This window comes from Pantherophis guttatus, chromosome 1 (assembly GCF_059756535.1).
Source record: "Pantherophis guttatus breed Tessera chromosome 1, ASM5975653v1, whole genome shotgun sequence".
NCBI lineage: Eukaryota > Metazoa > Chordata > Lepidosauria > Squamata > Colubridae > Pantherophis > Pantherophis guttatus.
The window spans coordinates 116,829,385-116,901,473 of record NC_142063.1 but is presented as its reverse complement, the minus strand read 5'-3'; the positions used below and the strand labels follow the sequence as shown (position 1 = coordinate 116,901,473).

Genomic DNA, 72,089 nt, shown 5'->3' with positions numbered 1-72,089 from the left:
GATGTCCCATTCTGCCTTCTCTCTCTCTTTCTTTCCCTCCCTCCATCCTCCATCTCAATATAGACACTGCCCAACTCACAACTCACAATGTAATAGCTTCTGGTGAGTGATTCAGGGTACTGGTCATCAGCTAGCATTCTGGCAACTAGTTCAGTTCATGGAGCAGAGGCATCACATAGGCCAGGGGTCGGCAACCTTAAACACTCAAAGAGCCACAAAGGTCGTAACCGGAAGTCGCCCATTCAATTCTGGAGCCGACCGGAAGTCCAGTTCCCCCACCATAGAGTCTCCTCCTAGCACGGCGTCCTTTTTCCTATGCTGACCAGAGGTCTGGTTCCCCACCACCACCATAGAGTCTCCTCCTAGTGCAGCGTCCTTTTTCCTCTACCTGTTCTAACCGAAAGCCCTATCAATTGTGGAGCCGACCGGGACCAAGGAGCCGCAGCAGGGGGATGAAAGAGCCACATGTGGCTCCAGAGCCGCGGGTTGCTGACCCCTGACGTAGGCATATCAAGATGTGCCCATCGTGAGTCTTCTAGTCCAACACCTTGCTGAAGGCAGAAAACCTTATACCAGAAAAATGCTTGATCAATCTTTTCTCCAAGGACGGAGCACCCACAACTCTTGGGGCAAGCTATTCCATTGATTAATTGTTTGCTCTATAGGGAAATGTCTTCTTATTTCCAGGTTGGATCTTTCTTTCATCAGCTTCCTATCAGGTGCAAAAGACCAGGATCACACGTGAAGTTCCAATTAAAATGATTTATTACTACTCATGCCTATGCACAGGAATCTACTCAACTAACTGTTAGTACTATTCTAGATACTAGATAAGGATCAATGGAATTTAAAGTGGGTTGGAGTTAATCCCTTTGTAGCTACATAAAGATTCTAGGCTGATTCCTGTTTTGACTCTACTCCCATGTTCTGCTACCCCTTCTCCTACACTTCCAACTACTGCTTTTGGTTCTATCTTCAGGGGACAAATTTATTTTCTTTGAAGAATAAATCGACCCTGTCTTCTTTGTGACAGCCCCTCAAGTACCACAAGATAGTTATCATGTCACCCCCCCCAAACCTTCTTTTCATTAGGCTAGACGTTATCTAATTCCCTTAACCATTCATTGTATGATTTAGCCTCCAGACCCCTTATCCCCTTTGTTGTTCTTCTCTGCGATCTTTCTAGAATGTCAGTATATTTTTTATATCGCAATGACCAGAACTGGATGCAGTATTCCAAGTGTGATCTCACCACTACTATCATTTCTCACAAACTGGTGGCTCAGTATTAGACTGCGGCAGAGACTGAGACGGGGTGAAATGTAAAATTTGTTACTACCGGTTCTGTGGGCATGACTTGGTGGGGGTGGTGGGGGGTTTAATGTGACTGGGTGGATGTGGCCAACTTTTTTTTTTTTTAACTTTTCGAAGCATTTTTTCTAATGCTTTGAAAAGCCTCTGCCGATCAGGCAACTCAGCTGAGATCATCAGAGAGGCTTTTAAAAAATACCTCTCTGCCGATCAGGCAACTCAGCTGGGATCGTCAGAGACTTTTCAAAGCATTTTTTTTACCACCTCTTCGGCCAAGAGGTTGCAGAAAAAAATGCTTTGAAAAGCCTCTGATGATCCCAGCTGAACTGCGTGATCATCAGAGGCTTTTTTTTTTACTTTTAAAAGCATTTTTTCGTCAGAAAAGGTTGTAGAAAAAATGCTTTTAAAAGTAAAAAAAAGAGAAGCCTCTGATGATCGTGCAGCTCAGCTGGGCATGGTGGGGGTGGGGCGCAAGGATTTTTGCTACTGGTTCTCCGAACCACCCGCCCCCATCGCTACTGGATCGGGTGATCCGGTCCAAACCGGGAGCATTTCACCCCTGGACTGTGTGTGTGTGTGTGTGTGTGTGTGTGCATACATACACACACACACACACACACACACCATTTTATTATTATTTTTATAAATAGAATGGAGAATATATTTAATACCCCTTCTATTTTCCTGACAATAACAACCCTGAGAAGAGGGTTTGGCTGAGAGACAATGACTGACCCAAGGTCACCCAGTCAGCTTTCATACCTAAGGCAAGACTAGAACTCACCATCTCCTGGTTTCTAGCCTCGTGCCTTAACCACTAGACCAAACTGGCTCATAAACTGCATTAAGCTAAAACGTGGATACATGGATGGATGTGGGTATTTTTTTTATGCATTTGATCATTCATTACCTGATCATTTATGACACTCTAATCAGAACACGTTTGAGTAACTTATAGGTCCCGCAGAACAGTGAGTGTGTTATATAAACAAGACAAGTATAAGCTGAAAAACTAAACCATGTCTCTTGGCATGACACACTACCTCAGGGAAGCATTTCACCAACTTTTTCAGTCCTAAAGACTCCCTGGAAGAGGCAGGTCTTATGGTTTGTGGGAGTGGGGCCAGCATTATTTCAAGTTGTACACTCATTGCTATTAAGTAGTCATTTATAGTTGCAGGGAGAGGCATGATTATGGGCTTTGGAGTATTCATTTTATAAATGTTCTAACATAAAAGGGAGTCTTGGAAAATTTGCCTATTAAAGTCTGCCATGCTGGGTAGACCCCCATTTATCAGGAGGTTGAATTCCTCACCACTGATGGTCTCTAATTTCCCACTTGGGACCCACAAGCTATTTGTGCCTATACAGATGATGCAAGAGTTCAGCTTTGCAACTTTCTTTAGCTTGTTCCTTTGTTAAAAATCTCGTGGAACAGGTAATCTGGTAAGTATCAAAAAGATCAAAAAGATCCCTAAGATCACTCAGAGTAACCAAGACATGTTATGGTAATTTGTTTTAACAAAATTCAAACTTCCAGTCTCTACCAGCTACAGGAATTGAATAAACAAATAGATAAACAAATAAATAGCAGTTATTTATTTATGTCTATCTCACTTTGTTATTTTTAATAAATAATTCAAGGCAGTGAACATACCTAATACTCCTTCTTCCTCCTACTTTTTCTCCTAAGGTGGGATTAGGAGTCATAGTCTCCCAGTTTCTAGCCTGGTATCTTAACTATTAGACCAAACTGGTTCTCTGGTTTAAATAAAACAGGACTTGATATGGTGTATGAACCGAGGATTCGGGCATAGAAAATACAGGGGGACATCCAGATGCTGTGTTCTAAGCTGAAGCAATTCTCCTCCTTGTTGAGCTATCTGTGCTGTTTTGGCCAAATGCCTCCTTTCCTAAAGTGAAGTAAAACATTGTTATACTGATTGATATATCTATCAGTTACCCCATTTTTGCTCCCAGGTAGATAGTAACAATGTATTACAGTTTTTAATGTCCACAGGAAGATTGTTTAGGTAAATTCCATTTTGTTCTCTTTTCCCATCACCTGACTTCTCACTTGCATGCTTGACAATAGCCAAAGCGACAATACTTTCTACACTGCATTCCACTATATAAAGTGCATTCCAGTAGGGTAAGATATGTGTACAATATATAATACACATGACAAATTAGATTGATTATATCTTTGCCAAGTTATAAATGGCAGCAATAACCATCAATTATTTCCATGATGATATGGAAATCTTCTGATACAATCATAGAAATGATTGCTAAAAGATCATCCCCATCCCATCTACATTAGTGATGACTGTGCTTAATGTGCCCTTTAACCCTTCCCACCTGACTTAATAAAATATTTTAGGTAGTTCTAATTTTAAAAGGCAATGGTAAAGCAAAGAGATAGCCTTCAACATGGTCAACTGTCCAGAATCACTTTGGATAGTGAGTTGGGCAGCATATAAAAAACATAGTTTTAGCTTCAGAAATCCTTTTGACTACAGTAGTAAAAGAAATTAAGTATATGAGACTGCAGAAAAGAAAATTTAGCTAAAGGTTTTACACCACACGCGCTTATTAAAGCAGAGGTAGACTTTGATTTACACCCATTTGTTTCAATGACAGTTCAAAGTTACAGCAGCCTTGGAAAAAGGCACTTGCAACCTGTATTCACACTTATGACCCAATATTGCATCACCCCTGTAGTCACATGATCACAGTTTGGGTGCTTGACAACTGGCCTGCATTTACCACTTGATGCAGCATCCTGCAGGGACATGATTCCGATTTGAAACCTTTGTTTATCAATTTCTAGTAAAACACACTCATTAAACAACCTGGGTTCAGTTAATGATACTGTGATTTACTTACTGACATGGCAATTTGCTTCACAACATCCATAAAAATTGTCATAAAATTGAGTCTAAGTTAACTTATGACTGCAATGACTTACAATGGAAATTCCAATTCCAGTTGTGGTTGTAAATCAAGGAGTACCCATTCCCGCTGCATTCAACTTAAGTTTTTCTTAACTCGTCCAACTCTCACTTCCGTATAACAAAGAAGATATTGGTATCAGTGGTGGATTCCTCCCGGTTTGGCCCGTTTCTGCCGAGCCAGTAGTGGTGACGATATGATGTCACTGAACCGGTTCTGCCCCCCGCTCCTCCCGTGTTATTCTTACCTTTTATTTGGCCCCACCCCCAATCTGTTGCTGCCTCCTGAGTCCCAGCTGGTCGGCTAGAAGGAAAAAAACTGTTTAAACTCTTGCCGCAGGGCTTCAAAGGGCCGCCCTACAGCTGATCAGTGTTAAAAGGCGGTGTGCTGGTAGACCGGTGCTTCCAGAAACAAATGAGTAGACCAGTGCCTTCAAAAACAAATGAGTAGACCGGTATAGCTCTGCAAGCAGTTAAAAGTCTGGTAGACCAGTACCTCTGCTAAATCCTAAAGAATTGTCACATGACCATTAAGCCATGCCCACAAAATAAGCCATGCCCACAGAACCGGTAGTAAAAAAATTTAGAACCCACCCGTGATCGGTATATATTATTTTATATACAGCCATATTGCTTCATTCAATCAACATTAATTCTTAGAAGTGAGCTACATGCTACCCATTGCCTTTCTTACTTTCTTACTTATTCCTTTTAGTCTCATGCACACTTTACTTCCATCAGATACTGTTGTTATTACATTCAGTAATTAAACTTCATATTCATGCAAAACGATTCATAATTCAAGCTTGATTGTATTTTTCTCTAAATATATAAACGTGATTATGTTTTCTTTCTCAAATTGAACATTTCTCAGGGACTGGCTGAAGAAAAATCTGATCTGCACATCCCCTTCAGAGCACAAGGTAATACTATTTATTTCAAGTGTTGTACGTTGTCAACTGTTGTACACTCTGCATTTTCACTGGCTTTTTAAAATCTTATCCATATTTTGGCTTTCTTTGACTAATTCTTTGCAATTATTTTTTCCTCTGTATGCACATCATAGAATAGCTCTCTCTCATCCTCATTTTGACAGTAATTATTTTTACATGAGTTTTTTTACCTATAGCCATGCTTTCACTTCAATTCACTAAGCATCCTTTCCTACTTCCCATTAGCATAGTTACACAAATTTCTGCAACATAATTATGCCCAGTCTTTTCCAAGAAGCTTCCATATCCTCTTTCCTCATGGCCATTTTCTAGTCATTCTGCTGGGAAATTAATCTGTTTTCTATTGCTTCCCCACCCCCACCCCCACTTGCTCTGTCTGTAATGCTCTATTTTTGCTCTATTTTCCTTCATTTCTTCCCTCTTCTTCCTTGTCCACTTTTTCCCAAATTTGCTTTTGATACTATCAACTATTTTTAAAAAATATTTAGAACCTCTCTTCACTCTTATATCCTTCACAAATTTGCTCATTTTGTGAAGGATATAAGAGTGCTTAGTCATGCTTTCAAATTTGGATTCCTTCCTTTTCCTTTTTATACCAAACAGGCTCATACTTAAACCCCATGTTTGAAACAAACATCTTTCTAATCAGATATTCACCAAAGAATTCCCATTCTCACACTTATATTCATTCTGAAGGGTTAATTACTTTTTTGTATTTTCTCATCTCATTGTACATATCTGTTCATGTCAGTAGCAGAATAACTTCCCACAGAATGTTTACACAAAATGTTGCACCATTTTCCCCAATTATTTTTCTCAGTTCTTCCATCAACATTATCTACTGAAGTGTAACATGTAGCTGTCACCAACTATGAATTCACATGCATCCAAATAATCTAAATGATATCCACATGTCATAATTTATGACATATTTTAGCCTTTTCATGAGTCAGCTTCCACCTGTATTCCCCCAGAAAATCAGACTACCATTCAGATTTGTTACATCTTCCCTCTCTCTTGGATTCATAGATCAGCAACTTCCTTCCTTCCTTCCTTCCTTCCTTCCTTCCTTCCTTCCTTCCTTCCTTCTTTCCTTCCTTTCCACTCCACTCCACTCCACTCCACTCTGTTCCGTTCCATTCCATTCCATTCCATTCCATTCCAAAATTGGATCATGCTTTAAAAAATATGAACGAAATAAAAATGCTACTCCCAGGGAGCAATTGGAATAGTTTCTTCTTGATGAATTTGAAAAAGAGGCTTGTTAAAGTTTTGAAGAAATTTAAGGTAAGGATCAATAATCATCTGAATGAATTATAAACCAAGATTTTTTTAAGCAAATAGAACTCTAAATTGCCTATGGAGATTCTCAGTCATCCAGATCATGGTTGTCCCAAAGGTGCTTTTTTCACCCTTGAAAAAATACATTTGTGAGCATATCCATTCTGGACCTGAAGAAGGACTCAAAGAATTTGGACCCTGGACAAAAGAAATTGATGGGAAGCTAGAAATGAAGAGAGACTGAAGCATCTGGGTATGCTTTGGTCTTGAGAAAAGATTATGATCCAAGGCAGAGATGCCTAACTTTGGCTGTGAAAGCTTTGGCTAAGTCCCTCAGAGAAACCCAGAATTCTTTTCAAATTGTAATGTTTCATATAACAGAAGCAGAAAGTGATTAAATACTTGATGAAAGATAATCATATTAACTGTTTAATGTTAATTAAATATTTAATGTGATTGGTTTAATTAAATAGAATCTAAATTAAATTAAACAAAATTTAACTTATGTCCTGGTGTCATCTGCCAAACTTTCAAAATCTCCTCACAGAAGGTCCCAGGGCTGTGAGATGTGTGCGTGTTTGTTCACACACGTTAAGGCCGAGAAGGAGGAGAAGACTTGGCTGAACTTTTCTGCCTCTCTCTCTTCTGACACTGGCCAGGAAGAGGCTCGCCTGCCTGGCCGGGAAACTGCATAGCCACATTCCCCATTCTCCCAGCCAGTGTAGCCATACAGCTTCCCAGCCAGGCGGGTGAGCAATCCTCAGCTGGCATTCAGAGGCAAGCAGAAAGCTCCGGGAAATGCGAGAAGTGGTGCTGGAGGACAGGGATGAGAGGGGAAGCTAGCTAGCTAGGCTGTGAGTGCCATGTACGATGGAGCCACGGTGCTGCTGGTGAAGCTAGCTAGGCAAGCTGGGGGATGGTGGTGGGGCAGCTAGCTAGGCCGCCGCCAGTGCCGCCACCATCAGAGCCACGCTGGCGGCTTACCCAGCCAGGCAAACCCAAGGACAGTGGGGGGGACAGCTAGCTAGGCCGCAGCCAGCACCACCGGCTGGGATGGAGCCGCACTGGTGGCAAAGCCAGCTAGGCGAGCTCCAGGGATGGGGGGGTGGGCGCGGCAAGCTCTGAGGATGATGGGGGGCTAGCATGACTCACAGGCTTACCTGTAGGCAGGAGGAGGCAGATCAGGGCCACTCAGTTGGGGCACAGCAGGCACACACCGCGTCAGAAGGCAGGTTAGGCAAGCAACTTAGAGCAGAGACTGTGCACATGCGCAAGCAAGGACCACACACAGTGAGGAGTGATTGGGCGGGTGGGGCGGGGCCAGGGCCAACTAGAGATATTTGCCAGTTTGGCGAACCTGTCCAAATTTCCGCTACCGGTTCACCTGAACCTGTCCAAACCGGATGAATGCCACCTCTGGCCTATGGTCCAGAAAAAGTTGTGTGCCCCTGATTTAACTGGAAGAATTGCCTATTCTGCTATACTTGCTTCTGTAATGGTTTTGCTTCCTTAGTTAGCCCTTTGAGGTAGACAAGAAGCAGAATCAGGAGTATCAATCTTATCTTTACTATAAGGTTACATTAAATAGAATCTTGCAAGACTGTATTTTCCCCTTCCTTTCTCTTTAGTGTCTGAAAAACTAGGAAGAGCCTCTTCTAAAACATTTCCTGTGCTTCTCCCCCAGTTGAGGACTGAGTTCCCTCTTATCAGACCGTTTAGTCAGTTGCAGATTCTCCTCCTATCTCCCAAGTTGCTGGAAGTTGGGTAGCATATAAATGATAGTTATTGTTATCCTATCAACTCATACTTCATCCTTGAAGTATGGTTCTTTGCATAGGGAGTACAATAATGTCCTTGTTATGCGGAGGAAAGAGATAAGAGTTGGAAAACACTTGGGTCAATTAAGGATTTTGAAAATGCTTGATCATTTTAATTACAAGGAAGCAGCTGGGTTTCCTAGCTTCCAGACTGAATCATACTCAACAATTGCTAAAATTTCCTTCTTACCTGAGTCATGTTTCAGAGTCAGTATTTTGGAATGTCCTTGTGACATTGGTCTTTCTAGTCTGTTTGCCCATTTTGTTTAGTCCTACCTATGGAAAGAAATTACGTTTCCTTTCCAGACGAACTCAAAAATTTTCATGACAGATGATGATTGGGTTTCAGAACTCATGTTCTCACCGAGATGTCAACCTAAGTTGTCACTGAGCATCTGAAGAAAAGAGGTTTACTGTATTTGGAACAATAATAGCTTAGTTTATTGTATTTGGAACAAAGTAGCCTAATTTAACAGAATCAGAGAATGTAAGAGATTTTGGAGAACATCATTCTAAATCAATTTCCTGTCCCCTAGCAGAATCCATTGCTGCAGCATCCCTGACATATGGCTACCCAGCTTCTGCATAAACATTTCCAGTAAAAGTGAGTCTCTTCCTAAGGCAGTGTGCTTCATTATAGAACAGCTCTTGCTTCCTAATTTAGGGCATTTCTCCTGATGTCCTAACAAAATCTACTTTTTTTGTAATGTAGGTATTGTGTAGTGGGCTTCAGTAGGCAAGCAGCAGACCAGCATAGCTACAACAACATTTGACTCAAAACTGGAACTAAGGAAACCAGGCAAATGCCTGTAATTTATACTCTAGGCCCACAGAGTCTTAACCAATCATAGTACTTGAAAAAGCCCGCCCAAATATGAATGTTCTAAGTTTTCCTACAAAACAGTTGGAGTTAACAGTTAGGGTCATCTAAAGGTTAGTTTCACTTTAGCAGGGCTTAACAACAGGGGTGAAATGCTCCCGGTTTGGACCGGATCGCCTGATCCGGTAGCGATGGCTGTGGGCAGTTTGGAGAACCGCTAGCAAAAATCCCTGCCCTCTCCCCATGCCCTGGTGAGCTGCGCAATCATCAGAGGCTTTTTCTTTTAATTTTTAAAAGCATTTTTTCTACAAACTCTTCGGTCGAAAAAATGCTTTTAAAAGTAAAAAAAAAAGCCTCTGATGATCGTGCGGTTTAGCTGGGATCGTCAGAGGCTTTTAAGCATTTTTTTCTACAACCTCTTCGGCCAAAGAGGTTGTAGAAAAAAATGGTTTTAAAAGAAAAAAAAAAAGTTGGCCACGCCCACTCAGTCACATTACCCCCCCAAGCCACACCCACAGAACCGGTAGTAACAAATTTTACATTTCACCACTGCTTAACACAAGTATATTTATTCAATACATAACAGTAGGGTCATTGTATTGTGACCAGTCTTCTTTTATTTGGTAGACCTCTGAATAATTCAACCCAATATTCTACAGGAATATATCCTTTATCCTTTAGATACTGGAAGAGAGCTTCCAGGTAGCCCTGCAGTTTTCTCTTCTTCAGATGAAAAATATCCAATACCTGCATGCATTCTGCCAGAGTAACAATCTGCCTTTTTATCATGTGCCACCTCTTCCAACTTAATATCCTTACAATGAATACATATGGTAATTTCTTTTCTAGATTTCTTTCTTGATAAGCAGCAATATTATTTTCCCTGAGATTAATAATCTTTTCCTTTTGTAGCTGCTTTCTTCCCCCATTCTCTTCCTTAGCTTCTTCCATTCTGTGCAAACTCATTTCTCCTCAGGGCTGTCTCACTACTACTGTTGCCAGATTTGTTTATTTATTTATATATTCAGTTTTGATGCCACCCACTCCAGCCTCTAATTGAGCAACTCACAACGATACAAGTAACATACAAATGACAAAATACAAAAATTTGATAATAATAATAACAGCAACCAGGACAAGTTTAAATATAATTACAAAACTAAATGGTTCTTGTTCAGATTTCTTAGTTTCAGTATCTCCACATTCAGGATTCCCCTCTTTCTAAACATGGGAAAGGTCTTGTAATTTCAGCACCTGGCTGCCCAGCTGTGATGATTGAAATTACAACACTTTTGTTCTCTTTTTTATGTCCTTGTTTTGTAGTAGTCTGCTCAGCCGTCTCTGTGAACATTCTGCATTCTTTGCTGCTTCTGCCACAGCTTTTTATTAGCTTTGTTCCTCCAAGAATCCTATCTAGAGCTTCAACTATGCCCACCTCAGCTTTCCCTACTCCTCTCCATAATATACCTTTATCCCAGCTGCAGTTCTTGTGTTCAAATGAGCAACAGTTCTTTTGGCCAGATCTATTTGTTGTTGCATTTGTTATGTGGTAAGGAAAAAAGTCTATATATCAGGACCTATGACATCCCTTCCTATCATAAATGGTACAAACTAATGTCCCAACAGGTTTGTTTCAGACAACATTCTCTTTCCTCTCTTCTCCACTAAGTTTGAAAGATTTTTGCCTCTTAATTTTTCTATTATTAAATTGAGGAAACTGAGCTATTCTTATTAAACCCAGATGTTTCAAAAACTGTCGCAAAATTTTTATTTATAGCTTTAGTTTATAGAAAATGTTTGGTCCCTTCAATGAATAATGGAAATCGTATCATCTAATCTGATGATATGCTGTATTTTAAATTGTGTGACTTGTTCTTGGAGCATAAATAAACAGAGAATACTATTACATATAATTTATGGACATACTTTTTTTTCCTTATCAGTTTGAAATTTATAGCACCCAAGGAGTTGCCTGTGTCTACCATTATCAGAGGTTTTTGTACTAATAACCCCAAGTTCTCTTAATTTATCATTTAGTGCTTCACTGTTATGATAAAGAGATTACATCAAGCTATTAAATCTTTGGCTTTGTATTTTATGGCATTTTATTTGGTGGGAATTTTTTTAAAAAACTAGCCACTAATTTCCTAAAAGTAGCCCTTCACATTATTATTATTTGTTGTTGTAATTAAAACATTTGTTTTCTGTAAACTATTTCTTCAGAAAATTCTATTAAGGTCAAAAGGCTTTTCTCTTTTTGTGTAGAGCTCTTTCAGATAATACTGAATATATATTTTATTTACCTTAATTTTGAAATATAGCTTTTCAGTTCAATAGAATTGATTAATCATCTCCACTGTTCTGATTTTATATACATACATACATACATATATATATACATATATATATATATATATATATATATATATATATATATATATATATATATATATATATATATATATATATATATATATATATATTTTTATGGTTCTCTATCTTTCATCTTTACTTTTAGTTCATGGAATGACTAAAAATAAAATCAATCCAACTTTGTTAATTCTATCTTGTTCTGCACATTGTTTAATCTAATCTAATCTAAACCATTTATGATTATGATTTTTTTTAACCTTGTACCAATAGCGTACTCACTTTTAGGTAAGACTTTTCTTTTTGTGGATGCAAAGATCTGAAGCAATGTTTAAGGACATCATGTGAAGTGGTTTGTTGTTGTTTTTATAAAATCATTATAGCTGTCAGCCGGATATGTTTAAATTGCATTGGGGAAAGTTTTGCCTTTTGTAGCTCTCAAAAGGGTGTGGAGATTTTTCCAAGGCATATGTAAGATAAAAGACTTTAGGAGTTACAGTTTGTTTTAATTGAATCATAAATTACAACATATCCCTTTAATTCTTTTTTAATCACTTAAATCAATCTGAAACCTCACCTTTTTAAAAAAGTAATAATAATACCCTGAACCTGTTTCATTCCCTTAAAATTTGTACTAAGTTGTTTTTGAGTTTCTTATCATTTTGCGGTTCCTTTTTTAATAGTTCTTTTTAAAGTTAATAACAGTCTGATGCCTTTCACACAGTTCCCTTCTACTGAATATTCTGTCACTCACATTTCTTTATGAAGGCTGTTTATTCATCCTCCAAAATATAGCAGTTGTTTCTCTTTGAGGCCCTATTCTTTCAGACTTCTATATACAGGACAAACATGTCTCATCAGTCTAGTTTTTGTACCATATCCCCATGATATTGCTTTCATCTCATCTACATCTGAGGCAGCCTTAAATTGTCTTTAACTATTCTAGTATTAAAGGCATGTTTTCCCTTGAAGCCTACAGCCATTGGAAATTTGAAAGCATGATGTGCTGCCCATGCTATTGGCAGTGCAATTCCAGATGATCAGACTTCTGCAGGTAAATAGGGAACACAGTGTAACTCTCTCTCCAATTAGTCTCTGCCAGTGGTGAAATCCAATTTTTTTTTACTACTGGTTCTGTGGTGTGGCTTGGTGGGTGTGGCAGGGGAAGGATACTGCAAAATCTCCCTTCCCACCCCAATCCAGGGGAAGGATACTGCAAAATCCCCATTCCCTCCCCACTCCTGGGGGAAGGATATTGCAAAATCTCCATTTCCACCCCACTCTGGGGCCAGCCAGAGGTGGTATTTGCTGGTTCTCCGAACTACTCAAAATTTCCGCAACCGCTTCTCCAGAACCTGTTGGATTTCACCCCTGGTCTTTGCTCTATCAATCTGTACAGACTAAGTTTTGACAGACTAAGTTTTAAACTCTGTCATGAGAAAGGGACTTTCGAAGAAAGTAAGGAAGATGCCTTGACAGAAATATGCGAGAACTATTATGGAGGCAATGGACATTTTAGCCTTCCTGAGGAGTTGATTATTATCTTACCTTCAGCCATGAAAACTAAGTTCCAGCTACAATCTAAGAACAGAGAAAAAGTAAAATATAAATCATTTCTTTCCTGGCATTCTTTCCTGAGATTGTGTTATTACAAAATAAAGGTTTTGAACATGCATTGCAGGTGCTGTTGAGCATGGGTGGAGGTTTTGCCCTATGTTGCAAAACCAGCTTGAAAGGATGATGTAGATCTTTCTACATATACCAGCCACCCTCATTTCGATGCTCCATAATTGCTTGAAAAAGAAAAGAGAGTGAGGAATTAAGAGGTGGAAAATGAACTGTGGAGAGCAGCAGAGAGCAGTGGCCAAAGAAAGAAAGATCATATTCTTGGCGATCAAATGGCTTTTTAACCATATACCTGTGTATATTTCTTGTCTCCACTTTCCCATGCTTCATAGTAAGCCAAGTAGTTCCTCACCAAACTTCTGCGTTGTGGATACACAACATGAACATCACTATTTTACATACAATCTAGTTCTAGTATATGTTGGTAAATAAGCAACATCAGGACAAAAGGAAATGCACATAACTCTGACAAGCTGCTTTTGACTATCATCATAGAAAGGTAATCCTTCATTCCTGCTAGCCTACAAGCACATCAGAAGTACAAAAGTAATTCCACCCACATGTCTACTTTTGTTTTACCACTCTGGGGAGGCAGACTCTGGCTTTTCTTTTTTAATTTTATTTTTATTGCATTTTTACAATTAAACAAATCTTACTCACATTTTATGCATAACTGCGACCATTTACATACCATAACATTCCAATTCAAATACACTCTATACATTTTTACTATACGTTTTAATTCTACTTCTATTTTGTCTCTTTCCCATTTTTCTGTTCTCAATCCAGTTGTACCACTTCTCCTATATTGCGTAGTATTCTGAATCTATTTGTCCTTTCAGTTCAATTGTCAATTTGTCCATTTCTGCACAATCAAATTTTTTTTATTTACTAAACCTTCGGAAGGTATGTTTGTATTTCTCCAGCATTGTGCAAAAGCTATCCTTGCTGCGGTTATTATATGTAAAATGATATATATTATTCTTTTGTCGTATTTCCCTTTAACTATCCCTAAGAGAAATAGTTCCAGAGTATATTCTGTCTGAAGTCCTGTTAATTCCTGTAACCACCTCTGTATTTTCTTCCAGTATTTTTTCGCTTCAGGGCACAACCACCATGTATGATAGAAGGTACCTTGTTTTTGACCACATTTCCAACAGCTCAGGCTTAGATTTGGGTATATCTTTGCTAGAAAGTACAAAGAGAACCAATTTAAAATGTTCTCTCTTTTTTTTAAAATAATTTTTATTACAATTTTCCTTTACACAACTCTAGTACATAATCAACAGACTGTATCATTTTTGTATACTTTGGATCAACATTCCATACAATATATACATTATATACATTCAATATCTAGTCCTCAATAGCCTTATGTATATTTCCAATTTTTATTTCTATTATCTATCAAAGTGTACCATTTTTCCCAAACCGCATAAAATTCCAAATCATCTTGATTGATCATTCAGAAGATATATGAATGTGCCGAAATGGATAAACTTACCCTAGAACTAAAAGAAAAAGATGATTCAGTATAAAATGTACTATCACTGGCACTTAGCACCCTCTAGACTCTTGCTTAATACACTTTATCAGTCACTTACCACACTGAGATGTGTGCTTGGATTCTCCCTTAAAAGCCAGAATTCTCACCTGACCTCCCATTTATGATGCTTCCAGTTTAGGATCCACTTCCTATTGTTTTTCTGCAAAGCATATGCTATTCCGGAGCTTGCCATAAGAATCAGTGGGACAGTCTGGTGTAATCTGGCTGCTAAGCAAGGGTGGACACCAGCATTCATCAGGATCTAAGAGTTGATGCCCAACACTACCTACAAGCATGCTAGGAGATATCTGAGATGTGCTAAATTACCATAAATCCCATATGTGGTTTGGACCAAGTGCTAAAGACTTAGAAGACTTGTGCACTGCACCTTCTCTGGTCGTAGAAACACAGTTCAGTCGGCAACTGCCATCTGTTATGAGTGTATGTCTGCTGCGATGGCCAACTTTATATTTAGGCATTTCAGGAAATAATATCCAGAAAAGTGATTCTTTTGCAATCTTAGGTGAGATTTATTCATGAGTGAAATGAGAATGACTTGTCAAACATGCAATCTATCATAGATCATAGGAAAAGCAAAAAAAACAGGAGGCCATTGGTCAGGAGATGAGTGAATATAACCTGTAGGCATCTAAATGGATCACTACCTGGGTATAGTATATCTGTATGAACCTCATACAGGGTCTTCATTCCTGGGATATTTTTCAGGGTCAAGCTACTTAGACCACATGCAATTTGAGCCCTCACCAAACAGGAGAAGGAACCCAAACATAAATATGGTCTGTACCTATTAATTCTCCCATGCAGGAGTACTTAGGCACAAATACTTTCCCTTGAATTATCATGGGAAAACATTTTGGTACCTTGAAAATGGCTTTGGATGGATGGCCTTGCACACATGGCATTTCCCACAGATGTTGGGGAAATGGACAGATGTCATATCTCCATATGTGCACCATATGGTCAATGGGAGCAGGATGTCAGCAGGAAAAAATCCCACTGAATGCTGCTTCAGTGTATGGTAGATTACATTGGATGATTCTTTGACTACAGTTACACCATGATGTAGTTATATATCAGAATGCAACTCTTTGCATTGCAATGGATTTGGTCAATTTGTGTTGCCATATTCGTTTTGTTTTTTTGTTTTTTTGTGTGTGTACATGTACCATTCCACCCGTTAGCCTTGAAGTCAATGCACACCCTCTTCAGAGATGACTAATGAAGCCATTGTTTTTGTACAGCTCAGTTCCAGAGAAGCAACCTGTAACTGTGTCTTCAGTGCAGGAATGTGGCAGAGATCACTTTTAATTACCTAAACCCCAAAAGTGCTGTGTCAGTAGAAGATTGCCAAAGGCTGAGAAGTCCATTGTGTAATAGTTTGGGTGTACTGCTCCAACACATCAGTTCTGGCTGGCGGTTTTGCTTGATCTTCTGATCCTTCAGGTGAGGATGAAGGTAGCATAGTTGCTCACTTGGCACTATATGGATTCAGATTATTTTTTTATTTGTTATTTTTATTTTTATTTATTTTTATATGCCGCCCTTCTCCGGAGACTCAGGGCGGCTTACAATGCATTAAGCAATAGCCTTCATACTTTTGTATATTTTATACAAAGTCAGCTTATTGCCCCCACAAACCGGGTCCTCATTTTACCCACCTTAGAAAGGATGGAAGGCTGAGTCGACCTTGAGCCTGGTGAGAATTGAACTCGCAGTAATTGCAGGCAGCTGGATGTTAAATGCTGCCTTAGTAGGAGGCATTAGCCTCCTACACCACTGAGGCTCCTTATGATTAATTAGTGGTTCATGAAGCATTATGCCTTAGCATAATAGTACACATGCTGTGACAGAATACTCTACATAGAAGGCTGCCAGGGAGATGGACATTTGCCATTTTGGGAAGTAAATATGCCCGTTCAAACCATTGCCATGCTTCAGGGCACTGTGCTCTAAAAGACTAATAACTAGAGGAAATGCTAGCACGTTGCAAAGGAAGGTTTGCTGCATTGTGACAGTGTCATTCCTGCCTTTGCCCATAGCAAAAGCCTGGGCAGGCCTGGATGCACAGACTTCTGTCTGACCTTTGACATGGGAACTTCATGAACTCACAACAGCGGCAGTCCTATTTCTGTGCAAACGGATGTCTCAAGCACCTACTTTCCCAATGGACCATGTAAGAGAGGCCAGGAATGAGTTGCAATCTATCATTAGGCGATCACATCTGCATATTTTATTTATTTATTTATTTATTTATTTATTTATTTATTTATTTATTTATTTATTTATTTATTTATTTATTTATTTATTCATTCATTCAAACATGTATTAGATAATAGATATAAGTATAGACATAATTATGAATACATGAGATGGATACAAATAAAAGGGAACATTAGGACAGGGATGGTAGGTACGCTGGTGTGCTTTTGCATGTCCCTTAAAGACTTCTTAGGAATGGGATGAGGTCGACAGTAGACAGTCTAAGGTTAAAGTTTTGGTTTTTATGAGAATGTAATGAGCAACCTAAAATGGCATAAAGCTCTAGTAACCTTCTACAGCCAGAAAGACTAAATTTCCAAACTAATTTTTCAGATTTACTTATTAATTTATTTACTTTTGGAACATATATAGCCACTTATCTTAATATGTAATAATGTAGGTAGCTCACAATGGAAAAAAGGTTTTCTTAGAAAATAGGCCTGGTGCTTTTAGTCCCGATTTATCAGTCAATACATTATGACAGAGCTTTTTTGATGATCTTTTTCATTGCCTATTGTCCCCCGCTTTTCAGATCTGAAAGAAATATGGATCTGTTCTGGTTCTACATTGCAAACGGCTGTTCTTGTTCCCATTATAGTCGGGACACTGGTGGTGGAAACTTTGGGATTGCTTTCCAAAAACTGTGTCTCACATCTGCAGGTAGCTCAAGTATAAAATTGACTGCACCATGTGCTGGAATTGCTGATCTCAAGTGGCTGAGTGGCTCAACTGGCTAAGATCCAATTGTGCCCATGTGATTCACTAGCTTTCATGTTGCATGTCCAACCACTACCACCGCTCTTTGTCCCTGCATGATTTGCATTGTCCATTTGTATGCCTTATTGAATATACCGCTAGCCAGAAAACATATATAATGTTCATACCTACATTTTGAAGTTGGAGTCACCGGCCAAAAACCACAGTAGGAAAAAAATGCTTAAAACTCATGTCATGAGCATAACATCGGCTACTCCTCCAAAGAGTTCTGGCTAGTGTAGGTCCTAACTGAATGGTATTCAAGCCAGGGATACAGCCCAAAAGGTATCTTTTTTTTCTTTGCCGGAAGAATGGTACATGAACTAGAAGATTTCATGATATAGAAACTTCCCCATAGGTAACCTGATGTGTTTTGATTTTTTAATTGACATGTTGCCAAATTGGGGAAAGCCTGGTTTTCTTTTAAAATTTCAAATTTAATAGCATTCCTCTTCCTTCAGGGCCCTCTGCTTCTGGATTAGGCCAGCCATTATGTCTCAGCTATGCTTACTTGGTTGGGTTATTGTGAGGATAAGAGGAGGAAGAGGGAAAAAAATAAAGACCATTATTTGGTTGGCGAAAAGGCAGAATATAAACAGAGTGATATAAATAAACATAGTGCTTCTATATGGATCCTTCTGTTTGGGACTAGATATATAGTAGAAAAGTTCACAGCTACAGGGAAATGGATATTCCTAAATGAATGTGACTGAAGACAGGATGTTGTTTATGGTTACAATATTAAAGTCCTGAACTCATTCCATACCACACTTATGTATCATACATGGCACCTCATTATTCTGCACACTTCTTGTTCATATACCTATGTGGGAGAGCCACCAGATAAACCCTACGAATAAATGATGCCTACAGGTATCAAAAATACTTTATTTGTCCTAGTATGACTTGTAGACAGTCTTGAGTGTTCCCAAGGGAGAGGCTCTTCCCGTATAAACTGTGTGAAGATGTGCAGTTGAATTTACCTAGAATCTGGGATGCTCTGCTCCCCTCCCCCCACTTTGCTGTGTCCTGTCTATACCATGGACTGATGGAGAAGAAAATGGACCCTGAAGTTCTGAAGTTCCTATTCCGAGGTAGCTTGGTTTTCCTCATACATGCAGAGTTCTACCTGCCCTATTACTTTTACCTCCATCCCTCACCTCAGGTTGGGTCATCTCCTGCAAACATAACCCTATCAAGAGCCTCCTCTTTCAGTAATATCGTTCTAAGGATCGCTGAAGTGATTGAGATCTCCCACTACATCTAGATGATAACTCTCATGAAAGCAGCCCTATCCCGCAACCATATGAAATACAAATATACAAATGCACATGCTTCAAAGAAAGAAAAGAAATAATAGAAAGCTATATTGAATGGATGCAAAGCTCCCTGTTATTAAAAGATCAGCAAGAAAATTAAAATACACGAAATACTGGTTGGTATTATAGCTGTCCTCTGTTAAAAAAAAAAAGGGTGAACTGTTTTACTTTTTAGATTTGTTATGGTTTACTTTTTACTTAAAATATTGAAAGTCCTTTTTTTAATCAGAAAGTCCTTCCCAACATCCTCCATGGAGAGGTGTCAAAATCTGAAAGGTGGCAGGCATAACATCAAGATGTATGGACTTGGACTGCAACACAATGCCTGCCATCTTAGAGTTTTTTACGCCAGCACACCCTTGTGAATATCCATAGACTTTCCCCTACTCACTATTTCCTTTCATGCAGTTCACGCAAGAGGAGAAAGTTTATTTATTCAGTTTTTATATAAAAAAAAAATCTCACGTCCTAAAATAGCAAATGAATCAGGAGAGCTAATGGCTGGGAGTATTTTTTATAACCCCTTATTAGATTATAATTAAAACATAGATTTTCAAACTTTTTTCATCAAAGATGAGTCTCTGGTACACTAAATTGTAATTTCTTTCTTTCAAGCATGAGATTGGAATTTATATCTTATATGCTATAGGAAAGCTACCTGGGAATCTTATTTAAATAGGATAAAATTGTCTCAGATCTATGAGGTAGAAGAGTTGGAATGAGGTTTATGTTTGGAGGTCTGAACATAATTTATTGCATGTGTGCAACACGTATGTAGCTAATCACACACCAGGGATCATTTTCTTGTTTGCTATCTTTAAGAATTGTTCACAGGTGTTAGTTGATTATAGAGAAGAATTATGTGGTTCAGTCCTATATGCTTAGGAAGTTTCACTTTGATTTGCATTTGTTGTGATGTACACACCATATGCAGTGGGAATCTGTAATCTTTACCATGTACTTCATATATACAGGTAGTCCTCGACTTACAACAGTTCATTTAGTGACTGTTCAAAGTTACAACGGCACTGAAAAAAGTAACCTATGACCATTTTTCATACTACCTGTACAGTGTAAATGTTTATTACAGAACTTATTTATTTTTATGAGTTTGAAGGTATTGCAAAATGATGAGGAACCACTGAGAACCAATTCCTGTCCCCCAAAGAAGATAAAAATTATTTTAGTTAGATTACAGACTATTCTATGTTATTCTATCTAACACTTTAGTCAGATATAATTAGACCTTCTATCTAACAAAAAGGTCTACTGTAAAAACCAGACAAGCTCTAATGTTTTAAAAAATTATGATAGGAGGAGTTCAAACCTCAGATATTGTCCAAGTTGATGTGCTGATGTGAAGAATAATCCATAAACTCATTCTTTATTAACTTAAATTCTGTAGCCTACTGAATTATTTTTGATAATGATGCGTAAACCCAGAGCTTAGTCTGTCATTCTTCTAAAGCAGGGGTCTGCAACCTTAAACACTCAAAGAGCCATTTGGATCCGTTTCCTACAGAAAAGAAAACGCCGGGAGCCACAAAACCCTTCCCGTGCCTGACTATTTCTTGAGCGGTCACAAAACTAGCATATGTAGTTGAATTAAACATTCTGTTTTCTTCTGAAACTTTTCTTTTCTTGGATTTATCCATGGTTGGCCTACTGGGGGTTGAAAAGCTCAATAAATCGTGTGTCGGGGGGGTGTCACACATTGGTGGTTGTGTGATACATATTTTGAGTGACAGGGAGCCGCAGCAGAGGGGTGAAAGAGCCACATGCGGTCCAGAGCCGCAAGTTGCTGACCCCTGTTCTAAAGAAAAGATTATATATGAACTATGCCGCTTATCTGAAGATATTGAAACCCATGAGGTGAAAGTCTGGAAAGATTTCATCTTTGTTTTATTAAGATCTAAGTCTTGCAGTCTAAATTAAGATATATCATTTTTCCACTGATCAGGTTTTTATGCTCCATTCACTATAAAAATGTAATGGAAAAGAGGTATAAATTTAACAAATAAATAAGTAATGTCTGTATGTAGCCTATAGCAGAATAAGGCCATTTGAATTGCCTTATCATCTAGTCTATGGCAGAAACTCATGATGCTGCAATTTACGGCTGGCCTTGGATGGTAGTGTCACAGGCAGTCAAAGACCTTGTTACTGAATGACTCATAACGCAGATTCTTCTGGCTGCTAATATAGCTGCATCACTAAATGTCACCAAAGGTTTTCCAGTGTTACCTGTTCCCTCTAGCACAGGATGCTCAATTAAGAGCTCTGGTCAAGGATATGAAGTCTAAAACACTCTCATTATATACTGAAAGATGACATCTTTGTTTGATGTAATTATTTTCAGAGGTGCGAAGACATAATAGTGGTGGTTGGGTAGTCAGAATTCCTGTGTCATGTGCAGGATTATGATAGGAGCCTGGTGTGTCAAGATTATGGCTCACTCCAGTTTCTGGAAAAAACAAAGCAAACAAGGACTCCACATACGAAGAGAGAGTGTCTTCTCCAGAATACCAGCCATCCTGTGGCTGATGAAGGAGAAAAGTGGAATTTTGAGCAGCAGAGTAAGATGCAAGAGAGGATTCCCATGGCACTATTGCACTGCTTAGGGAGGCTACCTAGCCCACAGTGCAAATATTTCATTTCTCAATCTTTTAAATATTAAAACTTTTGCAATATTTTAAAATCAGGTGTGCTAGGAGTGGAAGCTCTACAATTGTACTTATTTTCATCAAATAAGTTTGGCAGAGAAAATTATTTGTTTTAGATCCTAGATCATGCTAATATACTAAATTTATATGCTGACGGATTCCCAGCAACTCTTGGGGGCATATACATTTAATAATTTTTCCTATTCTATTTGGATCCATTCCTGTGCTTTTCCCATCTCCCCCTAGGTTCTCTGTTTTCCTTGTCTCTGCCCACATAGTTCCAAAAGACCAGCTCAGCCTTCACATGCTCCATATGGATTATCTCCACCCTTCCAGTCATATCCTTTGCACTGAATATTCCCTTCTCATTTTTGTGGTTTTGCAGAGCCACACCCACAGCACCTTCAGCATCCAATGAATTACCAGAGGGCTTTGGTTAATAACCAATCAGCCTGGCCAGAGACGAAGTGCCAAGAAAACAAACCAACATAAGCATCCTAAATAAAAAACAGTTCTCCAGAAATAAACAGGGTGAAGAGGAAACTTCCAGTTACCACTTGCATCCAGAATCAGCCAGGCAGAAAGAAGCAGGCTGAGGAATACAAGCTACAACAATGGAAAGAGGTACCAAAGAAGCATAGAGGCTGGAAGCAAATGCCATATTTTCCTCCTAAGGCTGACATGGCAACCTGGTGCCTTACAGAAGTTTTGAATTTTCTTTCTATTCAGGCAGCATGGCCAGGGGCAAGAGAGAGGCATTTTAGCCTCAAATATCTGGAGGACACCAGGTTGTCCCACTCTGATATAGGGAAACCTATTTCCAGCTCAGCTATGGGTCCAGGGAGTTAAGAGAGCATTAATCGGATTCCCTTCTAAGATTTTACAGTTCAGATCTCGGAGAAGAAGCTGTGATGGTTCTCCATTATGTTGCTGAGCCATTTTTCAGAGAAACCTCAACTGGCATAACAAACTGTGAAGGATATTGGCAGCTGGTGGTCAGCAAATCTATGATTCTGGAGCATCATAGATTCTATGTCTTGTGATAAGTGGTTTAGATAGAAAGGGACTGGATATAATCGGAGCTTTTGGAAGCGTGTGTAGAAATCAGTCAAAGAGATACTCATTGGCTAGCCTATTTGGACTCTGGTACTGTATTTGAAAGACACGGGTCCTTATCATGGGAATTTGCTGCTGTTCCTTTAGTCCAGAGGTCTTCAAACTTGGCAGCTTTAAGACTTGTGAACTTCAACTCTCAGAATTCTCCAGCCAGTCTTACTATATCTCAATTTCAGGCTTCGATCTACAAAATGGAAATAAGGGACGTGTTATAGAGTAATTGTAAAAATGAATACTGCATGAATTTTGGTACTAGATTCGAAAAGCATGGGTCCCTGTATTGGGAATTTGTTGCTGTGCCTTCGGTCTTACTATATCTCAATTTCAGGTTACTATCTATAAAATGGAAATAAGGGACGTGTTATAGAATAATTGTAAAAATGAATGCTGTATAAAATACTCTGGACTACATATTTAAGAATAAGTTATGACATCCAGTTATTGTTCCAGGGATGATGTGTAGAGGAAACATATTGAGTCAAAAACGAACTTTGTTTATTTAAGTAATTGTTTTATTACTTTTTAATAACAGCAATAGAGAGCAAAACACAAAAATGATAGTGATGATGATACATACATAGTCAAAGAGGAAAAAACATAAAAATGTAAGAAATATAAAAGAAATATAACAATAAAAACCAATATGACATTTTTTTCTAATTGTAACTAAACGGTTACAATTCTATATATACTTGCTTAATGCAAATATTATTTAAGTACATACATATTTCTAATACATTTACACAACCATCTTAGTCTGTATAAATGAGTACCATATTTCATTATATTTGTCTATACAAAGTCGGCAACGTGCTCATAAGTGTCAAGGCCAACCAGCTCTTTAAGCCATTGAATAAATGGCGCCAGTCACATATCTTTCTAATGCTGAAATATCAGACTTCTAGCCATAGAAAGAGCACAGAGAATCCTTTTAAGTAGTCCAATTATCAAATTCCATTTACTGGGTATATAATTCAAATATTATCATCTGAAAATGTTAGGTTTTGTTGCATAATTGTATTTATATTGTTCATAACTTTCTCTCAAAAATGTTTTCACCTCAAATTAGGACATTGTAGAAACCTGTTTTAAAGAATCATTATCCTTATTACATCTCCAACAAAATGCTGTTTTTGACAGTCCTTTTTATATACAAATCTAAGGGAGCCAATCAATTTTAAGTATTACTTTTTACTGTACAAATTGTAATTTGAGATCCATTGACACTCTTGCTATAGAAATTAACATACTCTCCCATTCTTTAAGAACCTCTAATTCTTCATTTTACTCATTTCTTAACATCTGCATATCAAATTTATACAACTTTTAATGAGATAACAAATATCTATAAAAACTGATCATAGGTGTTTTAATTTTAAAGGATTTAACAAGTGTTCTAGTATCTCAGGTGTCTTAAAATGCTGCTAGTCTAAATAGTCTTGTTAACAAATTATGTAATTGTAAGTATTGTCAGTGAGTTATATCTGGTGGTTGATATTTATATGTTAAGACAAAGCATGTTAAACATTTATCTTTATCATCTACCAGTTGGTTCAAAGTCCATAACCACGCTTCCATCCAATTTTCCTATATCACTGCCTTTCTCAGTTTTTAAAATTGAGTTTTAGTATACTTACTGTAAATCCTAAAATAGTACTGTATACCTGTATTCCAAAATTGTCCAAATCAGAAAATTAACACCATTTTTTTTTTACTTCCAGTATTCAATACTTGACTCTAAATTAGCATGGTGATTTTATACAGTATATTATAAAAAGAAAAAAAGAGCTCAAAACTATAACCATTAATCATTTTAGTTAATGTTGATGAGAGTTGTCAATAAATCAATATTAGAGGGCCATATATTCTTAATTCTTCTGACTTTGCTGTAATTGTATCTTCTTCAGTCCTAGCCTGCCCATCTAGTGGTTCAGGGTAGAAGGTCCTAGAGTATCATAAATCTCACAGGTCATGCAAAATGTCTAAAAAAGAATGGGAACTATGGTGAGAATAACTGGATACTGGTCTCACTGATGTATCTTCCTTGTCATTTTCCCTTCTGACAATTAATATTACTTCTGATCTTGAATTTCTCTGGAGGAAAAATTAGCCCTGGAGAAATTTTCTAGGAGAATGTATTCATCAGAGAAGTTATTTATACAACTCATTGTGTACCTTAACCTATTATGGATACTTTACACAATTTGCTATTTGAATCCTTAGTTGGTTTTACCTATGTATACAGTCATCAACCTTTCTCACTTCAATAATTTCCAAACATGTAGATGTTACAATTCCCAGAATTCTATAACAGCATTTTTGCTTACCATTCTGGTAATCGCAGTCCAGTATAACTGCGCTGGCCTGGAAGCCACAGTTGTGAAAGACTGGGCTACAAAAACAACACAATATGTTGAATTTCACACTGCAGGAGAGAGAGAGACAGAGAGAAATGACAGGGGATTCCATAAAAATCATTCAATGTTAAAAGTGCAAATTTAAAAACAAAGTAAAAATAAAATTGTTCTAACCCATATTTTACAATGTCACATTTCAATTTATGGGTGGTAAATTTATAGGCAATAAAATGTGATTCTCTCTACACACTAAAATGACATTATGGATTCTACCATCTCATTTCTCTGCTTACTTGGTTTATTCCCTTTGCATTCAAGAATACTTGTGATAATTTAAAATATTTGTGATATCTATTAACTGGCAGGGAATGGCTTGAAATATTGTCATAGCTTGTGACTATAACCTCAAATCCTGTTCCCTTCAATATAGAATATAATAGATGTGAATCCATGGGCCTAGAATAGGACTAATAAATTAAGATCTTCCTGAAACTGAGTAATTAGTATACATATATTTTCCCTTTTATTAGAAGTAGTGAACATTAGTAATTATACACAGAAAATGTGTAGACATTAATAGCCACAAGGGAGTGCATCTGATTATTTTTCTTCTCTTTTTCTAGCTGGAGAAATAGTGCAAGGTGTATTTCAAGGAAACTGGGGCAAAGTTCAGAATATATCCAGGCAATCTGAAGACCAGCAAGGTGCCACCTTCATTGAACACAAACTTCATGAAATTCCACTGGAAGACGAATGCGCTGCGAGTTCAGGGAGGCTGATTATCAGACCTCAGGGCAAGTTCACGTACAGTATCAGCCAACAAGGCAGACTGCAGAGTAGCAGCTCAGGACAGCACGGATTCAGGCAATCTCAAAGTCAGAGAGGTGCTACTTTGGCTCAACACAAACTCCACGACATTCCCTTCAGAGATTGCACTGTGAGTTCAGGGCAGCAGGCTACCAGAAACCACTGCAATCGCACAGAAAGTTCCAGTCAACAAAACCAGAAACCCCAAGATGCTTCCAGCCAAAGTGGCTCTTCAGGGCAAGATAGCAGAAGACAAGAAAACAGACAACCTCAGGAAAACTCAAGCGGGAACACAGAGAGTTGCTCCTCAGGGAGCTCCAATCCAAAGGGCAACAAACCGCAGGACACTTGCAGCCAATCCAAAGGATCGGATAGGTAAGAAACTGGTACAGAGGAAAACAGGTTAGGTGAGATCTCTCCAAATTACTACACTGTATTTTCTGTTGAGCTCAGTTTGTGTGATATTCTATTGGTAAAACAGGAGAATCAGTGTCCGGTAAGTACAGGTAGTCCTCGACTTACGTCCACAATTGAGCCCAACGTTTCTGTTGCTATGTGAAAAATCTGTTAAGTGAGTTTTGCCCCATTTAACAACTTTTCTTGCCACAGTTGTTAAGTGAATCAGTGTACTTCTCAAATTAGTAACACGGTTGTTAAGTGAATCTGGCTTCCCTGTTGACTTTTTATTTATTTATTTATTTATTTTTATATGCTGCCCTTCTCCGGAGACTCAGGGCGGCTTACAATGTGTTAAACAATAGCCTTCATACTTTTGTATATTTTATACAAAGTCAGCTTATTGCCCCCACAAACCGGGTCCTCATTTTACCCACCTTAGAAAGGATGGAAGGCTGAGTCAACCTTGAGCCTGGTGAGAATTGAACTCGCAGTAATTGCAGGCAACTGGATGTTAAATGCTGCCTTAGTAGGAGGCATTAGCCTCCTACGCCACTCAGGCTCCTTTGCTGGTCAGAAGGTTGCAGAAGGTGATCACATGACCAGGACACTGCAACCATCATAAATATGAGTCAGTTGCTAAGCATCTGAATTTTGATTGTGGCCTTGGGGATGCTATAATGGTTGTAAGTGTGGAAAAGTGGTCATAAGTCACTTTTTTCAGTGCTGTTGTAACTTCAAACGGTCACTAACTGAATTCTTATAAATCGAGGACTAATTATACACGGCATGAAACTATGTCATATACAGTGGTGAATCAAAAGCATGTTCACCTGGGTCTAGGGCAGTGGTGAAATGTAAAATTTGTTACTACCGGTTCTGTGGGTGTGGCTTGGTGGGGGGGTAATGTGATTGAGTGGGTGTGGCCAACTTTTTTTTTTAAACTATTTTTTTCTACAACCTCTTTGCCCGAAAAGATTGTAAAAAAAGTGCTTTTAAAAGCCTCTGACAATCCCAGCTGAGCTGCGCAATTATCAGAGGCTTTTTTTTTTTACTTTTAAAAGCATTTTTTCGGCTGAAGAGGTTGTAGAAAAAATGCTTTTAAAAATAAAAATAAAAGCCTCTGATGATCGCGTGGCTCAGCTGGGCATGGGGGGGGGCAGGGATTTTTGCTACCAGTTCTCCGAACCACCCGCCACCATCATTACCGGATCGGGTGATCCGGTCCGAACCGGGAGCATTTCACCCCTGGTCTAGGGCAGTGATGGCGAACTTTTCAGCACTGAGTGCTGAAAAGGGAGTGTGCGTGTGTGGGGCACCAAGTGCCGAAAAGGGAACACTGCGCGTGTGCACGGGCTTTACGTGCACGCTTGTCAGGGCTGCGACCAAGCAGAGGAGCTGACCAGGGGGCATGCGCGTGCTGGATAAGGTACTTCCGGATCCGATGTGCGCATGCGCACCAGCCAGCAAGTCTTTCAGTTACTGCTGTGCATGCACACAAACCGATCAGTTGGCCGGCACGCATGCTCATGCCGGAAAATGGAAGACCAGCTCTTCCGGTTTCTGGCACTGCTACATGCACAAAGGCCAGCTGATCGGCGTGTGCTCATGTGTGCCAGAAACCCGGAAGAGGAATGGGCAACGCCGCGCGTGCCAGGTGACATGACTCCATGTGGCACTTCGGGCATTTGTGCCATAGGTTCACCATCATGGTGACTATAGTGAGAAGGTTCACACATGTTAAACTTGCTTAAAACCCTTCTTGCAGAGTTCACAAAACTTGTTACATCAAAACTGAAAAATCACATTATGGACTTGCAAGATGTACAAATCCAGAGAAAGCACTTAAAACTGTGTTTCCAGGAAGATAGCAAAGATGAAGAAGACACATTTTATACATTACAGAAATATGTTAGATTTAGTATGTGGGATAATATAATCTCTTGTCTCTATATAAAAAGAGGTCTGTACTTTTAATAACAAGTATTAATAATTATAGGCAACATTCAATAGGTCCTGCCTTGATTCTTTCCAACGTGGCTTATCTGTTCTTGGAAACATTGTCCATCCTTACTCTCTGCCTATTGTGTAAACTGGATAGAACTTTTGTCAGGCAAATACAAATAATCAGGATAGCTGAGAAAACGAATGAAAAATTAGGAAAAAAAATCTTGAATTTTAAAAAGTCATTGTAATTGCTGTCTATATTAAGTATTCCTCTGGATGAATTACTTCCCCTGTTACAAAGCAAATGACTTTGTTCCCAAGCTTGGAAAATACAGGGTGACACCTGGGACTCTAGCAAGCTTCGGGCATGGGGCTTGCAGTTGGTCCAGGAACTTTCTGCAAATGTCTTGGCAACTTGTCATTACTGGATGACTTCAAAGGTACTTTGTATCACTTTGTAGCCAACATGAACAAACCAATAGGATTCAACAGCCCAAGGTTCAATGACTTCTTGTGGAAGTCATTATTTTGGAGTAGCAGTTGAGCTGCATCAGCCCGATGTGTGTCTGTTGGTTTCTATGTACTTAAGTCTGCTGGTCCTTGGCCAAAATACTCTGCTGCTTTCCTGCCACTCTTGTTTCTTTAACAGACAAGTAGCTTTGTTCAGGTGTTTAGCATTCATATTGAGAAATCACAGTGTAAGATTATGATGTTTTCCAGGTAAAATGCTATGGAGAACTTAAATTGGTTTATAGGAAAATGGTGGACTTATTATGGCAGATCCAGTTTTCATTCAGAAAGGGGTTTTATTTATTTAGACGACTTCACCCGTCTTAAACAACTTTGGATGTTCACAAATAGCAGTAACTCTAAAACATAAGCATGAAACAATAAAACTGTCAAATAAAAGCAAAAACCTTTCACCTTACACTTCGGATGCTTTCCGGCCAGTTCCAATTACCCCAATTCTATTCCATCTATTTTATTCTGTCCTATCCCAGTGCCTGGCTAAAAAAAATAGGTCTGGATCAGTGGTGAAATCTAAAATTTGTTACTACCGGTTCTGTGGGCGTGGCTTGGTGGTGGGGGTAATGTGATTGGGTGGGCGTGGCCTTTTTTTTTTTACTTTTAAAACCATTTTTTACATGTAAAACCATGTAAAAAATGCTTTCAAAAGATTCTGACGATCCCAGCTGAGTTGCCTGATCGTCAGAGGGTTTTTAAAAAACCCTCGCCGATCAGGCAACTCAGCTGGGATCTTCAGAGCTTGGATCGTCAGAGGCATTTAAAAGAAAAAACTTTTTTTCTTTTAAATGGCTCTGACGATCCAAGCTGAGTTGCCTGATCGACAGGCAACTCAGCTGGGATCGTCAGAGCTTGGATCGTCAGAGGCATTTAAAAGAAAAAAAGCCTCTGATGATCGCGCGGCTCAGCTGGGCATGGGGGGCAGGGGCAGGGATTTTTGCTACCGGTTCTCTGAACTGCCCGCCGCCATCGCTACCTACTCGCCCGAGCCAGTCCGAACCAGGAGCATTTCACCCCTGGTCTGGATGGTCTTCTAAACAACTAAAAGGGTGGGGGCCTACTGAATTAATGGGGGGGGTTTTAGGATGTTCCATAAGGTAGGGGCAGTGATGGAAAAGGAACACCTTCAACAATTCACTAGATCAGGGTGTCAAACTCACGTCGTCATGGCAGTATCATGTGACATATCAGGACTTTTGCCCCCTAAATTGGGCATGGGCATGGCCATGGCCAGCATATGACGCATCTGGTCCGTGGGCCACGAGTTTGACAGCCCTGTACTAGATGAATATCTCAGGGAAGGGACTTTGAGCATGCCTATCCTTTCTGATGTAATAAGACAGGCAGATACTCTCAGAAGGGTGATCCTGCAAATAAGCATGTCCTATGCCATGTAGAGCTTTAAAGTTGATAACCAGCACATTGAATTGCATCCAGAAGGAAACTGGAAGCCAGTGCAGCTTGTGCAATAAAGATGTAACATGGGCATACCTAGGAACATCCAATACTGTGCATGCCATTCTGTTCTGGATTAGTTGTTAATTTCAAGTGGTCTTTAAAAGCAGTCTTCTGTAAAGTCTATTACAGTAATTTGAACAGGAAGTGACTTAGGCAAAAGTGTCCATATATATAAATAAACAGAATGCATAAGTAGGCCAAATCTTTTCTTCCAGGCTCAGCATCTCTTTGTAATTAAAAAAGAATATTATGAAAACTTGGAACTGGATGAATGGAGAACCATATTCAATTATAATATATATTAGCATGCCCCACCAACACTGCCCAAAAAATTAAAACATACAAAATACTGACATCTTGCTAAAATAGGAAGTGTTTTCCAAAGAATTTGCTTTAAAATTTGAACAGTAGCAAAAACTAAATTAAAATCTGGATCAAGGATCCTTTTCTTATCCCAGGGGTTGGCAACCTGTGGCTCTGGAGCTGGATGTGGCTCTTTCATCCCTCTGCTCCGGCTCCCTGTCGCCAGTCAGCTCCACAATTGATAGGGCTTTCAGCTAGGATAGATAGAGGAAAAAGGACAGTGTGCTAGGAGAAGACTCTATGATGGGGGAACCGGACTTCCAGTTGGCAGAAGAAAAAGGATGCCACGCTAGGACGAAACGCTATGGTGGGGGGAACCGGACTTCCAGAATTGAACTGGGGGCTTCCGGTTAGAGCCTTTGTGGCTCTTTGTGTTTAAGGTTGCTGACCCCTGTCTTATCCCATCCTGTTTGTCCCATTTTATTCAGTACATTTCTTCTCCAGGCAAATTATTCAGTTTTCATGGTGATGGTGATCAGGATCTGGAAGCCCAAATTCACACTGAACACTTGAAAAATGGCAAGCTGAGATGAATTATTTGAAGTAACATCAAAGAATGTAAGGGCTGAAGGAGTTCATGGAGAACATCTAATTTCAATCTCAATAATCTAAATGCTAGGGTCAGAATCTATTGCTATATGAAAGAAAAAACTTTGATTATTATCTGAATATCACCAACTGAGTTTGTAAGAAAACTATGAGAAAAGTATGGCAGCAGCTATTCTTGCTTGTGACCCAAAATAATGACATTCTTTAGAAAAAGAATGTCACACGTGTGGGAGAAAAGGAAAAATATTATTTTGAGTCTTGTCTGAAGTAGAAATCTTTGTATTAAGTATTGGGAAGCCAAAAAAGGTATTGAGTCATGGCAGAAATTTCCAGATTCTGTAAAGTAAAGAAAGACAACATGGTTATCCATCCAGTTCTTACAGAGCATCCAGCCTTGCGGGATCAGGATTAACATAAATGATAAAAAGAGTGGGATCTCTTTTGATTCTATGAGTGTTTGTTTTCTCCTAGTGTAAATGCCTATGCTGGCCTAGTGGATTCCTTACGTGATGCCTGGATGTCAGGAAAGACGCGTCCAAGGGAGTATCGTGTCTCACAGCTGGAGGCCCTGTGTCACTTTCTGGAGGAAAGACAGGCTGATATCCAGCATGCCATGTGTGAGGACCTACACAAGGTGAGTGAGCTATCCATTTAGAGCGCCTGACAGCTCAGAGGGGACTTGCAGATGAAGAATAGAATAGAATAGAATTCTTTATTGGCCAAGTGTGATTGGACACACAAGGAATTTGTCTTGGAGCATACGTTCTCAGAGTACATAAAAGAAAAGATATTCGTCAAGAATCATAAGGTACAACACTTAATGATAGTCATAGGGAAACAATCAATATAAATCGTAAGGATACCAGCAACAAGATTACAGTCATACAGTCATAAGTGGGAGGAGATGGGCGATAAGAACGATGAGAAGATTAATAGTAATGCAGACTTAGTAACTAGTTTGATTGTGTTGAGGGAATTATTTGAGGGCTTGCTTGCCAGTTAATAAACATGGCACAGCTATTCTATTTTTCTTTGTTAGATTTTCCATGAAAAAAATATATGAAAAGGAAGCAATGTTTTCTGTATGTGCCATGAGAGCTGAATTTAGCTGGCTTTCAGGCTATGGAAAATCATTATGTAAACAGTTGAGCAGTCAACAAATGATTAAGAGTACACCCAAGTACTTTATCTCAGAAAAGTGGGATGAAAATTTTTAAACTTATCAAGACTTTGATTTCTTTGCATAGTCAGTCATCTAACTACAGTATATATAGTTTTGTTTGTAGTTGAGTTTGTGTGCAAGTCTCCTGCCTGATTAAGGTTTAAGAACCTAGAATACTAAGCTTAGTGCCATATCCTGGTATAAAACCCAAATATCACATTTCAAGAATCAATTGAGATGATGGCATGATAAAACTTTATCATGAATGAGAAACAAGTTTGCTCAATGAAGAACTGCTACATAGTTTGCCTCTGAACTCAGTATGGACATCACTGATGCACCTCATTTTCTCTTTCTTCTCCTCAGCCCTGCTTTGAAACTGAGTTCACGGAGATTTTGTTTGTGAGAAATGAACTGGCCAATGCTCTAAACAACTTAAACTACTGGATGAAGGATGAAAGTGTGAACAAGAACCTAGTAAGGAGAGAAGCTGAGTGGTGGGAGAACAAATGAAAAGGAATGTTTCTAGGTTGGATGGGGATGAAAGTCGAAAGGATATATTATCTCATCGAACTGAAGGTGGGCTTTCTATCTGAAAAATTGTTCTGGTTTTTCTGTAGCTGACACAGCTGGATTGTGCCTTCATTCGCAAGGAGCCATATGGTGTGGTGCTGATCATTGGAGCCTTTAACTTCCCTCTTCAGCTTACTTTGGTGCCCCTTGTGGGAGCCATTGCAGCTGGTGAGTGAGAAGCTATTTCCTAATTCATTTCAGACATAAGATCTTATGGGTGTTCTTCCAGGAGATCCAGGTATTGGTGGATGTTTATCTGTTGCAAGCTTAGTAAAGTGTTTTCTCCTCATTCTAGGGAATTGTGTGGTTCTCAAGCCTTCAGAGGTGAGCAGCTGCACTGAAAGGCTCCTTGCAGAAGCGTTGCCTTGTTATCTGGATCCGGTGAGTTCCTCAACTGCCAGTTTATCTTTTTTAAAAAATCAAAATGAAGCTGAGGGGTTTTGATTTGTCTTTTCTTCTGCCTTTGTCTTAATTAATCATGAGAAGGCAATTCCTTGGGCCCATTGAGGAAAAACTCTGGATCTGAACTAATCTACAATTTTTAATCTGTTTTTGGAAGTTGGGAGAGTTTATTTCTGCCTCAGTTCCTTCCAAAAAAATGCATGTTCCTTTAGACCAGAGGTCTTCAAACGTGGCAGCTTTAAGACTTGTGGACTTCAACTCCCAGAATTCTCCAGCATAGCATAGCTGGCTGAAGAGTTCTGGGAGTTGGAGCCCGCAAATCTTAAAGCTGCCAAGTTTGAAGATCTCTGCTTTAGACTGTGGTTGTGGTAACCTTCTGTGGATTACAATTGAAGCATCAAAGTGCACTGTGCTTTTTCTAGCCTCTTGATTTCAATGAAAACAAAGAAGGCTGTCCACTCTCAGCCAGCCACAGCAAAAGGGTGACGTACAGTTAACAGTTGGATATGCAGTGCCAATTTATTTAGGATGTAGGTTTTATGCTTTCTGTTTTTCTTAAAATCCAAGTGCTGTGTAGGAGACTAAGTATATATAGTTACATTAACAAAAGGCTGTTTTGGGTAGATAAAGGAAGAATGAATTTAGGAGATTACTATGAAGGCAGGACAATTCCATTCCCAAGATTAGATAGGAAAAAAAAATAGGTCCCTATTACCATACTCTCACTAAATAAAAAATGATCATCCATTTTAAAATTAAAAACTTTTAAGGAAAAACTTAATTTCCTTTCAATTTAATGTATCAGTTCCTTGCTCCAAATTGCTCCCAAAAGGCTTTTTGCCTTGCAACGTTTCAGGGACAAAAAACATCACTTGTGTGATGTGGAGGCTAGTTTGATTGGATGTGAACTTCCTTTTCTATTTTGTAGGAAACCTTTGCTGTGGTGACAGCTGGTCCTGAAGAAACAGGAAAATTACTGGAAAATAAGTTTGATTATATCTTCTATACAGGTGACTTTCCCTTCTTGAATATTTTTTTCAGGTTATTCTTTTCAACAGTACTTTTTTTTTAATTGATTATTAATGACTACATAAATATCTATGTGGTAAGCTAATGTACAACTATTGAAACTTTTAAGGTTCTGTTTAATTATCTAAGATCATTATTTACAACCCCCCCCCAGTAAAATTCCTCTCTGTAGCTAATTGCAATACCTCTAAACCAAATTGTGTATAGTGCTGCAATTTGCCATGTGTCTTAGTTAAGTACCTTTACCATGTTTATCACAATACAGCTGAATCAGTGGCAGGTTAGACCCAGGGCAGTAATGGCAACCCTTGTGGGGCTGACGTGTCAAGACTTCAGAAAATGCCTAACATAAACAGTGCCTGCATGTCACACCCACATACCTCCCCACAAACATCAGAGAAATATTATCTCCCTCCCATCCAGGCCTCCATGAATAGCAGTTCTTGATGGCAGTGTCAAGGCTGGACCTGAAGTACGAGGCCAGGGCCTTGACTTCAGCCTAACACCACTGCTGCCACTCAAAAAGGCCGCCTCACACTGTTTCCCAAGAACAGCACGATGCCCTTGTGGCTCAGTGTTCTCTAGGATCTGCCATGAGCTATTTACCTTCAGCTGATGTTCTCTTTTAGTTGATAGGCTCCTGCAACATACCTGAGCTGCTCCAGGTTTCAGGAAGCCTTTGTTCTTGAAGGAGCCTCAGAAAATGTTATGCCTCTGAAGGCTCCAAAATTCACACTAAAGCTGGCCCCATTCTCACATAATCTTTGGAAGCTTCACAAGAGCAGTCCTCCCTGGGGAAGCTTGGAGGCTATGCAAGAGCGCATCCCTTTCTCATGTGGCCTCTGCAGCCCCTGAAAATTGCTTGAGAACAGGGCACACTTTCAAGAATCATTGTTGTCGGGTGTTGGTGGAAACTGGCTTGTCACCCAAAACATTGTGACATGTCACCTATGGCACGCATCATAGGTCCTCCATCAGTAGCCCAATGAAATTGTTGTATATGGTGTTTGTAACTTCGGCTGTCAGCAACTTCTAGATTGTAGATGTTGCCCACAAGTGAAAAGATGAGTTGTCACACTGTTAAGTAAGGGGGAAAAAAACTATGCTTAATGCAAACTTTCAGTCTTTTGAAAATAATGAAAATTCTTTGGCTTTTTTCCTCCCAAAGAAGATACTAAGATTTGTATTTCCCCTTTCATTCCCAGAACAGCTCAGGGTAATAGCAAGAACAACTGCACATTTAACAGGAGTTTGGCAGCAGAGTTTGATGTGGGATTTTAATGGACTGTCTCCATACATTCTACATCTAAATTGACATTTTTAAATAACTTGGATGAAGAGATAGATAAAATAATTATCAAATTTGCCAATGGAATTTATGGATGGAATATATATTTCAGCAGAAAGAAACCAATAAGTTAGGGAAATGAACTGAAAATAAGGGGAAAATTGAGTCTGCATCAATCAAGTTACTAAAATGGGATTCAACTTTATTCTGCATTGGTCAGACCATATCTTGAGCATAGAGTCCACTTCTGGATGCTATTGTTGGAATAAGTTCAGACAATCCTGATCGGGGGATTGGAAAAAGAAAGGCATAGACTTGAACTGGGAATTTTTAGTCCTAAGGAAAGAAAAGACATAAGGTGAAGGGGGAAAATGGTACTCTTCAAGCACTTGAAAAGATGCCACGTAGAAAACAAAGACTTTTTAGTCATCCTAGAAGTTAGGACATGAAATAATAGCTTTAACAGTAAACATGGGTATGTTGAGTGCTAATACATCTGGACACCACCATCTCTTTGGATCTCTGCACTTAGTAGGTTGGACTCAATGGATGATTTAGCATGTCTTTCTCTATGATTTTCTGAAATGATTGTAATAGAAATTGAGTGTGTCTCTAAACCTGTGGAGGTTTTTCTCAACTGAAAAGCTGCCATGGGTTACTTCATGTCTATGCTTAGGGCTATTAGATTTGATGATGTGATTATAACATAAGATTACAAACAACCTGTTTTTGACAAAGATAAGTAAAATCAACATTTATTCATTTTTGATTATTTACAACATTGTTTTTTCCTTCCCTTTTTTTTAAAACAATCATAAAACCTTTGAAAGAAAATCAAAACCAGAAATAGTATTTGCAATGTCGAAAACAAATACCCAGATGGTAGCTGTAATTTGATCTAGGAGTGTCAAACTTGCGGCCTGCGGGCCAGGTGTGTCACGTGACTGCAAGTTTGACACCCCTGCTCTAGAAGATAATCCCAGTACTTTTATAAATTTACATAATTATTCCGTGATATTTCTTTCAATTAGCTCTTTTTAATGCAGTATTGATTTATTTATTTTTATCAAGAAATGACAGGAACATTTGTAGATTTCAAGTTTATACAATACAAATTCTTGCAGAGTCACTATATTAAACACTGGTAAATCACTGATTTGCCAACTATTCAGAACATTATCATTATAGGATATCGCAGGCTGCCATGTTTTGACCATTTTTAAAATATATTTTCCAAATTCTTACTAAATCATAAAATAATTTTTGCATTACATGGAACTGCTTAAGCAGAGTTGGCTTGTTGATTATTATTAACATTTCATGGAGTTTTTAAAACAACCAGCATGGAGTTTTGCTGATCTGATCTGATCTGATGACAGAATTGAGCCCCCAGTGTTGGATGGGAGTTGTGCTGAGTATGTCTTTTGACCCAAATTTTGCCATTTCTTTATAGGGAGTGTCCGTGTAGGGAAGATCATCATGACTGCTGCAGCAAAACATGTGACACCACTGACTCTGGAGCTGGGGGGTAAAAGTCCCTGTTACGTGGATAAATGCTGCCATTTTCAGAATGCAGCCAACCGAATTGTTTGGGGGAAATTTCTCAATGCTGGACAGACATGCATTGCACCAGATTATGTGATCTGTACACTTGAAACACAGGAGAAGTTGATGCCTTGCTTGCGCCAAGCTATCTGTGAATTCTTTGGAAATGAACCCAAACAGTCAGCTGATTTTGGCCGCATGGTCAATGACAGGCATTTCAAGCGTGCCCAAGCTTTGCTGGAATGTGGCCGGGTGGCCATTGGTGGAGAGACCGATGAGTGTGAGCGTTATATTGGTGAGTATACAGCTTAGAACTGGAGGAAGAATAAGAGGGAAGATTTGGAGTTTGGGAAAGACAGGAAGACATTTCATGAACACTATCTAGTAGGCTTTTAGAGAAATCTGTGTGTTCACTAGGAGTTGAAAATGACTTATGGTACATAATCAATCGTTGTTGTTTTTAACCAATTAATCGTGTCCGACTCTCGGTGACTTTATAGGCAAGTGGTTTCCATGTGACCTTGTCAAGCACCATTTCATTCAATTGTTGTATGTTCAACTTTGCATCAGATTTGATGTTATCAATCTTTCTTTCTTTCTTTTTCTTTTCTTTTAATTTATATGCCGCCCTTCTCCGGAGACTCAGGGTGGCTTACAATGCGTTAAGCAATAGCCTTCATACTTTTTTTATATTTATACAAAGTCAGTTTATTGCCCCCACAATCTGGGTCCTCATTTCACCTACCTTTGAAAGGATGGAAGGCTGAGTCAACCTTGAGCCTGGTGAGATTCGAACTTACAGTAATTGCAGACAGCTGGTGTTAATAACAGTGCTTTTAGTCCACTGTACTACAGGCTCATGTAGCATATTCAATCCAGCATATTCTTAGTTTGCCCCTTCCTCTTTGCCCACTAACCATTCCTAGCACCACTGCCTTCTCCAATGAATTTGCACGCATAACATGGCCAAAGTAAATCAGACATAGTGTTATGATCTTGGCTTCTAGGGATGTGTCTGCTTTTATACAATTTAATCAATCAATTAATCAAGCTTATTAAGAATGTATGGTTAATAGTTTTGATTTAGATCAACCTCCCAAGTTGATGCTTACCAAATGTGTTGGACTGTCACTGGCCACACAGGCTTCACATTTTGAAAGTTAAAGTCCAAGAAAGCTACTTTCAACAAACTAACAAACTCTGAAAAATGAGATTATTAAAGTCCAATCAAACACAACACTACAGAGAAAGAAAGAAAAAAGACCCCAGACAAAACCAGCATGTTTGCATAAAGAGCTCTCTGACAAACTGAGGGATGAAAAGGACAAGTAAATGGAAAGAGGGGCTCATAACTAGAACAGAATATCAGCGAACAGCCCAAATCTGCAAGGATGGAGTCAGGAAAGCTAAGGCTCCAAATGAACTAACACTTGCAATAAATGTCAAATATAACAAAGGTTTCTTTCAAACAAGATGGTTATGGGCAGCAGGGAGAAAGTGAAACTACTTAATTACTTCTTTGTAATATCTTCATGTAAAGGGAAAAAAATAGCACTGTGAAAACAGGAAAGCAGGTCAAAATAGGCAAAAAAATTAGTAAAATAACACGTCTCCACTTTAGCTGAGTTCAAATCTCAAGGACCAAATGGTTTACATCCCAGGATTCTAAAAGAGCTAGTAGATGTGATCTCAGAATTACTGAACAAAATCTTTCAGAGCTCCTAGAGTATTGGGGAAGGACCAGAGGACTGGAAAAGAGTTGATATGGTTCCAATTTTCAAAAAAAGGAAAAAAAATGGAAATCAGCTTGACATCATTACTTGGGAAAATCCTAGAAAAGATAATCAGAGCATTTGTGAGCACCAAGAAATGAACAAAGCAATCAAGAGAAGCCAGCATGGGTTTGTTAAAAACAGATTGTGCCAAATAAACCTTATTGCCTTCTTTGATAAAGTGACTAAATTAGTGGATCAAGGAAATGCTATGGATATAGTGTGCTTAGACTTCAGGAAGGCATTTGGCAAAGTAGATCGTAGTCTATTTCTTGGTAAGATAGAACAACTTGGGACAGACAGAACCAGATAGATTTGCAATTGGCTGATCACCACATTCAGCCTGTATCCCTCAATGTAACAATGTCTAAATGAGCAGCACATAAATGTAATAAATAATAAATAAATGGAGAGAAACATGCAATGGGGATACCTCAGGATTCCGTCTTGGGCCTATTGCTCAACATCTTTATTAATGATCTAGATGAAGGAGATAGAAGGGGAGCTCATTTGGAAGATTCAGAAGTATCTTGACAGAATAGAGCAACATGCCCTCTCCAGTAAGATGGAATTCAGTAGTGAGAAAAGCAGAGTCCTGCACCTAGGCAGGAAAATGGACAAGGAGCAATGGGCAGAAGCTTGTTAAGGAGATATTTAAAGAAGAAATGTCCTGATCATGAGAGCAATTAACCAATGGAACAGCTTGCCTCCTGGAGTTGTGGATGCTTCAGCCCTGGAAGTTTTCAAGAAAAGATTGGACATCCATTTGTCCAGGATGGTATAAGGATTCCTCACCATGGGCAAGGAGTTGAACTAGAAGACCTTCAAGGACCCTTCCAGCCTCATGATTCTCTGATCTTGCAAGTCTCAGACTGGGAAAGTCTGTTTAAATTTTTCTGGGTTTGCATATTGGAAGTGAAGTCCTGGGGAAAGCTAAAGCTCTCCAAAATAAAGTTATGGTATATAAATAGAATAAGTCTTGATGTGATCTTTTGCCCATTACAGCTCCAACCGTGATGGCAGATGTGAAGGAATGGATGCCAATCATGCAAGAGGAAGTTCTTGGGCCCATCCTGCCAATATTCAATGTGGGGGATATGGAGGAGGCCATACATTTCATCAATTCCAGACCTCGCCCACTAGCTGTGTATGCCTTTTCCTGTGATAACAAGGTATATTGTTTAAGATACAGCATACTGTATCTGGGAGAATCTGGATTATTTCCCATAACCCATAAAGTTGTTCTAGTATGGATAGTAATGTTTTCCCTTCTATTGTACCACAAGAGCTCCTATCTAGACATTCCGGGGCACATGTGGATTGCAGGCTGGCAATCTCCTGGATTCCCATTGACCCAGATGTCCCTTTCCTGTGTAACTGCTGACTTCTGTGCCTTGATGTAGATCAAATGTGGGTTTTCTGGATCAATATTCCCATTGACACCCAAAAATCAAGACTTTGTACAAAGTGCATGGTAGCCTCTTCCTTGCACTGTGCACAAGTGCGTAAGGCACTTCTCTTCTTTGAAATAATGTGATGTTTTAAAAAGTTTGATACATAGAATTATTGAGAGGTCACTTTCCTTCTGACCAGAACTTTTCTAAATATGTTATGTAATTTCCAACTCCCAGAAGAAGAGCTGTGGCTAAATTAAAATACAACCATGTAACTACACTGAAAATCCAGTCCTAAAAAGGACAAGATTATGCAAATCATAAAAGGAGAGTTTGAACTCTGACTTCATCTCACCACATATTCAGGAGAGCAACTGGGGGGTTATACTGTGTGAGGGCAACTATATTACTGGGTTTGTTTTTGAGGTGGTGTACAGGTTATAGATTGTGGATAGACTTATTATATATTCTCCTCCGGTTTCAAATGTCCTCTCCCAGAAGCCTGCTAGGTTTATACATTCTGCCCTTCCTTCCAGGATTGCAGTTGTTTGATAATTATTTGTGTCCTTACTATTTTCTAAAGGAGTTTCACTCCATCCTTGGTCTGGGAAAGAGAGAGGCTCCCATAACATGTATTGTCCTTCGGGCAAATAAATAGCAGGAAAAAAAATGAAATGATTTCTGTAATATGCCACCCTGTCCTTGTAGCATAAAGTCATGTGACTAATTAGTTCAGCCTATTCTTCTTCTTCTGAAGACAAATCAATTTTGCAAGTGATAATCAAACTTTATTTTTCAAAAAGCTAGGATATATATAGCATCCAATTTACAAAATGCACACCAAGCTCTTGACAGACCACAAGATTGTGGTTGTCTGCTGTAATTAGTAAGCTTGGGAGAAGACAGTTTTCAAGTTCTGCATCAGGTCCCAGGAAATTAGAAAAGAGAAGAAAAAAAATTCAACTCACTCCCAAATTACACAGAATGCCGTAACTTTCCAGAGAAATAGGAATAAGTTTTCTAATACACAGAGAAAGAAGAAGTTAAAAATTAGCATAATCTCTAACCATAGCAGTCACCTATTGCTAACAATCTGAATCTTGAAGCAAGTCCTCTTTTTTTTCTGTCCCTGAGCCTCCTGCAACCTCTTGAAGGTAATTTCAGCTATTTGTCAGAGGTGGTGGGGAGATGGCATCCTCCATTTCCTCCCCCCAAATTCAGACACTGACATTTCTTGTTCTGTAACCCAGAATTCTGCCTTTGCATTTTAAAAATACAACTTTTCCCTTTATCTGGGAAGAGAAGTTGAGACAAACTCCTGAGTGTACAAGTACTGCTCGACTTACGACTACAATACAGCCCAAAATTTCTGTTGCTAAGCAAAGCAGTTTTAAGTGGGTTTTGCCATATTTTATGACCTTGTTTGCCACAGTTGTTAAGCAAATCACTGCAGTTGTTAAGTGAATCATGCATTCATTAAATGAATCTGCCTTTGCTGCTTGGAAGCCAGATGGGAAGGTTACAAGTGGTGATCACATGACCTCGGGACACTGCAACTGTCATAAATAGCGATAGCAATAGCATTTAGACTTATATACGGCTTCACAGTGCTTTACAGCCCCCTCTAAGCAGTTTACAAAGTCAGCATATTCTAGGGTTGCCAGGTGTCCACTATTTGAGTGGACAGTCCACTTTTTTCACATTATGTTCACTATTTTTTTTCACAAAATAGTGGACATTTTTTTTATTCAAAAGCTTTATGATGAAATGGTATGTAATTTAAAGCTGTACAGTCTAAGAGAATAAGGATAGGAGAATCGCGTTTTGTCTTTTTTTTCATAAGTTAGAATGAGACAAAGATCGAATATCCATTGAACTCGATTCTCCGAAAAAATTAATGATGAGGTTAAAATAAAAATATATTATAAAATTATGTACAGTTCACATTTTTAAAATGTATTGTAGCTTGTGTCGACTGACCTAAAATGGCGTGTTAAAATGTTTGTAAGAAAATATATAATTTAATTGTAAATTTTTTAAATTTTTTTTTACTACTTAACACCCCCCCCTCCGCTTGTCCGCTATTTTTTGGAAGCAGACCTGGCAACCCTACATATTGCCCCCAACAATATGGGTCCTCATTTTACCTACCTCGGAAGGATGGAAAACTGAATCAACCTTGAGCCTGGTGGGAATCAAACTCCAGGCAGTGAGATGAATTAGCTTGCAATACTGCATTCTAACCACTGCACCACCACGGCTCTTAACATGCCAGTTGCCTAAATTTTGATACATAACCATGGGAGTGAAAACCAGTCATGTCACTTTTTTCAGTGTGACTGTAACTTTGAACGGTCACTAAATGAATGCTTTGTAATTGAGGACTACCTGTATGCTGTAAAGCTCTTGCTGGAGAAAGGGCATTGATTATATTAACCAAACTTGTCATTTTTATTTCCATTCATTGCTCTTGGCTCTGTATGAATAGAGCATGGGAGTAGAAAACAGGGTGTGTGAATCCAAAAAAGGGTCATTTGCATTTTCAATCTTTCAACTATTTTATTAAGATTCATAGATAATCTTTATTTCTGCCTTCCAATTGCTAATTGACTACATCTACAATATTAGCCATTTTGTGAGTGTGTCTGTGGCACATTTTCAACATTCCAAATGTTTGTAGTGGCCCAAAGGTTAAAGACTCTCGTTGGTATCGTGACACTTATTATTATAGAGCTGGGATCTGATCAAACTCTTGTCTGGAAGATTAAGGATGGGACTCCTAATACTCTTCTATTCTTTTTCTCTTTATAGGTTGTGAATGAGGTACTGGACCGTACTACTAGTGGTGGCTTTTGTGGTAATGATACCTTGTTGCAAGTATCATTGATTTCCCTACCATTTGGTGGCGTTGGTAAGATTAGTTTTCTATGTTATCTTTATTTCTTACCTTTATCCTTATCCTTCCCTTTCAACAGACAAGTACTCCCTCTTGATGATGTTTTTCATCAGACTAAAGACAAAAAATGTTAAAAGTTAATTTTAAACCATTTGCAGGTTAAAACAAATTGCTCGAATAGTAAATTCCCCTTTATGCTATAAGCTAGGTGGTTGTCAATATACTACTAAAACTTGATTCATATAACCTTTAACTGGGCAAAACAGTGCACCAATCATAGGACATACTTTTTGACTCAAATGGGTTAATTTACAGAATGCGTCTATAATCTGGAATTCAGGACTCCAGTGATATTGAAATTTGGCAAATTAAATAAAATAATTTTATGACATACAATTATTATAAAACAGCTTAGGATATAATACAAAATGTCATAAAACACTTTTGGTACTGATGCTTGATTGTGCTATACAGTTCAACGTGGGCTATTTTCAAGGCAGATAGTTCTCTGAATGTATCCCAGCTGTTTTCAATAAAAGCAGTTTATTAGAAGCTGTGCCAACTTTTGAAGACATTGAGGTATCCGTTAAGGAAACATCACTGAAAGGATGTCCTAAAGCAATGGCTAACCTTTTTGCCATCGCGTGCCAGGAGGGAGAGGTGGGGGAGATTCATGCATGCGCGTGCCCACATCTATAATTCTATGCATCCCATCCTGTGCGTGTGCGTGCAACCCCCCTTCCCCCCCCGCTCCTGGCACATGATGGCCCATTTTTCTTTCTCACCTGCTCCAGATCCTCTCTATGCATCTGGGGAGGGTGAAAACAGCCTTCTCCACCCACTCCGGAGGCCTGAAGCAGCCCATTTCCCAACTCCCGATTGGACAGGAAATGACATTTTTTGCTGACCCACCAGGAGTTGGGAAATGGGCTGTTTCAGGCCTCCAGAGGGCCTCCGAGGCAGGGGGGGAGGCTGTTTTCGCCCTCCACAAATGCATAGAGGATCTGGAGCCAGGTGAGAAAGAAAAATGGGCCTTCCCCACCACCCCCAGACCTTCCGGAGGCAGGAAACAGCCTGTTTCCCTACTTCTGGTGGGCCCAGAAGGCCCAAAAATTAGATGGCCAGCGCGCACATGCACGCCAGAGCTGAGCTGGCGTGCCCACTGATATGGCTACACGTGCCACCTGTGGCACGCATGCCATAGGTTCGCCATCATGGACCTAAGGGATGACAGATTATCTCATCTATAAATAAAACGAGAGAGCAGAAAGTATCCTGGTCTACATTATACTGGAAAGCAGGTGTTAAAGGGAGGAGGCTCATTATTTTAACTTTGTAAGTGATGCTAACAATATCAAAATATAAACAATTCTGGTTTAATAGGGTCACATATTACACTAAACACAGCTTAACATGCTGTGTAAATCAACATTTGATATGATGATTTAATATGGATAATTCCATTTTATTGGGGACTAAGGCAGTTGTAGTTCACCAACCATGAAACAAAGTAGGCCAGGAAATTATCTAACCAAGTTTTGTCTATATGGGATTCTCTTCTTTAGTTTCTTCTTTAAGAGTAGTTGTTCAATATCCATTGAATATAAAACCTTTTGTGGTAAGTATTATGAAGAAAGTTTTTTAAAGGCAGCTATTATCTATCTTGAACAAAAATAATTACAAGTGCTGCTCAAGTTGTGTTGTCAGCTAAAATACAAGTGTGTGCAAGATTTGATCTGAATTTTTTTTAATATTGCAGGATGCAGTGGATTGGGCAAGTACCACGGCAAATTTACTTTCGACACATTTACTCACTTCCGTGGCTGTCTCTTGCGCTACATAGGCCTGGAAGCAATCAACAGAATGCGCTACCCACCATACAATGATAGTAATTTGAGAATAGCGGTTGCCTCTACGGAGGTCAGGCGTAAGGGCATGTGCACTTTGTTGTAAGGCATTAAATCACATCACCTGTGTTCTTAAGGAACATTGACCAACAAGTTTGCTGTAGAGTTGAGAGATATTTTTCCTTCATCAGCTGGTCCTTAAATTTTGCTTCATCACCTTCAAAGATCCTTGAAAAACGTTCTCTGTTCTGACAAACCTTATTTTTGCCATCTTTGCTTCTTACATTTTTTCTTTATCCTATACAACCTTTAGTAAATTCAACATTTAGCAGTGGTTAGAAAACTTAGGGACCCTTCAATTCTCTTTGCACCGTTGTTGGATATACAACATGTTCTCAATTCCAGCAAGGACTATTTATATAATTAACATTTACATACAAAATTTCATCTTGCCTTTAACACATAAAATTAATTCTGCTTAAAAAATCTAGAAGCATCATATTCTTTGTTAAAAATGGACAAGTACAGCTCCTCTTTACAGTGGAGCAATCATTCTGATTTATATAGTTGTCCAATAAGGGTAGAAGCATGGATGGTCTTTGTAAAATGATCAAGTATTTCCTAGTGGATATTTAAACATTGGATTCATTAAACAACTTAAAGAAATTCAAAGCTGATGTAATACATGTTATTGCACATAAACATATTCTGTTGACAATGCATTTTCTATATTGTGATGCTCTAAAGCTCAGACATGCCACCTTTAATTATATTTCTTTCAATATCCTGATGATAGAAGGTCTCCTTTCCATTGAACCACGTATTGTCCTTATACAGCCTGGAATCTAGGATTCGCTTTACCTCGTAATGAGTCTCCCCTTCCATCACTATGGTACCTAGGGCCACCCGAGCTGCCCGCCTTAGCTCAGAACCTACCACCGGTTTCAGTAGGCTACTATGGAAAACTGGGTGTACCTTCCCCAGAAGGTGGGGAAGTTTCAATTTCACTGTGACCGGGTTAATGATTCTCACAATGGGGAATGGCCAGTGGTGGGCTGCAAATTTTTTAACAACTGGTTCTCTGGCCTAATGACTGGCTGGGTGGATGAGGCCAACTTGATGTCACTTATGTTGAGGGATGTTTTGCCTCGCCCACCCTCTCATGATCGTGGGGATGCTGCAACGGCTGTAAGTGCGAAAAATGGTCATAAGTCACTTTTTTTCAGTGCCCTTGTAACTTTGAATAGTCACTAAACGGACTGTTGTAAGTCAAGGATTTTATTTATTTATTTGTTCAACTTGTATGCCGCCTTTCTCCAAAGACTCAAGGATTATCTATGCAAAACTACAAAAAGCTTCTTTGTTTGCAAAAAGCTGCCCTAAATACCTTTCATTATATTAGAAATGGGGGAAATACACACTGAAGATCAATGAGCCATCATGGAAACCTAAACCATTCTGTCTGAATACCTTCCTTTTCCTCATGAATACCTGCAACCCAGAGTTACAAATCAGGCAGGTTGCCAGAGCACATTGAGGAATTAAAATAGTTAAAATACAAGGCTAACTATCAGCAGCCAAGTTACTCTTGCTCATAAAGTGAAACCCTTTAGCAGAGAGATCACTTAAGCTCTCCAGAAAGTGGGTGGGCATATTTGGGCTACAAAATGCAGAGCTAAAGAGACAAATTAACATCTTGAGTTAGGGTTAATCCCATTCTGCCTTTGTTCAGACCTTGCTGCAGGGAATTTTTGCCTATGAATATAGCTATCTCTTTATCTCTTAAGTGCTGACATCTTCTGTGGGCTATTAAGGGGCTGCCTTGTCCCTCTAAGAAAACATGTTTCTTCATTTCTCATTCAGGGAAATATATTCTTCCTTTTTAATATTTCTCAAAATATTTCATTCTTCTAGGAGAGGGGTGGGTGCTAACTTTCTACAATTGATGCCATGTTACTATGCCATATTATGCCTCAAAAAGCACCTTTAGGACAACCATGACCTGGATGACTGAAGAATCCCCATAGACAAAAGACTCCTGTGCTCAGTGAACTGACAAAGCAGAGTTTCCCACCCAGGAAAAGCAATCATTAGATCCATTTGCACCACTTAAAGATACCAGCTGGTCTCATTCACCTCACAAGATATCCTAAGGTAATCATCCAGATTCAAGGAAAGATCACATGCCCCCAGAAAGGCCGTAAAAAAAATCAGCATTCCAAGCTTGCATCCTCAGCCATTTCTTCTATGGCTATGCCAACCCTTCTGTAAATAGCTGTTCCAACTGTGTTGGAAGTATACTCCAAAAAGCTTAAAACAACCCTTTAACAATTTTTAAGAAAGTCAAGCCCCAGGAATAAAAGTACCACAAAAAACTCCAGGGGGTGGGGGGAACTCCAGAGAAGCTCAGTCTACAGACAGAAAGACTAGGAGTAAGGTTTACAATGTAACAAGCTTAACCCAGAGACAGTTTCTGAAAACACTTAAAGCAGCAGGGTAATTAAGGTAAGGATTAGGCTAGAAATACAGGCATACCAGAATGTTTCCTTGCTGCCTCCCTTGCAGGATTAGCCCTGTAAAGTGGGAAAATATTTCTTCCATCAACTGCTTCTCTGAACTGCTCAGAAAATTAACATCTGGAACCGGTGCGAACCAGTAGCAGCCCACCTCTGCAAACAGCCCTAAAAACTTGGGGCCTAGTTTTAGCTTTAAGTATTTGGTAGAGAGGTAAACCTTCTCTCCAACATGGAATGGTTGACATCAGATTCTTTATGCCATTAGTGATTACTACACTACCCAGCCCAATCATAATAATTTAAAATACAGTATGTCCTATCAATTTCAGAGACTTACTTCCATTTAATTTTGTTGAAGATTGCAATCTTACTGAGATTTCCTGCAGCTTTGCATTTTCAAGCAAATATTTTCCTTCTGTAATAAAGATCTTGAATCAAACCATGCATAGTTGACTAATTATTTAATAGTGCTATCAATTGACATAGTGAATTACCTAATATAATATTATTAATAAAATTAATAAAAACCTAATAAAATTAAAAATTAATTCCTATAGCAGGAGCTTTTGATTGAAATGTAGATATCAGGAAACAAAGGCAGCAAAGTTTAAAGAATAAATACTCAAGTGAAATATTTAGTGAAGTGAAGGTGTAAGCAATTTGCTACAATAAAAATAAAGAGCATCATGGTATTTTAAAGTTGCAAGTAAATCATAATCAGATAGACTTATGTTTCTTGAATGGATACAAAGAGTTTTCAGGGAATAACAAAATGTTCTGTAAACAATGATTATAGAATCATTTATTAACAGTGATTGACAATGATGCATCCTTTCATTTGAGATACATCGGTACAGTATTTTCCAACCTTTACATGTTTAAACTGGGTAGAGTTCAACTCTACCAATAATTTCCTCAATAAGTATGTTAACTAGAGAAATTCTGGGAATTGAAATTCACTCAGCTTAAATTCGTGGAGGTTGTAAAACACTGCATTAGTAGAATGAATGATGTCATAACATATGCCTTCTACAGGTACAGTATCTCCAACCAGAATGCATTCCCTTTTTTGTTTTTTGCAGCAACTATCCATCTGTTACTAGAGGCATTCAGACATTTATCAGTACTGATGAACACTTATTGAGAGATACAAATTTAATTAGTTGGTTAATCTGTTGGGGTAGATCTTACAATGCACTGCTCAGATCACATACAGATTCTTAAATCATCTTGGCTTAAGACAAAAATGTAAATATATAAGAAGGAATAAAGAATATAAAAAAGATAAAAAGGCTAAATTAGATGAAAGCTATGTCCTGGGATATAAGACAATGAGCACAGTATGCAAAACCAACACCAGGTAATACATAATAATATTACTATTCATATCTATATAATCTCATTTTATAGTTGGATAATATTTTAGCTTTACAAATCAGTATAGCGCTTTTTATTCAAATTTAATTCAGCTATTCCAGATTATTAGTTTATATAAAGGGTCGCCTTTGGCGAGATGGGTGGAAAGAGAGGGGGGGAAACGTTATTATACATTGTGGCATAAGTTTCAATTATATTTCTTCATGTTTTCTACATTTTGGCATCCTGAGAAAATGTTGTTCTTGTCTCTCCCACCAAAGGTGTTGCAATTTGAAATATATTCCAAAATATGGTTCCTTTCATAGGCACATGTGTCATTACCAAAGATTATGTTCTCGACTTACAACTGCTCATTTAACAAGAGTCCAGAATTATGACAACCTCGGAAAGGGCCTCTAAAGTACTTCTGGACATCACAAAATATTGCACTACCATTCCCATGGTCACATGATTGTAATCTGGATGCTTGGCAACCTGTTTGCTCTTATAACCAGTTACCACGGTGTCTGTGATGTGATCTGCAGTCTTGTCTGCCAGCTTCCATAGAAAGTCAGTGGGGAAGTTGGCAGGACAGATTTCAAGCTACTGCTGCTGCCTGCCAAAAGGAATCCCTCTTGCCTCTGGGAGGCTGACTGAAAGAGCTGCCTGCTGAGGGGAGATGAATTCTTTTGGCAGGTTGCAAAAATGGAGCTCAAATCCTTAAGATGCTCTGATGAGTTGAGAGCTATGATTACAGTAGCATATTCAACCAAAAGTATAACCCAGGTCAGACAAGTCTTAGCAGAAGAGCAAGACTAAGTATATCCATCAACCCACTTATTATGGTAAGAAATCGGAAAAAGAATCCTATACTAGACTGGTTATTGCCTGAACAAAAATCAGCAGATCAAAGGAGATTCATTACCGAACAGAAAAGGGAATCAGAATTGGAAGAGACTCAGAAAAAAAGGAAAAGGGAAGACCCCCAAAACAATTATAGAATAGTAGAAGAAACTTAGATAACAATTGCATATATAAAGGATAGAAGTAATAACAGAACCAGAATAGGCCAGAACTGAAACAACCTTTGAAGTGGCCCTGACAAGAAGAATTAAAAGAGAAAATTAAAATTCTGCAAATGCAGAATTACTAGTAGAACGAGAAAGATTGCCAGCATTGAACGTAGTGCCAAAAAAGATCAGACACCTATAATGAAGGATGTGAAAGTGCTTGCAAAGTACTTGCAAGCATTAAAGTAACATCTATCAAACAGACCAGTCAGCTTGCCTAAAATATAGCAGAAGTGGTTACAGAAGAACTAAATATCAAAATTAGAAAACCAAAAGCAACATCATATTCAATCCCTGATCAAGTAGATGATCAGACTTGAGACCAAGATAGAGAAATTAAGATCAGATTCAAATAATTTAAAGACCATGAAAGAACAGAAATTGAAGAATGTAAGGCTCAGGGCAAGCCTAACTAAAAAATATGGATGAGCACAAGAAAAATTGAAGAAGCTTTGGAAATCCTAAAGCAAAAAATTAGAGTCATAGCTGGGAAAACTGACTGCTATGAAGCACGCATAATCCAACGTCAGGAAAGCCAGCTATTTCAATCAAACCTGAGGTGATTCTACTAAAGTATAAATGGCAATAGAAATTATAAAAATGAGAAACAAAACAAAAAGGAAATATTTCATTTTAAAAAGCTCTATCGGAACCTCAAAAAGATTATAATAAAAATGCTAGATGGATAAAATAATGAATATAGATGTATTTAGCATAAATCAAATGAAAGAACTAATAACCAAAGAAATGGTTAAAAATCAAATGAAAGGGATTAAAAAGTGGACATCTGGAAATGATCGACTGCATGGCTTTTGAGTCAAATATCTGAGTAGTTTACCCAATTAGCTGGGGTAAGAGCTTAATGAAGTAAATTGTATAAGGAGACATCAGCGACTGGTTAAAAGGAAATAAAAGAAAAACCAGACATACAAAATATCAACTTCTGAGTGATAAAATGTTTTGGGAGAATTGCAAAATGTGAAGAATCAATTTATATATGGTCCGAATTGATTATAAAAAGGTGTTTGATTCATTGCCACATAACTGTATCATCAAATGTTTGGAAACAACTGGTGTCAATAAACACATTAGAATGTTTATGGAAAAAATAATAAAGCAGTGGAAGGTAGAATTGGGGGTCGGAAATGAGAAATGTGGGCTTGGAGAGATATCTTTAGGGTGATTCACAAAATGATTATGAGCAATGACATAACACACTCAACAAAGTTTTTCACTGGAACGTTGTAAAAATTATCATGTGCCAGTACATGTGATACCGGGGGGGAAGCAATTGGGAGCATGAGGTATTTCAGTGGGTCTGGGAGGTCTTGGGTGGCTTAAGCAGGTGGCCTGTTCCATCACTAGGCCCCCCATAGCCTTCCCCACCCTGAAAGTGCACTTAATGATTAGCAAATATGTGGGCGAAAGGAAGGAGTGATCCCGTTCAAGGTACGTGATTCACTCCCACGAATTCTCGGGTTACAAATGGAATGGGCAGGCTCCATTACATTTGTAACTCGAGGACTATCTGTAATGAAAAATTGCTGAGAACATAGAATTGAAAAAGGAGTTAAAAGTTCAGCAAACGAATGGTGCAATACAGGAGAACAAACTCATCAGGACAAGATTGAGCAGTCCATCTGCCTCTGAAAGACAAATTACTCTTTTGAAGACAGCAAAGTCCACATTCTTGGATAGAGAGGACCACCGGTTTGAAAGAGGATCAAAGAGGCCATCTATGTTAAAACCGAGCAATCCTCTCTCAATATGACACCATCCATCTCCTGTTTACAACACAGCCCTTTCAAAGGCTCCGCACCCCTTTGCACTCATTCAGGTAACCCTGAGGATAGAGATAAACCCCCAAACGTCTTCTACCACTCAGAGAGCTAACAATCAGATGACTGCAAAGAATATAAATCCTTCCATTCCCCACTGTTCAGCCAGAAGCTAAAGCTTCTTGGATGAGAAGCAAAACGTTTTCAAGGAAAAACCAAGAAAGTCCAATTACCTTTTAAAAAGATAACCGTGTCCTGGGTGCTTGAGTAACGCTTACACAACGCTTTTACAAAAGGTCGTACGACATACATTTGCTTTGGTAGAAACGAAGTGTACAGATTTCACCTTGTGACGGATAAAGTGAGCCAAAGCTACTATTTCGCAGAACTTTAGCAGCGCAAACCAATTTAAATACTGGGATGGGGGCAAAAAACGATCCAGACAATATGATTACGGGTATCCTGGGAATTATGAAGCCGGTGATAACTACAAATAATAAGTGGTTTACACGGAAATGGTAACTAAAATGAGCAACCTAAGCATTATGAAAGAGATAAGGACTACTACTAGCACCACCGAACCAATATTCTACGAATCTTCCCGATAAGTTACATCTACCAATCCACGCAGGATCGTGGATCAATGATACAGTGATTCAGCCAATCAATGACTTAGTCTCCGTCCCAACCGGCGACACTTCATCTTTTCCCCGCCCCCAAATATTGGGAGGTTTCCGAGCGTTCTACCAAAGCGCGTAGGAGACATCCTGCCTCTCGCGGGTCATTTTCAACCAATGCCTTTTCAGCCAAGTGGTAATTGGTTTCAGTTATTCTTGCCGCTTGTCGGCGGCACTGAGCAGAACTGTGGTTGATAACACTGTTTTTGAGTTCTTGATGTTTTATGTCCTGCTTGGCTTTCCGTGGCGGCCGGAAATTCTTCCGCTGAGAGAACAGTCCTGGGTGGGTGGGGGGAGGGAGGGAGAAGCGTAGCAGCGTCTGTCTCTGGGACCTTCAAGAGTGCCCTGAGGACGTAGAAATGCGCATGCGTTACTTAGGCTTGGCGATAGCGCAAGCTCCTGGCGAGATTTTCAGACGAAAGTGGTCACCGCGAAGCGATTTGCGCACGCGCGCCGTTGTTCGTCTGACATTCGATGGAGTTTAGCCGTCCGAAGTGTTAGAAGGGACGGTTCTTGTCTGCGGAGTCTTGTGGCTTTGAAACTCTCTGCGCTTCCCTCCTTGGTTCTCTGAATGTAAGCAGCGCCCTGCACAAAACATGGCCCCGTGTTTGCATTGTGGTTGGGTTGCCCCGGGCCTTTGACTTGGGGATTCCGAATAGCTTCTGGTGCGATTTCCATGTTTTCAGCTCTTTTGTATTTTCAAAATGGGATCAGCCTTGTCCTGTTTTTGGTATTTTTGGTGCATGTTCCCACACGACCACCCTCACCCCCAGCAGCTGAGAAAGCCACAACCATCAATAAAATCCTACTTATTTTAGGAGCTTTTGACAAGCTGACTCAGAGACACTTTCACAGAGGAAAAAAAGTCAAGATTTAAATCCAAGGACCACGTTATTCATGGATAAATGGTCAGGGGTAAATAGTCGAGTAACCCTGTGTTGTGAACTTGAAATATTGCCCCACAAGGCTCAAAGTTATTTTTAGTTGAATGTATTTAGGTTTCTATCTTTTCTCTCTCCCCCCCCCAAATATATATAATTCTTTTAATTGATTTTAAATTTTGTATTGGTATGTTTTTTATCTTTGGCTGTGCACCGCCCTGAGTCCAATAGGAGAAGGGCGGTATATAAATTGAATAAATAATAATAATAATTAAAAAAAAATTGTTTAGCACCTACCTCATCTGAGTTTTGCTGAACTTGCAAGCATGCTCATTCTTTAGGGCATTTTATGATATTTAATGGATTTCTATAATAACCAGTGGACCGGTTTGGTTTTAAGTTTTTTTAAACTTTTTTTTTTTTTTTACCTTGCTATTTTTTGTAGAGGAGTCCTAGACTCAAGCTGAAAATGCATGTCCTCTGGATGGTGCGTCAGGTTTCCCAGACAGGTAAGCAGCGTTGCAGAGTTTCTTCAGAAAATGCCATTTATGCTGAACATGCTTTATAGATTGCAGTAAGAAACTACATGCAACTTAATTGCATTTATATCTCTTATTTTTGCTAAAAGCTATCTGGGAATTATAGTGACATTCTCTTGCGAGATGAATTGGGAGAATGAGTCTGACTGGTCCAAAGTCACTAGGTGAAGGCTATGGTCAAGTAGATACTTGATCCTGGGTCCTCTAATCCAACTACACTGGTTTTTACCTAGAACAGGGCTGTTAAACTCCCAGCTCATGGGCCGGATGTGTCATGTGCTGGCCATGCCCACGCCAGGTTTAGCAAAGGGAGAAAAAAGTCCCAATACGTCACGTGACACCGCTGTGACAACGTGAGTGTGACACCCCTGACCTAGAAACTCACAAAATCTTATTCATACTTATTCATATAATTAACTGCATTTTCCAGGTAATTAGATCTCTGAAAGACAGACCGCTCAGTAAACTGCAGTCTTGATTACTACTTCACCACCACTATGAAGCAATGATAGTTGACTTCCATAACATACGTAGGTGGGAATTTTCTAGTTATTTCAGGGTTGTTGAATTTCTTCCAATTATATTACATCTTGGGGATGGAGTTGTCCTATATGTTTCTTACTTTGAACAATGGAAACCATGTCTCCATTTGGAGACAGGATACTCATGATGAAAGTTATTAAAGTACCTGGATCTGAGTCAACGGTGGCAATGTCATCCAATAAGATGAACTTATTTCCCTTGAATTTTTCCCCTAAATAATGATTAATCAGGATCTAACAAGGTATAAATTTTTATTCAGGTTCTATTACTGACTTTAACTTTATATCATCCTTGTGGAATTAAATAGAAGTCTTGAAATAGGTGATAATAGATTGTTGTTGGATTTTGAACAGTTTCTTTGAAATTTGCGTCTCTTGAAATAATATATTAGATGACTTCTTTGCTGATATTTAAGTTAAGCTGACAGCAGTCACATAAGAGTGCAAAGAGAAAGTACTGTGTAATTGTGTATGTTTGCATATATTGTGGAAATCATTGGTTGATGAAGTGGGAATTTAGTTCATATTGTTTTCCAGCATCCACCTTAAAATATTTTCTCTGCCAGGTGCTTTTGCTAATTTTATGACATTCCCTTTATGAAGGTAGAGCTTATAGTAGAAGTTTCACAAAACTTTAATTTTAAAATGCATTTGTGAATTCAGATATTATAGCTGTGCCCTGTATTTACAGGAAGAGTATAAAGGGGACATAATAAGGATGCAGTATAGGCATGACGTGCCAGACTGACTGGATTCTTGCATTGTGCTAAACTGTAATACAGTTTCTTTGATTTTGATGTAATTTGTGACCACAGCTATTGCGACTTGTAAACCATTTTTATAACCTATTGCAGTGTGTAAAACTTACCAGTTGTGGCTTGTTCTGTAAATCACACTGATTTAATTGGCGCTTAGTATGGTATTAGTCATTTGTCATTTATCCCAATGCCTAATAAGTTGCCTGTAAACACAGGTACTAAATATTCTTCTCTTCAAAGAGTCTATTGGTCTAATTATATTATGCTTGTTTGCAAATGATCCTGGTCATCATAATAAGGTAGTCCTCGACTTACGATCACAACTGAGCCCAGAATTGCCATTGCCATTGTGATTCGTAAGGTCACTAAATGAATATTTGTGTAAGTTGAGGACTACCTGTATTAGTTGTGATTTGGATTGACGAACAGGATGACGAGCTGTTTGGTTTCTCCTGGAAATAGAGGGAACATTCTTCCTCTGGCAGCCCAATTAGTTCTTTGCATGGTCTAGCCAGTTTAGTCAACAGAATTTCTTCTGCTATTTGTTGTTCTTGTTGCTTATAGCTGCCAGACAACTGCTTATCTATATGGATGCTCTAGAAAGAGTTTGTTCAAAATTTTTAAAAAGCAATATCAAGAGGGGACGTGGGTTGGAAAATTCCTGCTTTGGGGCTTCTGGGATGAGTATTTCTATTTTTGCTTCAAAATAACATTGCTTTTACTCTTCAGGGATTCCGATGTGCCTGAATATTACCCGACATCTCAGCAGCACAACTTCCAGGGCTTCTTATAGTAAGTGCATCATCTGATCCACAAAACTTTAAGTAGGGGTCACTGTAGGAAAGTAGCAATTACTAACACAAGATAATTGAAAACATTTGAAAGTCATATTCTACAGAGGATATCAATGTTACTACATTCCGCTTGGGGAACATAGGATTTAATTTGGACAGTCTTTCTCAGTGAGATCTACTGCCCAGAAAATCATACTGTGCAACTTGTGAAGTCATCATTACTAACATAATTCATGGATTCTGCTGGGAATAGGACAGGCAAGGAAATAGTTACCAGTGTTCTTGGGCATGGACAATGTTGCTTTGCAAGTTTTACTTTTCCTAAGAACATTGAGACCTATCCTCCTGTTTGTGCAGTTTCCATAGTAAATCCTTTATTAGCGTGGTCATCTTTCTATAATGATATATTTTATATGTATGTAATGTATAAATTTCATTAAAGAAGTTTTTTTCTTATTTAGGAACAATACAAATTTTAAGTTAAAGATAAGGGAGAAAGTTAATATAAAATGAAAAAGAAACAATTAGGCAAAAAAAAAGGAAGGGGAAAAATAAGAATAAAAAAGAGGCTTCTGGTCTTCTTAATAGCAATTATATGTACATTTATATTTTACCCTCTCTGAGGTAACATCAAAGGCTTCTTTTTTTCTGTAATCTACCCTTTCTAATCATCAAATCCATAAGTCGTCACTTCATTTTTTTTCTTTCTTCAGCAAAAACTCTATAAAGGGTTTCCAGTTGCTAATAAATATAGCAGTTGATCTTTTTCGATGAAAACAAGTTAATTTTGTCATCTATACTAGATCTGTCATCTTCACCAACCATTCCTCTGTGGAGGTATTTTGGCTTCTTTCCATTTTTGTGCATATACTTGCCTCTCAGTAGTGTTTATATGTAAAAATAATCTTTTTTCTAATTGTCCATTAATCCCAACAAAAAATAGTTCTGGTTTCAGTTAAATTTTAATCTTTAAATACATGTATTGAACCCAAAGTTTACTGTTTTGTTTTTTACAAGTCCACCAAGCATGAAAAAAATGGCTCTTCATGTATGTCCACATTTCTAACATAAATTTGAAGTATCTTTATGAATTCTGGATAATTTTTCTGGAGTCATATGCCAACAGTGTATAGGTGTACACTGTATTATAACACTCTTATAGGTTATAACATGTGAATTTCAGTCTTTCCAACCATGTTTTCCTACTGTTCCAACAGTATGCTATGTCCAAAATTATTTGCCTATTTTATCATACATTTACTTGTTTATCCTCCATTTCAAATTTCAGCAAGAGTTGAGGAGTTTGGCAATTACATGTTCATCTTTGCATTTCAATTTCAAATTCTGTTTTCTGTTGCTCAGTTCCAAATGTTCTATTGTCTACATTCAATCTTTCTCTTAATTGTACACACAAAAACCATTGAAAGCTAAATCCACCTGCAACCAGCTGGTCAGTTGGTTTTATCTTATGATCTCCATGTTCTTGTTTTAACAATTCTTGCTAGGTTAACCATGTCTCTTTATTGTTTCTTTTCTATAAAATGCTTCTGTGGTATCGGAATGGCAACAATTCCCTCCTCATTTTTGTTTTGCTGCAGAGTATGTGAATGCAAAGGAGGAGCCAACAGACTGGAAATCGGTTACTGACAAAGCTGCACAGACTCTCTTGTGGACAGAACTTATTCGAGGTGAGAAATAATGAGAAAAGGGATGGCAGTTATTTCTGAGCGCTAGCTGAAGTGACATAAAACAGTTTACCCACAGGAAGTTACCCTGTTTTCCCCAAAATAAGACATCCTGTGATAATAAGCCCAATTGGGCTTTTGAGGGCATGGCAATAAGGCCAAGCGCTTATTTCAGGGTTCAAAAAAATATAAGACGGGGTCTTATTTTCGGGAAAACACGGTAGTTGCTTCCTCCTATTTTGCTTCCTATAGTCCTTGCAGCCTAACAGTTGGATATATCATTTACTGTCTTTTCCTAGGCCCTACTTGCTGGCCTGAGAATGCTGAGAAATCCACACATCTCAAAGTTGCTGAGGTTGAGAAAAAGGGTTTTAATCTGTAAATTATTTTGTTTTTATTAATTGGAATGGGCATTTGAAGACAGACTCCTAATAGACAGAAAACATCTGTACATTATAAAACTATACTACAAGGAGTAATTGCAATTTAGTCTAACCCTCTCTTTCATGTAGGAATCCGAATTAAAGTAACCATAACAAATCCCTGTCTAGCTTCCCTATCCAGCTAAGAGGGAGGCATCCATTTCTGAGGGTAGCTGGCTCCTCTTTGAACCTCTCTTACTGTAAATATTTTTCCTATCGTTCAGCTGGAATTTCCTTTCCTGTACATTTAGTGGCAGCATGGAAGCTTCTGGCCTAATATGGCTTCCAAAGCTTATTTGGTTTCTGTATTTTTGAACAAGAGAGAACAGATCTTCACCCTACTTACTTTGAAGCTGGAAACCTACAAGAATTGTTATTCAAATCCTAAAATGTTCCTAGTGAGATTTTTATATACATTTGATTCCTGACTTGTGTAAATCTTGAGGATGAGATGCATGGTGCATTTCAGAGTTTGGCAACCTTGTGTTCTTAGATAAATTGGATTCCAGTTCACATTCATCTCATGTGGTAAATGATTGAGAGTACGAAATTGCAGTCCCTGCCTTCTAAGGGCACCAGTTTTGCCCTTCTACGGCTTATTTAAACCAAGGATGTGATTGTGCTCCATTTGAACATTAGGTTTAGCTACGACCATGAGTTATGTATTTCGAGAGCCTGCCACTATCAACTATCCTTTTGAGAAAGGCCCATTGAGTCCCCGATTCCGTGGAGAGCATGCCCTGCGCAGATACCCATCTGGAGAGGAGCGATGCATTGCTTGCAAGCTGTGTGAAGCTGTATGCCCCGCTCAGGTGAGGCCTCTTTTTTCAACTTTTTCCTTCTTTTCCCACATGTGCTGCTTTAATAAACTGTTTCCAAAATATTGCAAAATTCTGTGCAAAAAGCATTTCATTCCTAGCTACTGGTTACATACTACAGATGAAAATTGTACGTTGGGTTAAAGAGCTGCCATACAATGGGCCTAGTGGCTTCTCTATGGCTGCACCTTCTTTTCTCTTTTGTATGATGGAAGATACTGTCCTTGCAGCAGGAAGGAACTAGATGAAGCTCTGAATAGCTTCCTAAAGCCGGTGCTCTAATATTTTCCAGCCTGGTAGGTAATTGAAGTTCCCTCCTGGAAGTGTATTCCCAGAAGTCCAATAAAGATCAAGTAAGTTGCAGGGAATTCAGTGAAGTCTGGATGTAACAATGTACATGTGAAGTGTTTCTGAGATCTCAGTGAATCTGTATAGGAATATGTCTCTCGCTGCAGAATTCCATTCACAAGCTGTTAACAATTTTTTAAAAAAAAATTTAAAAAAATTGATTTATATGCCGCCCTTCTCCGGAGACTCAGGGCGGCTTACAATGCGTTAAGCAATAGCCTTCATACTTTTGTATATTTTATACAAAGTCAGCTTATTGCCTCCACAATCTGGTCCTCATTTAACCTACCTTAGGATGGAAGGCTGAGTCAACCTTGAGCCTGGTGAGATTCGAACTTACAGTAATTGCAGACGGTGTTAATCACAATGCTTTTAGTCTGCTGAGCCACCAGGCCCTGAGAATTAAAACAATGCGTTTTTTATTAATGTAGTTTAGCCCAAATTATATCATCATCTGATTGCTTCACACATGCATACAGTTCTAGAGTTAATGCTAAAACCATGGATTTTCATTTAGCGCTAAGGGAAAATTATTTAGGAATGGATGTTCCCTCTAATGCTAAAATTCTGTTGGCTGTAGTGAAAGCACTTTTGTCTTCAAGAATTCCTTCTCTTCTGTGCTATTTACAAAACTCTATCCCGCTCTAGTTTTCTTAAGTGTTGCATGTCTTTGATTCAGGTCCTTCATTCCAAATATAGCATGGATAAATTTCAGCTTGGGGACTTCAAAAACTGGAGTTAAAGCAGGATTTGATAATTTCCGTGGGTTGCGTTTGCAACCCACGGAAATTATCTTCAGGAACATCCAGTGTTATTACTGGAAAAGGAGTAGTCAATTTTTGTGGGGAATTTTTAAGCCGGGGTGGGAGTAGGAGGTCTCTGGGAGGCAACACCCTCCTGCCTGAAATCCCACTGCTAGGATTTTACCATTTTGCAGCTAAACTTTGAATAATCTCAGGGTGCTCTCCTGATTCTGAGAATCCTTTCTCTCAACAGGCAATCACTATTGAGGCTGAGACTCGAGCTGATGGTAGCCGCAGGACCACTCGCTACGACATTGACATGACCAAATGTATCTACTGTGGATTTTGCCAGGAAGCCTGTCCTGTTGATGCCATTGTGGAGGTGAATGAGGTAGTGGGTGGGTGATTTTGTTAACTAAGATGTCAGTCTGGATTTGATTTTTCTACATCTCTTTGCTCTTTCTCTGCAGGGCCCCAATTTTGAATTCTCCACTGAGACACACGAAGAGCTGCTATACAACAAAGAGAAGCTGCTCAACAATGGGGACAAGTGGGAAGCTGAGATTGCTGCTAATATCCAAGCTGATTATTTATATCGATGATAGACAATTTCCCTCAACCTTCACATATTTCATCAGCATGCTCACCCAAAGTTAAACCTATAATAAAAGGGCATGCACGCACTCTTTGTTTTCCTGTGTTTTGAAGAACAGTAGAATTTTCAGGCAGCCTTTCTGTTGATAATGTAGCATACATCATCCTATTTGTAGTTGGAAAGGTTGGGTGGGATTGAAAAGCAAGACTATCTTCTTTTTAATGCATGACCTCTGATCCTTGATAGGATAAATTTAAGACTTTTTTGGGGGAAAGAAGTGGTGGTGAAGGAGAGAGAGAGAGACAGAGAGATGCTGACAGCATATTCTGTTGCTTTGTATCCTCTCTGCTCAATAAACTTTTGGAAAGGAATGTGGCAGAACTGATATCACTATTTTTAAGAAGTCAGTTTGAATAATCAACACACTTCATTATGATACTCTTGACACAGTATTTGGAAACCTCCATCAAATCAGAAACATGCTAGCTCATGTGGAAAAAAGTAGGCAAAATGTTTCTGTATTCAACATGCTAATAACATGAAGATTCAAATAGGTAACTCGCGCCATATGAATATGATTATTAATTTTCTGATAGATGCCATTATGAGAAGCCTATGCCAAACAGCCTTAAATAGAATGGAAGGAGCTGCTTTAACACAAAAATCACAGTTGTAAAATTATTGGTACTCAACAGTGAAGATTTTGTTAGGTATGGCTATATATGCTTGCTCCAACCTGTGAAGGAGTGAGGCAACATTCATGTACACTGGCTCTTTAGCACTGCATCCCTTAACACTGTTGTGTTGGCTGTGCCTACAAAAGACTCAGTGCTCAAAATATTAATATTCAGTATGTAACAATTTAATTACTTCACTGCTAAGTGACAGGATCATGGCATGATGTCATGTGGACCACGCCAACTTATGATTGCATTTCCAACAATCCCAGTTGCCATCATAGCGCAAATCCTATGACAATTATTAGGACTTGTCACAAGTGCCTCTTGTTCAATGCTACTGTGACTTCAAATGGTCACTGAAGGAGTGGATATGAAACAAGGACTATCTGTAATACTGGTTCAAAGGAAATACACATTCCAGTGAATTTTAATTTTAAATCTTTTTCAAAAGTAAAGTTTTTATCAATAAGACTATGATACATTCACAGTCCTGTTGGATTTGAATCATTTGTATTTTCTGCAGAAATTGCATTATCACCTGAATTAGAAATCAGTTAAAATCCTCCCACCATGCCCCAAATTTAATTTTCTGAACATTTATTGTTTTCCGTAGTATAATAACATTATTCACTGGAAATAAATTAGATAGTTGCAGAGAGTTACTAAGATATGTATACAGCAAAGATTTAAAAGTAAGGATAGAATGGAGAAGAGTAAATTGTCCCATTTAATATTGTTTCTGTGTGCTAGCAAAGAGAAGTGTTTTTGCTAGCTGTTGTCATCATAGAACATCCCCTGCTAAAATATTTTAATGCAAATGAATCAGTATAATCAAATCTTCTGAAATAGGATCAGAAAAGGAAGTCAAAAGATGTTTTAATGCTTGGAAAAAATGTTAACTTGTATGGTGGTGAATCAGTTTTCACAAGCAAATGGATATTGTATATCTTTTGATATGGTTGTATTTGTGTAATATTGACTGGCTTGGATTTGTACTTTATTACCACATTATTTTTAAACTAGAAATTTATTTCAAAAGTCTATTCACATAAAGGCTTGAAGATGATATGGGGTAAATGAATCAACAACAAAACAATTTATAAAGTTCATTTTTATCCCAGTGCAAAAATGTAGAGACTTTTATTAAGATATTTATAATCTTTTTCTGGTTTCTGAAGAGAATCTAGGAAGTAACTCATAAAAACAATAAACTTGTGCAAAATTATTATATATATTTCTTACGGCACTGCTTTGCATGTTAAGTACTTCAGCATACAGTGCATGTGTGAAACTTGATATAGTGTTATACCTGATAGGTTGTGAAAGTTCTACCCATTGTTGAATTGTTTGTTATATGTGAAATAGCTTGGAAATATCAATGCTCGCCCTCACTTTGTTTGACTGCAAGTATAGCTCCCTATTTTTCTATTTTTCCTCAAAAATAAGGAAGCTAGTATTCATCTGTTGATATAGGAGAACATATAGCAATCTAACTATTTTTTTTCTCCTGTTTGGACACCTGTAAAGTAGAAACATTTGATGACATAATGAGGGAGAGGTGGAGTGATGCATGCAAAACACAAATCTTTTACTGACTTACAGCCATGATTGTAGCGATAGCGTTTCTTTTCCTCACGGATGAGCCATCTTAAAATGACTACAGTCGATACCTTCATATATCACACATAGAAATGGCTTACTTTGCTGCAAGTTTGAAAGATAAATGCAGAAAAATCTAGTGTTTGCAAGTAAAAAAGCTGTGACCTCGGATTTGTTACAGTTAGCCACATGGCACAGCTAAAATGCTGTGTAGAAGCCAGTATGATGCTGGCAAGCACTATAAGACAGCCACACATCTCATTTTTTCTGCAGATTTCATAACGGCATTGTTGCTTTTCTATAAAGATATTTGTTTTGGCACCTATCATCAAAAAATCACTCTGATTATCAGGAGCTGTGAAATAAATAACGAAATCTCAGCATCTTAATAATGCCTTCCCACTTTTTGATGATGCTACTATGCCTCCATGGTATACAGTGAGTGAACAAAGGAAAATTCAAGAACTTACACATCCCTTGTAAGAGGTGCTCAATGGGGGAGGGGGGGCTCTGTGCATCTCTGGCTGCGCAGAGAATTAAGGTGCAGAAGAAAGCAGAAGCTTTAGATTTCCTTTGGTTCTTCTGCCTCATCCTCTGAGAAGCAGGATTCGGTCTGTTCTCCCAGGTCTCACCCTATTCCCACAACTCGCTGGGAGCTGTCCGTTGAGAGCTTTCGCAGAGCAATCGGGTGGCCCGTGTGCTGTTCTGCAAAGTGGATACGCATTTGGTTCTTCGCTGCCCAGCTTGCTCTGTCTGGCGGTTCGAATCCCTAGTATAGGTCTCCTGCGTGAGCAGGGGGTTGGACTAGATGACCTCCAGGGTCCCTTCCAACTCTGTTACTGCCAACAACCCTTGTGTTTTTGGGCCCGATCTCCGGGCTCTCTTCTGAAGATCTATCGTTCGGGTTTGGAGAGTTTAGCCTTTCCGTCTTTTTCCTTTAATTATTGCAAGATCGAGCTAACTTCTAAGCGCCTCAGACGCACAACTCCAGGGTTGCGGCGGCCACCTGCTTGCCGGGAAGGGTGAGCATGGTTGGATTAGTGGCTGTTGTGGGGCGTGGGGCGAACGGGGAGCCACTTAATGATAGGGGCTTCTGCCGGAAGCGATCTTTCGGCTCCGGTGTGTCTTTTGGGGAATTAGATTAGAGGAGATCCTCCACTGTATCTCCCATTTTCCACTCTCTCCGAGTGGTGGGGAAGTTAGGACTCTGTTTGAGAACTGGACTTTCTCCATCACCCTCGTGCCATTTCTGGATTGTAGAAAAATGCTTCCGGCTTGGACTGCAGAATGGCCACTCATCTTTGATGCCGGGGTGTGTGCGTGTGTCATCTCTGGAAAGCTGAGACGGCTCACTAGAGAGATAGAAGATCCACCCTTTTTCCCACTTCCTTGTAACTAAAGCGATCTTTGCCGCCTTCACCAATCTGTGATGTTCTCCAGAAATATTGGATTTGAGCTATCAGATGTTGACCCAGCATAGTCCTGGCAGGCTGGGGATTATGGGAATGGTAATGCAAGACACCTGGAGAATACCTTCACCTTCTCTATTTCAAGAGTTTACTGGTTGACCCAGAAAAGTAATTAATAACAGCATACTTCTAGATCAGCTTGGTTCAGATGCAGCTGTTTAGGCCAAACACAAAATTTCCCCCACTATTGTAATTGCTTCACTATCCATAAGAGAAGCGATATTATTTGTTAATTTATACTAACATAAAAGCTATATTAGCATTCCATTTTGAGATGTGATGATGATTTTCTCAGGAGCCCCCTTGATTAAAAAAAATTGCTGCTCTTTCTCTGGCTCCTAGGGAGCTTTCACTTCCACTTTTGTCTAATAAAAACTTGTGATTTATTTTAAGAGTCTTATATTTTGTGAGGGACCAACAAAATACTTCTATAGGATGCAGTTAGGTGTTTGGTTGTATTGTTATCATCTAGTTGTCTTTTTTTGCATGGGATATTGCTAAACTTTAAAGTCTTCACTAAATCCTGATGATGTTCCCAGCATGTCCATGTACTGTAATTTTGGGGATGCAATCCAGGAAAGGGTTGTCCTGCCCTTCTTTTAGGTGTTCTGAAATTCTCAAGAGGTCTCTCATTTATGAGATTTAGGTATTGGGAATAATGTTTTCTTGCCTATGTGATAATTGGAAGGAAGATGATTTTCTGCATTAAAGTGATGAGTGGATTTCTTTAGGATGTATTTACTCTCCATTAGCTTGATTTGGCCAACAACAGAAAACCAAAGAAGCCAAACAGGCTGAGATCCTGTCTGACTTCAGCCTTTTCATTTTTGCCTCTGTCTTTATGATGTATTAAATCATTAAGTAGATGAACCCTCAATCATTGTGGGTTGTTTTTGAAAACACAAAGTAGGTTGTTCAGAGTGTTTGAAGGGGTTTCTTGCAAAACATACCAATGAGGAGGAAAAAAAGAGCCGTATCGCTTAGCGACAGCTTTATTCTAAAGTCAGGGTAATTCTCCCATAGGTTCATGCTTGCGATAGATTTGCAGCCTTAATATGGTACTTTGAAAGAGTGATAGTATCTGATCTTCTTGTGTGCATTTTTTCCTGGAGAAAATGGCTGGGGAGGGCCAATAGTAATCTAGAACATTAGAGGTTCTGCAGAAGGATTCTGTTCCAGTCATGCTTGACTGATTTAATTCATTAATTCATTGCACTAATTAAAACACACTTGCTTCCAGACAAAATAGTCTTTAGGTTTTGGGTGTGATTCCTTCAACTGAGTCCTTCGGGAGTAAGGCGGTATATAAACCTAATAAAATAAATAATAAACTGTTGCCAAAATGCTGTGGTTTCCCCAAACTTGTGGGCTCCTCTTTATTATCTCTTTGTCCCCATAGAAAGCCATCTTCTTTCTACTCAGGTCGCTTTCTCATTGCAGAGGGGAAACACTGGTCCCTGAGGATGAAATTGAGAGAAATATATTTTTTTCTTCATTGATTATTGTGCCTTGTCTTTCCTTTCTCTACTACTCTCTCCATAGTCTCCTCCCTAAAATGGAAAAGGTCCCTTCACCCCCACCCCCACTCCATGCCTTAAATTGCTGCAGCTGCTGAATATTGATGCAGTCCTCATGCCAGCCAGTATCCACAGCCCTTTGGTTGGGATATTCCAGTATTCATGATGATCAAATATCTGTCTTAAAGATGAGCTTTCTCTAGTTAATGGGATCAATATTTTGGTTTTGAGTGAAATACATTTTAGTGGATGGGCAGAAAAGTTTAAATTCAGAAAGCTTTAAAATAGATTTTTTTAAAAAAACATGGTTGAATTTGAATTTGAAACAGAATTATGTACAACTGAGGGCCATATTACTGCTATTGTATATAAGCAACTGTTGAAATTTGAAATGGAAGAACAAATGAAAAAATGTATAATAAAATGAGCTAAAAACCTGTATGCAAATGGATTGATGTTGTTAAAGGATTAAAAATGTTACATTCTAGCCTTAAAAGATATTTTTTTATAAAATGTTGTATCCTTGGTCTTTTTCACCAGATAAATTTTCTGAAATGTATTGATGTAGCTTGAATTCATACTGGAAATGTGATCAACATGAAGAGACATTTTGATCATTATGATCATTAAGTATAGTGGTCGCTAAATGAATCACTGACTGTGCTTATGATCTTACTGCAGCTTTCTTTTGCTTGCTTTCCTTGGCTTTTCAGACCTTGCAAAGGTCATAACTGTAAAGATTGGCTATAAAATTGATTTTTATCACCATTGTAACTGCAAAATGAGCTAAATGAAAGATCGCTGATCTTTATAAAGCAAAGCAAAGCTGAGATAAGATTATAAAGACCACCACCACAATTTCACTGAATGACCATTTCACTTAATGTCCCAATTGTTGTGGCTAAACAAAGACCACCTATATAAATGCACCAGTTAGTTCCTGAATTGCTGCTGTGTGCAAAGTGAATAAAACTAATATGTGCCTATTTACTTATTCGTGAGGCCTGTTTTTCCATTCCAAAGTTGTTTCCTTGCTATGTTCCTTCCTCCATGGGTATGGTCTGGCATAATTCTTGTTTTGTTTGCCAGCAGAATGTCCCATGGGCTATAAGATTTCATGATATAGAAATTTTCCCCATAGGTAATCTGATGTATCTTGACTTTCCAATTGACATTTTATCAAATTGGGGAAAGCCAATCTCAAATTCATCAGCATTTCTTTTCCTTCAGGACATTCTGCTTCTGTTTTGCAGCCATTAGGTCAATATATCTCACCTAAGGCTTACCTGGTTGGGCTGTTGTGAGGATAAGAGGAGGAAGAGGGGAAAAAATAAATAAAGACCATTATTCAGTTGGAGGAAAGGCAAACTATAAACAGAATGATATAAATTAATATGGTGCATTAATTAGGGACCAGGGATCCGGTCCCTAATAGTAGTATCCTTCCGTTTGGGACCAGATATGTAGCAGAAAAGTTCATGGCTACAGGAAAGTGGATACTCCTGAAGGAGTGTGACTCAAGACAGGATGTTGTTTATGGTTATATTAAATTCCTGGACTCATTCCATACCATACGCATCATATATGATACCTTATTTTTCATCAAAAAAGTAAGGTGTGAGAAAAAATAAAATGAAATTTTATGAAATTTCACACATCTGGGATCTGGGATGTTCTGCTTCCCCATCCCATTATGTCCTATCCATACCGTGGAATGATGGAGAAAAAATGGACCAAGTCCACTGAAATTCAAGTGAGAAACAATTTTTTAACCATTTCCCTCAAATCCATTTCTAAACTTAAATGCCTCCCCCCCTCCCCCCACGAACATACCAAAGAACAACATAGCATCAGTTTGCTTTCTGGAAAATCGGTGCTATAGAATTTGTTATTCCTTGGCAGATGTTTTGTCAAGACAGGCAGCTGGCAACATTCTACTACAATTGAGCCTAGGCATCCCTTCAGGCCAAGCTACAAATTTATAGCTTAATCTGACATAGGTGAGTTCATAATGATTTGAATTCATCTGAATTTCCTCAGTGGAGGACACCCCTGCAGTATCTCACATACACCTTTTTCCACAGAGTGCTTATTTTTAGTTTACCTCTGGCAGCTAATGTTAATTAAAAAGTAGAAATTGTAACAACTTCTTCAACTTTGGTGTTGAACAATGGCAAATAATGGAAGAACTATGTAAAAATGTGTCAAATTCTTATAACCCAGAGGCAAGTTAGTTCCCTCATATCTGAAACCAGCCCTACACAGTGAAAAATATAGCTATTAGACATCCCATACTAAACCCAAGTCCTGGGCATTCCTCTCCTTAATCTGACTATTAGGAAATCAAAATCTCCTTTTCTCCAATATGGCCTGCAATTGTGTCAGGCGCATTGTGAAGAGGGCCACATTAGTTAGATATTTTTAAATTGAGCCTAACCTGTGATGGGATGCCAGGCTGATTCAGAGAATTGTGAAGTTATAGAGGAAATTATAGAAAAGAGAGTTGAGTCTTGAGAAAGATGAAACCACGAGAAAGAAATTATCATAGAAACAACATTGTGATCTTCTATGCCACTTCTTTCCTCCCTAGATTTAATCATCTCTTTATTCTTGAACTTGCTGTTCGTCTGTATATATTTATGAATCCAGGAGATAAATTATCTACTACCTTCAATTCTTCAATCTATCTATATAGTATTATAACTCTCATTGTGTTTACCTGTCCTTTAGTATCCTCAAGTTAGCCTCAGTGCATTATAGTATAATACTTTTTGAATCAAGATACCTAAAACCAGCTAATTTAAAAAATGCATAAAAAATCCAGGACCCATTATTCCTGTGGGATTGAAATTCCATGATGTTCGGACCAGTTTTATTCACAAAGTTGTAGCTGTTGTGGCATCCTCACAGTTACATGATTATGATTTCTGACAGTCCCTGCCAGCTTTCCATTGGCAAAGTCAATGGGAAAGCCAGCAGGAAATAGGAAGTCACTCCTGCTCCCATTGCTTTTTGCCTGCCCCATGGTCATTCTATTTATCTGTTTAGGTAAGTAGATTGCCATTATTATTTTTCTATTTATGTTATATACTCCTATTAGATGATCATATGATGATCCAGCATTGGGATAAAAAAAATATGGTTAGCCTAAAATTTAATCTTTATTCTGGTCACATCAGAAGAAACATTACTTTGATACATCAGACAGCACTACCTTTCTGTCAAATGGTGACCCAGTTGGTCACAGGGTTGTCTATTATCAACTAAAACTCACTAATCAGCTGGTTGATATGGTTGACTTTTATCTTCTTAAATATTTAACCTTAATTAAGGTTAAAGTAGTATCTAACTAAGTTAGTATCTAACTAAGAAAGTCAATCTTTAATATAACCAATCAGACAAGATCTAATGTTTTAAAATTTTATTTTAGGAGAAGTCCAACCTTGAATGTTGTCTAAATCCATATGCAGAATAATCCATACACAGATTTTATGTTAACTTAAATTCTGTATCTGATTGAATATTGTTTATAATAATGCATATTCCCATAGGTTGGTGTGCCATTCTTCTAAAGAAAAGACTACATGAACTGTACTGCTTATTTGAAGATATTGAAACTAATGAGATGGTTTTGATCATTCTGAGAAAAGAGTCTTGCAAAATTTCATCTTAGTTTTATTAAGAACTAAATCTTGCAGTCTATATTAACCCAGGGGTGAAATGCTCCCGGTTCGGATCGGATCACCCGATCCAGTAGCGATGGAGGCGGGTGGTTTGGAGAACCGGTAGCAAAAATCCCTGCCCCCCCTATTGCTCAGCTGAGCCGCACAATCATCAGAGACTTTTTTTTAATTTTTAAAAGCATTTTTTCTACAACCTCTTTGGCCAAAAAAATGCTTTTAAAAGTAAAAAAAAAAAGCCTCTGATGATCGCATGGCTCAGCTGGGATCATCAGAGGCTTTTTTAAAAAAAAGAAAGCAAGTCAGCTGGGATCGTCAGAGGCTTTAAAAGCATTTTTTTTACAACCTCTCAAAGAGGTTGTAGAAAAAATGGTTTTAAAAGTAAAAAAAAAAAAAAGTTGACCATGCCTACTCAGTCATATTACCCCCCCCCCCAAGCCATGCCCCGGAACTGGTAGTAACAAATTTTACATTTCACCACTGTATTAACCATCTTTCCACTGATCAGATTTTTGAGTACATTGACCTTCATAAAAATGAAAACAAAACAATGTAATTCTGCACATAGCCTACAGCAGAACAATGCAAGTTGAGTTGTCTAATTGTCTGTTTTATGGCAGAAACTCATGACGCTGCAATTTACAGATAGTCTTGAATGGTAAGGTCATATTCAATAAAAGACCTTGTTGCTGAATGACTCATAAGGCAGATATTTCTGGCTACTCATATAAACTACCCCACAGTAAATATATTAAAGGGTTTCCAGTGTTACTTGTTCCCTGAAGCACAGGATGCTCAATTAAGAGTTCTGCTCAAAGATATTAACTCTAAAACACTCTCATTATGTCCTGAAAGATGACATATTTGTTTAACATAATTATTTTCAGAGATGCAAAAGGATAATAGTGATAGTTGGGCAGACAGGATTCCTGTGTCATTTAGAGGATTATGATAGGAACATGGTGTGTCAAGATTATGGCTCACCCCAATTTTTGAAAAAAACAAAACAAGGACTCCACATTTGATGAGGTACCATGGCTGAGGAAAGAGAAGAGTGGAATTTTAAGCATTAGACTGTCAGAGTGGATGAGTCCCATGGTACTATTGCGCTGTTAGGAACAAGCCTAGCCTTAACTAGCCAAGAGTGCAAAATATTTCATTCCTCATTGTTTCACTCATTGTTTTAAATATGAAAACATTGCAATATTGTAAAACCGTAAGTGCTAGGAACGGGAAGATCTTTCTTCCTCTTGAATTCTACTCATATTCGGCCGAACAAATAGCACAACTTCTTTATAAAGCCGAGTTGGGCCCCTTCTCGGAATTTTGCATCATTGGAACTTGTTCAGTCCAAAATTCTAAGATCAACACTTCAAGTTCCAAAATATGACTCAAATGAAACTAGACTTGCTCTGAGACTAGAGCTGGAACTCATGAAAGTATAGGCTAGAGTCTGGGTGTCCATGCTCAACTATTGGATCAGATTATTCTTTTTCTCCCTTGGCCCTGTCCCATTAACTATGAGGGACACATTTCAAACCACATGGAAAAAGGCAGTGACCACTAAGGTATCATCCTTGTGCTTCTCTACAGGTCTTCTACCCAGCATGGGATATGATCAGCGAAAATTCTCATTAAGCAGCATGTAGCAGACCAGAGTGCCATGGAATCTAACCAGGTCCCCAGCCTTTACTGTCAATGATTCCAATAGGCACTCTGCCTCCCCTGTGATATACATAGCTAAACTCAAAGTACCTGACTACTAGAGGGCCTTTATTGCAGCACCATGTCATGCCCTTCCCTCAGCTGTCCTTGAAGGCTGATAAAAGAAAATTGCCTGCTGGGAGAGACAATGTCCCTGTGATGCTGGGCAAACAAAAACAACAGATGTTGTGTCTGTGGAGATTCTTAGTCATCCAGGTCATAGTTGTCTCAATGGTGCTTTTCCAAAAGGCAACTGGACTGTTTTTTCCTCAGTGAAGAAGATGTTTCGCTTCTTATCCAAGAAGCTTCATCGGTTCTGAGAGGATGGAGCTTGTGCTTCTCCAGTGTCTGCATTACAGAGACATTCATCCTAGCCTCACCGCACCATTACTGCATAAATATAGGTAGTCCTTGACTTACAACCACAGCTGAGCCCAAAATTTCTGTTATTAAAGGAAAATTTGTTAAGTGAGTTTTGCCCCATTTTATGACTTTTCTTGCCACAGTTGTTAAGTGAATCATTCTAGGTGTTAAATTAGTAACATGGTTGTTAAGTGAACAAAACCCCCATTGACTTTGCTTGTCAGAAGGTTGTAGAAGGTGATCGCAGGATAGTGCAACCATCATAAATATGAGTCAGTTGTCAAGCGTCTGAATTTTGATCACATGACCATGGGGATGCTATATATTCTGTTTTAGATTTTTTAGATTTTTATTATAATTATTATTTTTAGACCCTGATGTATTTTCTTTGCTTTTTAACTGACTGTATCCCAGCCTCCTTATGCTGGTTTTC

General features: G+C 38.6%; 2 protein-coding genes and 1 long non-coding RNA gene across 3 annotated transcripts; 2 read left to right on the top strand and 1 right to left on the bottom strand.

Moving 5' to 3' along the window:
• The first annotated feature begins 22,234 nt into the window (after positions 1–22,234).
• LOC117675239 (aldehyde dehydrogenase family 3 member B1) lies at positions 22,235–45,779 on the top strand. The gene is made up of 11 exons (XM_087883649.1): positions 22,235–22,320; positions 25,793–26,351; positions 31,686–31,848; positions 32,743–32,853; positions 32,997–33,117; positions 33,245–33,330; positions 34,280–34,361; positions 37,122–37,508; positions 39,991–40,157; positions 43,191–43,290; positions 45,035–45,779. Exons 1-11 carry the CDS (start codon positions 22,311–22,313, stop codon positions 45,226–45,228), a joined length of 1,980 nt encoding a protein of 659 aa, XP_087739775.1. The 5' UTR covers positions 22,235–22,310; the 3' UTR covers positions 45,229–45,779.
• On the bottom strand, positions 35,853–52,736 carry LOC148116549 (uncharacterized). Its single transcript, XR_015731660.1, has 4 exons — positions 52,076–52,736; positions 47,976–48,053; positions 43,327–43,389; positions 35,853–36,004 (listed from the first exon to the last, which is right to left on the bottom strand). It is a non-coding gene; the product is annotated as an uncharacterized LOC148116549 (long non-coding RNA).
• On the top strand, positions 52,668–60,732 carry NDUFS8 (NADH:ubiquinone oxidoreductase core subunit S8). The gene is made up of 7 exons (XM_034433854.3): positions 52,668–53,092; positions 53,846–53,909; positions 55,969–56,031; positions 57,632–57,721; positions 58,780–58,952; positions 60,303–60,431; positions 60,520–60,732. Exons 2-7 carry the CDS (start codon positions 53,870–53,872, stop codon positions 60,649–60,651), a joined length of 627 nt encoding a protein of 208 aa, XP_034289745.1. The 5' UTR covers positions 52,668–53,092; positions 53,846–53,869; the 3' UTR covers positions 60,652–60,732.
• The last annotated feature ends 11,357 nt before the right edge of the window (positions 60,733–72,089 follow it).

What these genes read in the sequence shown, in the direction of transcription:
- LOC117675239 (XM_087883649.1), top strand. An exon ending in CAATCCAAAGGATCGGATAG is followed by an intron (nt 26,352 to 31,685) that starts GTAAGAAACTGG and finishes GTTTTCTCCTAG; the next exon opens with TGTAAATGCCTATGCTGGCC. An exon ending in TGAGTGTGAGCGTTATATTG is followed by an intron (nt 37,509 to 39,990) that starts GTGAGTATACAG and finishes TGCCCATTACAG; the next exon opens with CTCCAACCGTGATGGCAGAT.
- NDUFS8 (XM_034433854.3), top strand. Translation starts at nt 53,870, where the DNA reads ATGCATGTCCTCTGGATGGTGCGTCAGGTTTCCCAGACAG. An exon ending in GTGGACAGAACTTATTCGAG is followed by an intron (nt 57,722 to 58,779) that starts GTGAGAAATAAT and finishes TTTGAACATTAG; the next exon opens with GTTTAGCTACGACCATGAGT. An exon ending in CTGTTGATGCCATTGTGGAG is followed by an intron (nt 60,432 to 60,519) that starts GTGAATGAGGTA and finishes CTTTCTCTGCAG; the next exon opens with GGCCCCAATTTTGAATTCTC.